This window comes from Amblyomma americanum, chromosome 11 (assembly GCF_052857255.1).
Source record: "Amblyomma americanum isolate KBUSLIRL-KWMA chromosome 11, ASM5285725v1, whole genome shotgun sequence".
Classification (NCBI taxonomy): Eukaryota; Metazoa; Arthropoda; class Arachnida; order Ixodida; family Ixodidae; genus Amblyomma; species Amblyomma americanum.
The window spans coordinates 83,514,591-83,586,679 of NC_135507.1; the positions used below are offsets into that span (position 1 = coordinate 83,514,591).

At 48.2% G+C, this 72,089-nt stretch overlaps 2 protein-coding genes across 2 annotated transcripts; both read right to left on the bottom strand.

Annotated features, from left to right (window-relative positions):
- Positions 1-18,912: 18,912 nt before the first annotated feature.
- Positions 18,913-33,073, bottom strand: LOC144111424 (uncharacterized). The gene is made up of 3 exons (XM_077644723.1): positions 32,918-33,073; positions 22,742-22,794; positions 18,913-19,486 (listed from the first exon to the last, which is right to left on the bottom strand). Exons 1-3 carry the CDS (start codon positions 32,971-32,973, stop codon positions 19,002-19,004), a joined length of 594 nt encoding a protein of 197 aa, XP_077500849.1. The 5' UTR covers positions 32,974-33,073; the 3' UTR covers positions 18,913-19,001.
- A 30,191-nt stretch (positions 33,074-63,264) lies between these two features.
- LOC144109760 (uncharacterized) lies at positions 63,265-66,594 on the bottom strand. Its single transcript, XM_077642557.1, has one exon. The coding sequence runs from the start codon at positions 66,592-66,594 to the stop codon at positions 63,265-63,267; it is 3,330 nt and encodes a 1,109-aa protein (XP_077498683.1).
- Positions 66,595-72,089: the final 5,495 nt, after the last annotated feature.

Sequence of the window (72,089 nt, forward strand, 5' to 3'; positions counted from 1 at the left end):
GATGACATCCCAGGTTTTATGTTCGGCATCGACATACATAGCGAGCATATCGGCGATGGTTTTGTTCAGGCGCTCGGTCAGTCCGTTGGTCTGCGGATGGTATGCAGTTGTCCTCCGGTGGCTGGTTTGGCTGTAGCGCAGGATGGCTTGCGTGAGTTCCGCCGTAAATGCTGTTCCTCTGTCCGTGATGAGCACATCGGGGGCACCGTGTCGAAGAAGAATGCACTCCACGAAAAATTTGGCCACTTCTGCTGCTGTTCCGTTCGGTAGGGCTTTCGCCTCGGCGTAGCGGGTCAGGTAGTCGGTCGCTATGATGATCCACTTATTTCCAGATGTTGACGTTGGAAAAGGGCCAAGCAAGTCCATGCCAATCTGCTGAAAGGGCCTTGAGGGAGGTTCAGTGGGGTTCAGAAATCCTGCTGGTCGTGTTTGAGGAGTCTTTCGTCGCTGACAATCTCGGCATGTTTTCCCATAGTGTGCGACATCGGCAGACAGTCGGGGCCAGTAATACTTGTCTTGAATGCGGCGGAGGGTGCGAGTAAACCCGAGATGTCCAGCTGTCGGCTCGTCGTGTGAAGCCTGTAGAACTTCTTCGCGGAGACAAGTAGGTACAACAAGGAGGTAGGCTGTTTTGTTCGCTGTAAAGTTCTTCTTCACTAGGACCTCATTCTGCACACAGAAAGAAGACAGTCCTCGCTTGAATGAAGCGGGGGGTGAAGAAACCTTGCCTTCCAGGTACTCGATGAGGCCTTTTAGGTTGGGGTCCGAGCGTTGCTGCTGAGCAAAAGAGCTTGCGCTGATGGGTCCCAGGAAGGCGTCCTCATCGTCGTCCAGCGGCGGTGCATCTACAGGGGCTCGTGAGAGGCAATCGGCGTCAGTGTGCTTGCGTCCGGACTTGTAAACGACGGTGACGTCAAACTACTGGAGACGCAGACTCCATCGAGCGAGTCGGCCAGAGGGATCCTTCAAATTGGCAAGCCAGCAGAGCGCGTGGTGGTCGCTGACCACCTTGAACGGCCGTCCGTAGCGGTAGGGGCGGAATTTCGACGTAGCCCAGATGATGGCAAGGCACTCCTTCTCAGTGGTCGAATAGTTAGCCTCGGCCTTGGAAAGGGAACGGCTAGCGTATGCGATGACCTTCTCCAGCCCGTCACTTTTTTGAACGAGAACGGCGCCTAGTCCCACGCTGCTTGCGTCGGTATGAACTTCAGTATCGGCGTTTTCATCAAAATGCGCAAGGATCGGTGGGGACTGTAAACGACGCTGAAGTTCCTTGAAGGCTTCTGCTTGCGGCGCTTCCCATTTAAACGGCACGTCTGCCTTCGTCAGTTGGGTCAGGGGCTCGGCGATGCGCGAAAAGTTTTTCACAAATCGTCGGTAATATGCGCATAGTCCGAGAAATCTGCGCACTGCTTTATTATCGGCCGGCGGTTGAAACTGTTCAATAGCAGCTGTTTTCTGCGGGTCTGGGCGTACTCCTTCCTTGCTAACGATGTGGCCTAGAAACAGCAGCTCTTCGTAGGCAAAGTGGCATTTCTCTGCTTTCAAGGTTAGGCCAGACGACTTGATTGCGTCTAGTACTGTTCGAAGTCTTTTGAGGTGCTCTTCAAAGTTCGTGGCGAAGACAACGACGTCATCTAAATATACCAGACAAATTTGCCACTTCAGGCCTGCCAGCACTGTATCCATTACTCGCTGAAACGTCGCTGGTGCGGAACAGAGACCAAATGGCATCACCTTGAACTCAAACAGCCCATCCGGAGTTATGAATGCTGTCTTCTCGCGATCTCTTTCGTCGACCTCAATTTGCCAGTAGCCGCTCTTGAGGTCCATCGATGAGAAATATTTGGCGTTGCAGAGGCGGTCCAGTGTGTCGTCGATGTGGGGGAGGGGGTAGACGTCCTTCTTTGTTATGTTGTTCATGCGGCGGTAATCCACGCAGAATCGAAGTGCGCCGTCTTTCTTTCTCACTAGAACAACCGGTGCCGCCCATGGGCTGTTTGAAGGCTGGATGACGTCGTCGCGAAGCATTTCTTCGACTTGGTCCCGGATGGCTTGTCGTTCTCGCGGAGACACACGGTAGGGGCTTTGACGGAGAGGTCGGACGTGTTGATCCGTTATAATGCGATGCTTGGCAATTGGCGTCTGTCGCACCTTCGGCGATGTCGAAAAGCACTCACTGTAGTTTTGAAGCAGATTGCGGATCTGGTCTTGTCTGCTCCGGTGCAGGGCTGGGTTGATGTCGAAAGAGGGCGAGTTCTCTTGGTAAGGCGGATCTTCTGCGGAGGGGTCGGAGAGGGCGAAGGAGTCTCGTACGTCAGATATTTCGTCGTAGAAAGCAATCGTCGTTCCTCTGTTAATATGCCGGTATTCTTCGCTGAACGTAGTCAGCAGAACTTCGGCCTGGCCATTGCGGAAATGTGCGATGCCTCTTGCGATGCTGATTCTTCGGTCTAGTAGCAACTGCATGTTCCCCTCGATGATGCCTTGAGTGTTTATGGCTTTCGTGGCGCCTACGGTCACGATAACGCTTGAACGGGGTGGGACGCTCACTTCTTCCTCCAGGACACTTAGGGCAACGTGATTTTCCCGAGTTTTCATCGAAGCGATGGCTTCGTCCGTCGAAAGCGTGATCAGCTTGGATCGCAGGTCGATGATCGCCTGATGCTCATTAAGGAAATCCATACCCAAGATCACTTCGCGGGAGCATTGCGGTAGCACAACAAAGGTCGCAGGATAGGTATGTCCTTTGACAGTCACTCGCGCTGTGCATCGTCCTGATGGCGTAATGAGGTGGAACCCAGCAGTGCGAATTTGTGGGCCGTCCCAAGCCGTTGTGACTTTTCTGAGCTGCGCAGCGAATGTTCCATTCATCACCGAGTAATCGGCTCCTGTGTCGACTAGAGCGGTAACTTTCCGGCCGTCGATAGTCACTTCTAGGTCGGAGGTCCTGGCTCTTGCATTGCATGTCGCTCTCGGCGTCGGGTCACGGCTTCGTCGCGTATGCGAGTCACGGGTTGGGCGTGTGGTCGAAGCTCCTCTGGGTGGCGGCGTCGATTACAAGGTAGCTTGCGTCGTGGTCGAGGTTCTCATTGTGTGCGGCGTCGGTGCAGCGAGTGTCGGTTCTTCATGCGGCGTCGCGGGTGCAGCGTCTTCATGGGGCGTGGTCGGTGGAGGATCTTCGGCGTTTAGCTCGTGAGCAACCTCACCTCCAGAGGTTGCTGCCTTTAGTTTCCCCTAAGGGGGCTGGGCGACCTTCCTCGTACCGCGGCTGCGTAGCTGCGGCGTGGCGACGCAAAGCGCTAGGTTGACGGCGATGGTGAGCGCGAAAAGCGGTTCGGCGTGTACTCTTCTCGACGCAGGTACTCGTCGATTTCGTGCGGACGTTCTCCGAAGCGTGGTCGTGGGGCGTTAACGGCAAATCCTCGAAGACCGATACGTCGGTACGGGCAGTGACGAAGAATATGGCCGGCCTCACCGCAATGGAAGCACAACGGCCGGTTGTCGGAAGTCCTCCAGGCGTCGCATTTCCTGGGGCTTGAGCGTCGGTCATAGGCTGGGCGGGCGGGGGCTGGGAGGCGGCGTTGTGGAACGATTGGCTCATCTCGGGGAGGACGTGGGGGTTGTCGCTGGGGCTGAGCAGTACTTACTGCAGCGGCGTAGGTCATGGCCTGGGGTTCTGTGGCCGTCGGGGTGCCAAGTGCCTGTTGCACTTCTTCCCGTACCACATCCATCAGAGTCGCTGCTTGTGGCTGTGGGGAAGATGGCAGTAATCGGCGTAGCTCCTCTCGGACGATTTCGCGGATAACTTCCCGCAAGCTGTCGCTGGTGGTGGCCGGCGTGTCCGAACGGATTGCACAGGCAGAGGAAGGGCGATTGTACTGCCGAGCTCGAACGTCGAGGGTATTCTCAATCGTGCAGGCTTCTTGCATAAACTCCTCGACTGTTTTGGGCGGCTGGCGGACGAGGCTTGCAAAGAGTTGTTCTTTTACGCCGCGCATTAAAACTGAACTTTCTTTTCCTCGGTCATCCCGGGATCGGCGCGGCGAAATAGGCGCTTCATCTCCTCGACGTAACTGCGGACGGGCTCATTCGGAAGCTGGATCCTGGACTCGAGGAGTCGTTCGGCTCTTTCTTTCCTCACGACACTGGTGAATACCTTCAATAGTTCTCTCTTGAATAGCTCCCATGTCGTAAGGGACGACTCGTAGTTTTCGTACCACGTGCGTGCGGAGCCATCCAATGAGAAAAAACGTGTCCAATCTTTGCCGCATCATCCCACTTGTTGAAAGACGCCACGCGCTCAAATTGATCCAACCATTCTTCAGGGTCTTCGCCTAGGGATCCATTGAAAGTTGGCGGCACCCGCGGCTGCTGCAGTATGATCGGTGTCGACATCTTCGACGAGATTGCGGTGCTCGTAGCCGCGTCTTTTCGCTGTCTTGTGCGGTCCGGCAGTTTCCCGAACTCAGGCTCCTCTCCCTGGAGACGTCGGCTGGCTCGCTGAGCTGCTGGCTCGTCCTCGGGTGCGAAGCGCTCAGGGCTGGCTTCACGACTTGAAGGGGGCGTCCGGAACATGGAAGGCTACCCAGCACCTCCACCAGATGTCACGTAGTGGTGACGGCAGTCGAAGCAGCGATGAAGACGGACGAAAGGGTCTTCTAAAATAACTGTTTATTGGGCTGACTTGCACCCAAAATGGACTGAATCACTCGGCGGCGGCGAAGCGACAAGCGTGCTCGGCGGTCGTCGAACAGAATGCCCGCCGCTGTCGACCGTGCTCAATTTAAAGCTGATAGCGAACATTCGAGATAAAGGGCGCAAAGTTACTAGAACATTCCGGAACAACGTAGAATCAGCTTTGCCTGGCTGCGATCAATCGAGATAAATCTAGTCGCGTCTTGCGTCGCAAACAAAGCGATAAGGTGGTGTCGCGGCAGATTTGAAAAACGAACAAACACTGCAAATATTGGCGGCAATATATATATATATATATATATATATATATATATATATATATATATATATATATATATATATATATATATATATATATATATATATATATAAACAGAAGGTGAAGATTGGATGGATCCGGTAGTACAACATAAACGCAATAGAGTGGGCACAGGGTGGAAAAATTAACAATCTTTATTATATGATACAGGCGAAAGACACAGCTTTGATAAGTACACGCACGTGGTGATGGAAACATTCCGGTTGGCAGATAGCAGCGGCAAACATCTCAGTGTGAGTCGGCAGTGAAAGAAAAAGTGTTAGTAAGCACAGTCAAACATGCTTAAGGAATCGTGAAGGATCATTGCAATCACATCTTTGCGAAAGAATTGGTCGTGTGCTCAAATGCACCAGAAAAGGCGAACAACAGAAAGAAAATCAGATAGATGAAAACAGAGATGAATACAATTGTTTAAACAACACCTCATGTGAATAGCTATGGGGTATGGTGCTGAGATGTGATATCATTTCAGCGATACAAGAAAAGAGCGCAAAACAGTGGGGGAAAATGATCAGCATAAATGAAACGTGGCATGATACGGTTATGAGGCAACGCAAGTCAGCTTTCCAACATTTTCATTCAGACCGCAAGAGACAGTATTGAACTTGTGCATAAAAAATGATTCGCGAACTTCGCGTTCATGGTGGGTCTTGAAGCCTGATTCCAGTAAAGTTACTTCAGTTTTTTCAAAAGGGTGCTTAGTATCGTTCACGTGTTTAGAGATAGGAAGGTTTGGCACTGTATTTAAATCAGCTTTATGATAATTGAGACGATATCGCAGCGGTGTTTCTGTTTGGCCAATATATTGAATCTTACAGATTGAACATTCAAGCATGTAGATTACGTTGCATGTGTCACATGAATAGTTACCCCAAATTTTCACAATAAAGTCTGTTGCTCTTCTGGAAGCCTGTCACGGATCTCCCCGAATAACGCTCGGACCGAAAGAATGGACTAGGCGACAGGTGTACCCACACAAACGCACATTTAATACACCCTACGTGACACAAACACTAGAACACACAACTAACCAAACTAACAAAACAAAAAGACTATAAATACACGCGACCCGGGAGCACTGCTTCCAGCGTCTACTAGCGTTCTACTGTTAGTGGTCGGCGTTCGTGCTCACGGTTGGTTCGGTGCGGCTGCGGCGTTGTATGGGTCCAGTAGCCGGCGTCGAGGCGGCGTTCGACGTGCTGGGGCTGGCGTCGCTGGCGGCGTCGCTGGCTGCGTCGTATGAGCTCCAGGTCCAAGCGCCCGTGGAGGGGATGCCGGTGTTGTTGGCGTTGGGGGCACCACCCGGATGGGTGGCAACAGCGCTGGAGACACCCCTGGCCCTAGCAGGTGGTAACGTCCTCCGTTGACTCCCCGGAACGGGCTCAGGAACGGCAGAAAGTCCGCGATGCGAAGACGTACAACGCGAGCTCACCGGAGCAGTAGCCGGCGTCGCTCTCTTCAAGCCAGAGCGTCCCTGACCCACCGGAGAGTGCGCTTCTCTATTCTTCCCCCCGGGCCTCGCTCTCACTCGCCCTTTTATAGCCTTGGCGTTAGTCCACGTGAGCCTTGTCGTCTTCTCCTTCTCTTCTCCATCAATCATCTCTATCTACATCAACGAATGCATCTCCATCAATCATCTTTCTCCACCTTCTTCTTCTTCTTCTTCTTCACCCCAGGTATATGGCACATACCCACGCGGGGGGATTGGCCAAGCTGTAGTTGAATAAACAAAGAAGTTTCCATGGAAGATGATGACAAAAATGTAGCATCAATCGTGAATTTTGAAAAATCAATGAATAAAAACAAGAGAACAATATTGACAGTTCAATAACAGACAGCATTTTGGTGAAAAAGAAGAGCTCGTAGAAATTTAAAATAATTAGCACTTCAACCTACCAGTTGCAATTATGTAATCGTGGAGAAACCCACAAATAGAACCCAATGCAAATCCCTTGGCGTTCGCACCAAACGATAATAATACTGGCAAAGATAAAGGGAGGCCTAACCTGGAGAGAGGGACCTCCAGGTAAATCTTTCTCTGAAGTGCAAACTTTGGGCAGTAGAGGAGAAAATGGTCTAAAGATTCAACTTTCCCACATGCGTCACATAGGTACGTCGGTGTCAACCCACACCTGCATAGATATAAATTCAAACTTGGAATCCTGCACCGCAACCGCGTCATTGTTACCTCAAACAGCCTGGATTTACACGAACGGACGTTCCAATTATATGCTAAGTGCTGATAGTCAGTGGTATTTAGTAAGGGATCTCGTAACCTGGCTGATATATGTAGGAACCGCTGAAACCTGGAAATCGCCAGCAGGCTGAAATTCGGGACGGGATGTGTCACTGACCCGTCAAGAGCCGACCTTGCTAAGTAATCAGCCACCTCATTTGAATGAATATCTGCATGGCCAGGGACCCAGACAAAACGGACCACCTTCAAAATGCATGGGACAAAAAATCGCAGGATACGGCTCAAAAAATCTTCTTGTGAAGTGTCAAGGGAGACTAACACTGACAAACAATCAGCGAGAATAATAACATGAGACACATGGCATGGAATTTTGTGAAGGGCCATTCCAAGAGCCAAAAATTCCGCAAAGAATATAGGAATATAATCTGGGATGCGGACAGAATAACTCCATGCCAAATCCTGCGAAAAGATGCCAACTGCAGCTTTTTGGCAGTTGACGGAGGCATCGGTAGCAAGCACCGTATGATGAGGGTATTTCTCTATATGATCCGAGAGAATACCGTTTAAAATGTTTGCTGGTATGTGTTTCGCATGAGATAGGAAGATGTGGTCGAAATGGAATTCCACTGCTGCCGGCGTGTCATCAACCCACTGCAAAAAACTGAGATCAACACCAATCGGTGTTAAAAGGTTCTGCGTTAACATAATTTGTGGCATTTGATACCGTGGCCAATGTTGAGAAAAGAATAAGGCCGGCTGAGACACAAAAATAGGAGTACTGACATCAGTCACTGGGTCCATCGACCTGAGGAAAGTGCGCACCGTGAGTATTTGAAAACGGGAAGTAGGATCAGGGATACGGGCTTCCAGATAAAGCAGGGCGTTTGAAACTGATTTTGGGAGACCAAGGCAGAGGCGGAGAGCGCGCCTTTCCAGTAAGATTAAGGGTTGAATCTTGTAGCTTGCGCTACCAGAGAACAGAATGCGACCAAATTCAAGTATAGGTCTTACGTAGGCTTTGTATAGTAACAATAAAGTGTCGCGGCGCATCCCAAACTTTTTATTGGCGATTCTTGTCAGCCGGCCTAGAGCGCGTTCTCCTTTAAACGCATTGTTCTTTATATGATGGCTCCGATCTAATCCTGGGTGATAAGTAACACCCAGATATTTTACGGATTCCACTTGTGGAATCTGGAGAGAGCGGTAGACTAATGAAATGTGCAAAGGCCTGTCTGGAGGAAATACCAAAACTCCGCATTTGTCTACATTCAGGGATAAATTAATACCTTGCAACCATACTCCAAGAGCATCCAAATATCCCTGCAGAATGTGGTAAAGGGAGTGGATATCCCTGGCCGAGGCGAAAAAAGCTATGTCATCTGCATAAACAAAATCAGGACGAAGGGGGATGCCACTGACCAAAATATTAAAAAGCAGAGGGGATAGCACCGATCCTTGCGGCACACCTCTTGATTGATAATATGTATTTGAACACAGGTTTCCCTCGGCGCAGTAAAAGAATCTGTCCTTCAGAAATTCAGATATCCACGCATAAATGTAGGTTGGAGGATGTAACTGAGCAAGTCTGTTAAGTAAAATAGTATGCTCTACGCTGTCATAGGCCTTTGCTACATCAAGAGTGACCAAAGCTGAAACTTCTCTTCGGCGTAGCGAGAGCCGGATTCTGCTCTCTAGATCCACATGCGCGGACCATATAGAGCATCCACGACGAAAGCCAATCTGGGCTGAGCTGAGACCGTTGATGTCATGGACATGTTTTGTGAGGCCACTGTGCACTATTCTTTCTATTAATTTGACTAAATTTGATGTCAGCGCAATTGGCCGAATATTATCTAAGACGTATCCTTTTCCTACATCTTTCATTAATAAAATAATTTTCGCCGTCTTCAAAATGCTTGGAATCCACGCATTTTCCAGAGAAGCATTGACCATATCTAACAGGGCGCTTCTAAACTCCTGGGCTAAAATTTTAATCATACCAACAGTGACACCATCTGGTCCAGGAGCTGCAGGATGCAACATTGCCAGGACTGAGAGGAGCTCTGATGCGTCAACCTCGGTATAATCTGAAGAGGGTGAAATTGTGCACAAAGGGACGTTGCTCTGCGTCTGGAAGCGTAACGCCAATCCCTGAGCAATACACTCCAGGCTCTCCTGAGCCTTTTGTGGTTATAACACTGTTGAACTAGCGAGAAGAGGGACGACAGAACTCTTGTTACGTTCCATGAATCTATACAGGGCTTTCTGATGACGAGGATTTGAAAGATATGTGTTTAAATTTTGGTTGTACTCCTCCTTGGCTTTTGCAAGTGTTCTTTTGAAAGATGCAGAGAATAATTTGTAATTGAACCAATTAGCCGGACTCTGGTTGCAGGACAGCCTCTTCCAGGCCGCTTTTCTGCGACGATAGGCCTTCTCACATTCTTCAGTCCACCAAGTAGACGGCTGTTTAGTAGAGGCTGCTGCGGGCACAGCGAATATTGAGTGGTCTATTGCATTTTGCAAAAATGAAACCGTCTGCTGAGCTCTGTCATCCCGGCTTGTATTAACTATAGAGGCAAGTGAGGCGGACATCAGATTTTTATAAATTTTGTGCTTGACAAATTTATGGGTTATTCAACTAGCTTTAAGAGGAGATAACCGGATAGTGAAAGTTATAGGAAAGTGATCACTAGACGTACCCGAATCCTCTGTCGACCAATCAGTCACATCTAGCCTACCTGCTGATAATGCTAAGTCAATGATTGAGCGAGCAACCTCTCGCATAAAGGTTATTTCTCTAGAATTGCAGCAGCGTACAGCATTTGCAGACAGCCACGACCAGAGAAGCTGGCCGCAGGAATCAGTTCGACTTCCCCAGTCACTATGGTGATAATTAAAATCTCCTGCGATGACTGCACTGTTTGTGCCAGTCACCAAGCTGTTTAAACAGTCTGTCCTGTGTACACCTAAAGGAAAATAGACATTAGCAATTGTAATATCAGCACAATGCGGAAATGAAATTTTGATCGCTAAAGCTCACAGTCACGGAGAACAATTTTCTTAGAGATAGATGCCTGATGACATAAATTTTTAGATAGCATGGTTACCAAGCCACCTCCCCTGCCAACAGTTTGATCTGACCGGAAAACTCGAAAGTTTCTCATTGAAAATGATTTATACGGTGATAACCACGTTTATTGTAAAAGTACAATATCAGGCTTATGCTCGTGAATAAGTATGTCTAGATCTGGAAGAGAAGACAAGACGGAACGGCAATTCCATTGTAATACTTTGATACCTGCCATGATACCTGCCAATTGAAGAGGCCGAAACCGCCTCTTTAAGGATATCAACATGGGGTTGAAGTTTGCGTGGTCCCTTTTTAGCTTTCATCTGTGGAGAACTAGAATTAGATGGTGATGAGGAAGCACGGCGCTTCTGCGTAGGGCACGACATTTCGACATCTGTTGTGCAGATGTCACTGCGACATTCACTGCTAGGAACAGAGATGTTAGGTGGGACCTGGGAAGCATCAGAAGGCGATGTAGAGCGGCTAGCACTAGCTGCAGAAGCTGAAACAGATGCAGACGTTGCTGCCAAAACGGGTGTTGATGGTGACGCAGACTGAACTGCAACAATCTGAGTCAACGCCTCAGAGAAAGTGTTTAGCATTCGCTCAACCACATTATTAAGAGCTTTTTCGACTGTGGTCACAATTGAGGCATCCAAGCTGGACTCAATGTCCCCAACAGAAGCGCGCACACGACTAGCATATGAATCTTTTTTCCTGTTAAGAACAGCGTAAGCATCGGCTCTTGAGCACCGCTTCTCTTTGATAATGTCCAACAAGCTACGCTCTTCACTACGTTTTGCGCAGTTGGCATCATCAGCTGAGTGACTGTTGATGCAGAAGCAACAATGAGGCTGCTCTGAGGTGCAGTGATCAGCAGAATGACCTTTTCCACATAAACGGCAGCGGGTCTCCGACTTGCATGCTTTGCCACTATGCCCGAACCGCCAACAGTTGGTGCATTGAAAAGGGCGGGGTTCTAGAAGGTCCACACGGTTGACAATCGGCCAGATTTTTAGTTCAGCAGGGCAGGAAGAGCCAGCAAAAGCTGTTATTACAGACTCAGTAGCGACACGCGAGCCGTTTACCTCTCTACTGCAGCGGTAGACTGAAAGGACCCCAACGCCTGCATCCTGAAATTCCTGCAGAATTTCTTGCGGCGATGATGCTGGGTCGACACCTCTTACGATACCCTTGACACATGCAAGCTGTTCGGGAATGAATGCTTTCACCGGCAGCGAGCTGAAATTTCTGCATTAAAGCAAGTCTGCAACACAAGCGATGTCCGAGGACTTGCACACAATTCCTGGACGGCCAAATGGACGCACCTCAGAGATCTGCAGGTATTGGGCAGTCAATGATCTTAGCTCCTGTTGAATTAGCTTGGGGGTTTTCATTTTGATCACACCCTCACCGATTGGGACGATAGCCACGGGAACCGCATCAATGCCATTTTTGTGAAAGGACTCAAGTGGCAGGCTTTGGGCTGGCAAGCTGGCAAATCAAGATGCCGACCCTCCACCTGGGGAGGTGAACGACATCTCTCAGCAAAACGCACTCTCAGGTTCACATGAATTGCATCTTAAACTACGCCTTGGCCAAAACCCCCCAACGTAGAACGGCTCACCAAGGATGAACAAGCCGGAACCACCAGAAGATGCAGAAAACAGCAGCGGCCAGCAAGAACACGTCAGCACGTCCGTCTTCTTCTTCGTGGTGTCTTCTGCACTCAGTACGGCGGGTTCTTCCTATATATATATATATATATATATATATATATATATATATATATATATATATATATATATATATATATATATATATATATATATATATATATATTTATATATATATATATATATATATATATATATATATATATATATATATATATATATATATATATATATATATATATATATATATATATACCACTAGGGCTAGCGCTCTTAAAAAAAACTTTTTTTTTCTCTCTCTTGAGACGCATACCAGGGTTGCGCCCCGAAAAGGCGCTCTCTGCCAAGGAACAGAGTGCAGATGACGGTTTTATTTCATTTGGCAATATAGCAGCTGGGGTTCCAGCTAAGCGGGTCTCTGACTGAACTTTGTGTTTGCATGGGGTACGAGATACACGATAAGCGAAATTCATCTGGAGGGGTCAAGTAACGCCACTGTTATGCATTATATATTGAATTCCACGCGCATTCTTTTGGGTTTCTTAAAGAAAGCTACTTCACTGTGCTTTGTTAAAAACACTTTAGCCGGCCGTTTTTCAAGGTCACCTACAACATTTGAAATGAACTCTTTTCCGAAGCCAATATTTAAATAGCTTGCTAGTTACTTTAAACTAATTAACAAACTATGGATTAAGATAAAAATACTGCTGAGTGTGCCACACGACTCTCAACAGCACTCGGTTTGTTTTGCGCGCCTATGACACTCCATCTTTTTTAAACACGTGGTTACATTTTACTGAGCACATGGTATATATAGGCATATATATATATATATGGGGAGCGAGGTGCAAGGGAGGAAATAGCCAAAAAAGCATCACATTTCGCCGCTCCCTGCGATGAAAGCTGCTATGAAACAGCGTTCAGCCGTTGCTAGCTTTTGAGGCTGCATTGTTTCCACTAGCCGATACTAGAGAAATATTCTTTAAATTGTTTTGCTAGCCTAATTTTTGAATCGTTGCGTGAAGACCACACTAGCACTGATTGGCCGGAGTAATGAGATTGCAGTGCGGATTACTGTAGCGCTTTAATACTAGCCTGCTGTATTAGAATCCATAGTTTTGGCGCTGTACACGTGGTGCAGGCATACGGTGGGCGCAGCTGGCAAATGACAGGGTTAATTGGAGAGACATGGCAGAGGCCTTCGCGCTACGGTGGGTGCAGCCATGCTGACGATGATGATGATGATGACGCGGTGTTTTGCAGTAAAGTGCGGAGTTGCGCTTAGTTATTGAAATAACTCCAAGCTTCTTCCAGAGCTCGCGAGTTCGCGTTGTTTTGTCTACGATAAGAGGTAAACAATACAACGCGTCAAGTAGACGGCACACGGCTTGCACCACTTATTCGGCATATGTTCCTTAGAACCCACCACCGTCCTCTTCCCCGCGCTTTTTTTTATGCGGGAGAAAAAAAATCGATGACGTAGAGTCACGTGGGAGCAGAGAGAGAGAGAGGCCGGAACAACTTTATTGCCAAGGCTTTGTAGATCGTGGGCGGCTGTACCTCAGTGTGGCCCCCGTACAGGGGTGACCTCCAAGGCCCCGTTAGCAATTGCAATAGGGAATCTCCTGGCAATAGGGACGTAATAAATGGCAGAAAGAAGTGTGGGGCTGTAACCCGAGTCAGAGCTTGTTATTCTTGCGACTGAAGGAGAGACGGAAAGGGAAGTGCACGGGCCTGCCCACTGGCTCGAACTGAGCCACAATCAATTCCGTGTACAGAGAAGAGTGGAAGATTTTCCAGGGAATCTATTACAGGCATAAACAGCTGAAAATCATAGCAATCCGTCACGTCAAAGGACTTAGTGCAAGGATGAATTTGACGGCTCCATCTCGATTTCTCGTGCTGGGACACAAACCAGAACTGTAAAAATCGTGGGACCGTGAACGATTTGTATTCCGTTGGTTCTATGTCCGCGCGCACTACGAATCTTAAACTCGTTGTATATATATGATGAGCCTAACATATTAGTAACTCCAGACGTCTAAGCCATGGGTACCAGTATCGTCTCTGCAAAAGCTTTCTATTCGGCTTAGATCAGATGAAGACCATGCGTACATCCGATGATTCCTAATGTTATTTGGCAAATACGTACTAAAACGTAATACACAAGAAAGAAAATTGTAGAGCATTGCGGCCTGCTGCGCAGGAGAAATGCGAGAGCTTTTGCGTTTGAAAGTCGGCAACTTTTTTTGCAAGTCATTGCTGTCACATGACATGTATCGCGTAACCCTTGGATTACGTCGGCAACTTTTTGTGAATCACTGTTGTCACGTGACACTCATCACGTGGCCCTTGGATGACGTCAGCAACTTTTTTGCAAGTCATCATTATACACACCCCCAACACACTTTACCCTCGTACACATCATAACGCGTTTACTTCGTGCCCTTCTAACACGCTTGAACCAATGACGTTACGCGGCGCATCAAGGTAGATGTACACTGGTAGCGAAGGCTCCATAGACGCCCATTGGTCCAAAAAATGGCGGCTCGTGGGCACTCCAGCGCCCCCTGGATTTTGGGGGGCAAATTTCGCAAACTTGACGTAGAATGACGTCACGCATACGTATGCTTTGGCGCGAATTATAAAGCGGTCTTTCTGTAGAATCCGCGTTTTCGAGCCCGTACCTCTCGAAGGTTGCTGACTTTCAGCGCGCCCCAACCTCGCCTTGTGTGCTCGAGTTCCTGCTAGTTATGGCCTTGTTAATGTGCATTTGGGAAAGCAATGAAAGTGACTGGTAAAGGAGGGGCAGCATAGAAAGGCAGCAACACTTCCAGACACTGGCGTGGCCAGGTTAGCCGGGTATCGAAACAAGGCCTGCAAAGACGCGCTGTAATGCACCGCACACTCATGAATAGGGGGCAGGTCAAGAGTATTGCAAAAATACAAAATTTGCCAGGTTTTAATAAAATGACTTGCCTCTTTCATAAAACAAGGTGCTAATATATTTTTTCTTTTCTATTGGCAGATTACATTCCAATTTTGTAGCTTTATCATTTCTTTATATGAGTGTTTTGCTCCCCATCCTCTGGTTGTGCTGCAGTCGCGCTAAACCACTTTTCGGCCCAGCCTTCGCCACCACTTTAAATCCGCCTTGGGCGCATCTTCATCGCAGTGTCGTACAGCCATCCTGCTTCGCCAAATGCTGTGCAGGCCAAGAAGGAAACACACAGCGTATTTATAAAGATCCGCCTCAACGTCCAGGAATCGTATACCATATGGCGTCAAGGGTAAGTGTTTCTTTATTGTCTGCTTGAGCACGTCCCAAAAGAGCAGCGCAACGCAGTCAATAAAGAAGTGTTCGATTGACTCTGGTTTGTGACACAACAATCCGTTCTCCTCCGTCCATGTTTTAACCGGCAACGTACCAGTGTGCAACTTGAAGAAAAATTCCCTCACATTACCATTATGAAACGTATTTAAGCTGCATGAAGTTTACAAGAAGCTATCTTTACAAGGAGTAATCTTTACGAAATTATATCAGTTTGATTGGACGGTTGTGTCCCTTGAAGAGGTTCTGATTTTCTCACCTGAGCGAAACGCATGTCCGCTCCTGATATTTCAGAGTGCAGTGCAGCACATATTCTATTTGTGACCTATTGTAAACTGTCGAAACAGGCAATAAAGAAAACGAAAGACCCTACATGGCGTATTCATTGCGTGCCCTCTTGGCACGCAGGGGTCCTGCGTTCGAACCGCAATGCTGGCGAATTTGTTTTTTCGAATGAGGTCACGTGAGCGGACACACTCTGATGACAGGTTCTGTGCACGGCCCTCTTGGGACAAGAAATGCTTTCGCATTAAAAGCTGAATCGAAATGCCACCACTGAACACAATAAAGGCAGGGGTTTATCCCAGTGGGGCATTCGTGGTTTATCTGTGGGCGAAGCAAGTGTCGTTAACGCTACATACAGTAATCTTTCATTCGTACTCGGCCTGGCTTTATGTTAGTTTAATACGTTGTTTGCCAGATTTTTTACCTGCTCTCAGTGGCGTTTTCTGTTCCGTTGTTGCGTTTATGTACGCCCGCAAGAGTCGCGCCCTTTCCCGCGCCCTTTCCTGACCAGTCGCGCGCACTTGTGCTCCGGCGCCAAACGTGCGTTGCGTTGCCGGTTTTGAAAACGAAAGCTGGCTCTCACCTTTTCACCTCTCAGTAATGTTGCAGCTCTACTGCCGCCGAGAACACGAATAAGCAGGATAGTTGCACGGAAAGGAAGGGCAACAAATCACGATGATAATGATTTAAGTCCTTTCCCTTGTTTACTGCATGAGTAACCAACCACATTTTCACGTGGGCCCCATACCACCGTCATAACAGAAACACTGAGCACAAAACTGAAGTAGGGCTCAGTCGATGACTGCGGCATTCCAACGAGAAGGAACCACTCTCACCGAAGTCGTACTTTCTAAAGGTAGGTCCCTCGGCTACTGGGCCGGAGTTCCTGGGTAACCCAGCCGCTGCGGCCACGTTTCAGTGGAGGCGAAACGCAAAGGCGTCCGTGCACTGTGCGATCTCAGTGCACGTTAAAGATCCCCAGGTGGTCGAAATTATTCCGGAGCCCTCCACTACGGCACCTCTTTCTCTCTTTCTTCTTTCATACCCTCCTTTATCCCTTCCCTTACTGCGATGTTCGGGTGTCGACCGAAATGTGAGTCAAATACTGCGCCATTTCATTTCCTGAAAAAAAAAACAGTTTTCATAAAACCGAGAAACGCAAGTAGAGGTGTCGCCGTCATAGGCCGATTTCGAAAGTAAATTTCGCGCGTCTACAAGAAATTTTAGTCGGGAACTCAGTGGCCGTGCTGCAGTACTAGTCACTTCAAAACGGCGGCAACCACTTCTACTCGCAGTGAATGTAAAGAATATGACCGAGGGCTGGGGAAATTTTTAAGTTTGATTTTCTTAACCACAGATGGGTTCCTTTGCTGTCGGACAAATGCCAGCATACCTAGAAAGAGGCGGTGAATCAATTTTTGCTCACAACATTAACTGGATGTAGTTGTCCTTAGTGGCCCTTTGAAGCGCAGCCACATGCTCTCACTGAGATTTTGTACCCTTTTTTGAGCGACTTCTTGTGTGTACGACTTTTAAAATGCCTCTTAATCTCTTAAGAGCAGATAATGTGCGCTAATGACTTTTAGTGAAATTACTTCGCCCTAGCAGCCATGGCCGTTTGGTTTATGATGCTAGTCCAGCAAGCTAATGCGCTCAGGCCGTTGTTAGTTCGGCTGCATCTCCCCAAGTAGCGCAGGTAATTGGCTGAACGATAATTTCACTCCGGTCTTTTGTAGGGCCATGCTTAATTTCGCAATATATTGCCAATATTAAGCCGATTACGTGTGCTGCTTAGGTCGTGGCTACGTTGATATTTATTGTGTATATGACTGCGAGGACAAGTCCTCTTGTCGAAATGTTGTCTAGCCGATTGAGGCTCTTCTTCGATCCCTGATTTGAGTTACTTTTTGCGCAATCATGTAGGCGCCAGTTTCGGCACGCACTTCACCAAGATTTCGGGACTTTGTTCAAGTCAGTTGACAAAAACGCTGGCGAAAATTACTTCATGCTTGTTGGGTAATCAAGCAACCTTCAGCGAGTTGCGCTGATCGGCGGAATTCTTTAGTTTAGATAAAGTTATTGGACGGAAGTGCTATGCGAGAAAGAGCGTCTGCGTTATAGCCTATCTTAACTGGAGTCCCCTTTGTTAGCACCTACTACATCTCAAGCAGAATTGGTAAGCTTGGATTTCCAGTATGAGGACTATGATGTTGCACAATAAGATGAAATAAAAATTGAGCCATTTAAGTATGTGACAGGCATATATGCGCATGTTCTCATAATTGTGACATGCCGAACGCGAGTCTGTTATTATGTGTTTGGATTTTGAATCAGAAGCAGCTAGGGCGGTGGCAACCTCTTCAGCTTGTGTTGTGCCTGGGGCTCGAAAGGAAAGCCCATCCACCTGTATTGATGTATGACCGCGGCCGTGGACCACCCCCCGTGGGTAGGCCCAGCTACATCTACGTAAAAGACACCATGTTTGTGATCTCCAGCGCGGAGTATCTCCAGCGCGGAGTTTCTCCAAGACGGAGTTTCTCCAACACGGAGTTTCTCCAGCGCGGAGTTTCTTGGTGAAGTGCGTGCCGAAACTGGCGCCTACATGATTGCGCAAAAAGTCACTCAAATCTGGGATCGAAGAAGAGCCTCAATCGGCTAGACAACATTTCGACAAGAGGACTTGTCCTCGCAGTCATATACACAATAAATTTCAACATAGACACGACCTAAGCAGCACACGTAATCGGCTTAATATTGGCAATATATTGCGAAATTAAGCATGGGTTTCCAGTTTCCACGGTGGAGCTACCGTGGCTTGTTTTAGGTTAGCTTTCGCCCATCTATGCTTGCATCCCCAAAAATAAAAACTGAAGGACAGTACCGAAGAATGTGTACCACCCACTATGAATTGCTTTACGAAGCAAGAGAAGAGTGACGCACAACGATGAGCGGACACATATGGCCGCGTATTTCAGTGCCGGCGACCTATCGCGGAAGTCAGGCAGATTGACATAAAAAAAGAATAACCCGCTGTAAAAGATTGCTAGAAAGAGCGTCTGCGTTATAGCCTATCTTAACTGGAGTCCCCTTTGTTAGCACCTAGCCGCTGGGAATTAAATTGGTGCAGGCTTCCCCCTTGAGCGTCGATGAGGAGGAAATCTGCAGAACGTTCTTAGCGTAGTAATGTCGTACAGGTGGATAATAACCCCTCCTTTAGGCTTAACGTGCAGCTGCAGATTGCTGGAGCACTACTGCGCTTCTACTGACATATTCTTAAGGTGCGTTGGTATAATAACGTGGAATGTACCGGGAATAAATACACCCAGAAACAGCTTTCCGACGCTCTCAGGTGCTTTTATTAGAATGTGAAAGCAACCATAAAGTGTCAAGATTTCGGGTGGAAATGGCAGTGCGAGACGATCTCATCTCAGTGGTCTGTACTGATATGGGGGATTAACCTGGCTCGGCGGGATACTTGGCTGGCCGGGACGACGCGGGGGCGATCCAGGCCGCGATGGGGACCCAGGCCGCGATGGGGACCCAGGCCGGGAGGGAGATCCAGGCCGGGAGGGAGATCCAGGATGCGGTCGAGATCCAGGTGGCACATTTGCATAGCCTGGGCTTCCGGAGCTCCCACTTGAAGGAGGCCTTGGTGGCTGCGGTCGAGGAGGCGGCCTCGCTGGACGTGGCGGTGGCTTGGGAGGCCTCTGTGGAAGCGGGCCTGGTAGAGGCGCAGTTGGCGAACCTGGAGGCGAGAACACCTCAGGGTACTTCTCGTCCCGCGGCGGTGGTGGAGGCGGGGGACCACTAGGTGGGACTGGGGGAAATTGCGATGGGGACGGTGGCGGTGAACCACCTGGTGAAGCAGGAGGCGTGAGTCCTCGAGCGGAGACAACGAGCAGTGAACCTGCAGAGAGCGAAGAAGTTGAAATGATTAAATCAAGCGTTTACATCAGCCAGTCCCAGTTGAAAATCTGGCAGACGCAGACAGGCTGTGAAGCATGAACAAGTATACTGCACGCTTGCTGCGGGATGTTAGTGAAATACAATAAAGTGCTCCAATTTCAAATGCTATGTTCATTTGGAAGCTCATTATGCATGTAAATGCGTGGGCCAAAGTTTGTACAATGCGATTCGCTGAAAAATTATTTTTCAAGATTCCGGAAGATGGAATCTGCATGTGCCCTCATGCTTCATTGCTTTTCATTGTCTTTCTTTGCCTGACTGCACTGAAATAATTTTTTTCCCAATTTCCCATCTAGCAATATTTTCTCATGACTGTACATTATTAGGCAATATGAACATTATACGCACCTTCCTTACAGTCGACGACAGCGCATTCCTGGTGCAAGCACATCAATGCATCTCAATGTATCATTGTATATTAATGTGTAGTTGCGCAATGATGCATGATATATTTGTTGAATGACAGCATGCTTAATGATTAATGATTTGTCATAGACCATGCTTAATGACATCATATCTCAACGGTGTATGACAGATTAACAATGTATGACATCATAGATTAATGATGTATGATATCGTAGTGTAATAACGTATGATTAGTCATAGCTTAATGATGCAATAACCTCGTACAAGAAAAGTCATAGAATGTCATAACATTTTTCAGCAGGGCTTGCTTTCTTGTTTTCTAACCTGTGTAATTTGTATATTCTATAGCCATTAATTTCAGAATGCTGAAACCTTTTTTGAGGCTTTATGTTTGAAGTATCAGCAATAAAAACAGGACTTATGAGACAAGGCTTATATGTACCGTCACCTTTCTTTCTCCGGCTGCCGTGGTGGCTCAGGGGTGATGGCGCTCGGCTGCTCACCCGAAAAACGCGGGTTCGATCCCGGTCGCGGCGCATGCATTTGGAGGGATGCGAACTGACAGCCTAGGCCTGTGTGTTCTGCGATGTCAGTGCACGTTAAGGTCCAAAGCGACTCAGGCTATGAGGGATGCCGCAGTCTAGTGCTCCGGAAATTTAGACAACCTGGTGTTCTTTAACGTCCGCGGACATCGCACAGTACACGGGCCTCTAGAATTTCTCCTCCATCGAAATAATGCGACCGCCGCAGCCGGGGTCAAACCGACGTCCTTTGGGTCAGCAGCCGAGAGCCATAATCACTGAGCCACCGCAGTGGCTTCTTCCGTTTATTCTGTTGACCTTTGCCCGTCCTGTCCCTCCCCAACCCCTTCCTCCAAACGGCGAAAGGTGCTCACACTACAACCCGCTGTGAGGAACCCCTCGCTGATATGTGAAGCTCCCCCCCCCCCCCCCCCACCTCAACTTTTCGAGGCGCCGCTCCCCGGAACAAGGAAGGAGGCTCTGACTCTACTACTCTGCACGTTGATGTCATGCAGAAATGCTCCCCCGTCTTTCCCGCGTTGCTTTGGCACAGGTCTTACTTTCCGGCGGTTGGGTTGAGTGTGAGGCGACTATAAGGGAGCCTCGAAAACGCGTGCTCTCGTTGTCACTCGTGCTCGTTGTCGTCCTCGTCGAGAACAGGCACGTTTCGTTCGATAGCGTTGAGGGGCAGTTATGCCACCTCTCCCGTCGTCTCTCCATTTCTGCTCACATCTGTGCGTTGCAGCCCAAGTCTCGTTCAGAACACTTCGAGAGACTAGCTCTGCCAAAAGGAGCACGTTATCTATCAGTGGCGACATACTGAATATTTGAGCAAAGTAAAACATCAAGAACTGTCTATTTGCGGTTTGAATGAAAGCAATATTTTCTTCTCTAATAGCCACTTTGATTGAGGCCTTCCTGTGTATGTAATAGCAGCCCATTTTGCGAAGAAGCGTTTGCGGGCAGGGTGCTTTTAATTCTCTTTCTATTTACAGCCCCCGTAACATGTATATATGCAATAGTGAGGACAAAGCTTCAGTGTTCTGATTTCTTTTTCAGAGCTGAAATAACTAACGGACACCTAACAGAGGGGGTCAACAGAACTTTCTTTTACTACTCTAATTTTCTATGCCTACACTAATGAACGCATATCTCATATATAATTGGTAGCAAACAGCTTTTATTAGTGCGGTGATAGTTCAAGTAACTTTTAATACGCTTCCTTCGAATCTATACTGACGATCACGTTCCCTTGGTAAGGAAAAAACATTCTAGGTTCTCTTTCTCTAAATCCCTACACTCTAAGTACTGACCGATTCCAGAAAATTAATTAGAATGGGCTATTTTGTAAAGCCAGAAGAAATCACAATTTAGTACTGCCGTCATGCACACAGAGTTCTGTGGCCTTAAACTGGATGAAAATACGCTTTTGTTTTCCCCTTTCCAGCATACAGTGCCATAAATTATCGTATATGCCATAAAATGTTTGCGAGCAACATTTCGTGCAGCAAGCAGCTAGTGCATAGCTTCCAAACGTTGTCGCCTTCTTGGATTTTGTTGAAAAAAACAATTTTTATCCTTAGACATCGTATGGAGCTCTATCACTAGCTTATCTAGCATTTCATTTGCTTTCAAATTTTCTCTGAAATTTTCTATTTCCGCCTGAATGTTTCTGTGCAATTTGATGCCTCTATGCACAGCGCCGGGAAACCTGATGACATTACATTTGTCACGAAGCACCTGTCGAGGTGAAGAGCTATAACGGTGGCTCGTTTCGCTGGACACCTGACCAAACAGCAAAACTGCATTTACTGATTCTTCACAGACCTCAAGAGCCGTACGTTTCAGTACATCGTTCCAAAGAGAAACTTAAGCGATGCGCCACTGCAATGGCAGGTGGATGTTTCTATCACAGCCACAGGTAAGAGTTGTGCGACCAATGTTGCTCTTCCCGAGCAATCTCTTGCGACCTGTGCAAGCCACACAAGACAAGACAACACAAGACAGGATTCTTGCTTATGGTCGCTACTCCTGGAGTTGTACTTTCGTACTAAAAGACAAACGGAATAAGGACAATGGTATTGTTTAGCACATATTCTCGTGGAATTTTAAGAGTTCTTTCTGAAGGAAAATGAAGAAACTATTCTCTTTCCACTGAAAAAGTACTTGTTGTGTTTACTCTCGAAAATAGAAACCAATCGCTTCGTTTGCAGATAAGCATGCCATATGCGAATAATGAGACTAGGAAATGACACGTTTTGGTGATCTGCAAACAAGTGTAGTGAACAGACGTTACCATGCGCACTTACCTTCGTTTGGAGAGATTCCCATAGAAGCATGAGCAAGGTATCTTGAGGTTGCCCTGCAAAGTGAAAGACATAAAAGGTTACATTGACTAACCCCGGCCGTTTATGATTATGGAGGGAAGAATATTTAATCGCCCTGATGGATAGCCCAGAACTGGTGTTTGAGGGGGCTGCGTAAGGATCTTACTGCTGTTTCTAAATATGCTATTTTCAAGGCGCGGCGCATTTGAGGAAATCGAGGACACCTATAATGTACCCCCTATAGCTGAGATTGATGAGTCATGCATGGCATATGCCCGCGATTATTTTTGGCTTCTGACGAGTCCAGGGTCTGTATTCCGAGTTTTTATCATAATAAAAAGCGTCATAATCTGCCACAGCGGCCACACCTGATTGGCCGAAACGCCAGAAGTGGATGCGGTAGTTAGGATGCAGCGACAAGAGTCGAGGGAACCGGACCGGTGACGTCAAACACATAGCTTGGTGGCTTGGTTGGTTGGATGGTTGGGGTTAGAGGTGCGGTATTTGGCTGCCCTCTAGGGGAACACTGCACAGCACCTGGGAGGAGGGATTGGGAATAAGGGTGGGAATCGGGGGTTGGGAGTTGGCTAGAAGCACTCGGGGCAAGAGTGAAGGCCTGATACAGTCTAAAGCACCGTGGGCAGGCCCGTGGTATGAAGGAAATTTACAAGGCTTTGCAGGGCCTGAAGTCGCTGTTAGCCAGGATACAGCATTTGGGTTTCTGTGTCGGCAAAGAGGCCCGGCTCGCGGTCTGTATCAAAGAGCGCGATTCTCTCTGTGTCATAAGTGGGGCAGGCCATAAGGAGGTGACCAATCGTTTCTATGTTACCACAGGATGAGCAGTTGGGAGATGGGATGAGGCCTCTGGAGTATCTTCTGGAAGCCGTCCAGCAGCAGCCGATCCTTAATCTCAAAACAAGTTAACGTTCACGCCTGGTGAGACCATGTTTCGGGAGGGGCAACATGGCGGACCATGCTCTGAGTCAACCGCAACGGAGTTACATCCTCCCGCCGCTCACAGTCGCAACCGAATCCACATTCGCTTCCGGCGTTTCGACCAATCAGGTGCGGCCGCTAAGGTAGATTATGGCGCTTATTATAATGACACAAACAAAGAATACAGACCCAGGTCATCATGTGTTTCCTGGCATTCTATCAGGTTCACCGTGGTTTGGTTTAAGGCGAGAAGGACTCGTCCAGCGCTGTTTTCTTGGTTTTGCTTGCGGATGGCGCCATGGGCACTTAAAGGCGGATGTTTTTAGAGGGAAAGCACTACTCCAGACGCACCAACCCTGAGCAAGAGTCTTGTCATCTTGTCTCGTACCTTGTCCGAACTAACCCGAACTTACCAGAGTTAGCCCGGGTAAGCTCGGAGGAGCGTTGCGCCAGCTGTAGCCAATGGGAGGCAAGTGGCTATTGTTTTTTATAGCGTTGTTTATTGCCTCGGGGCATAAGGGCAGTTAGGAAGAAAAGAGAAAAGAAAGAAAAGAAAAGAGTGGGTGGGTGTTAAATAAAGCAGGAAGGATGTGCCGATCTAATGAAGGCGAGGAGGGAGCGGTGATGTGGCCCCTGCGTCCAATCAATATATGAGGACGGGTTGTCTGGGTGGAGACCCGCTACTGCCAGGTAGCGAATTCTAGTTGCCTTCAGTGCCAGGCAATCCCACAAGTGGTGAATGTCAGCCTCAGTGTCTTGTGAGTTACAGACTGGACATCCTAGGCGGGGATATAAGTGGCGAAATTGAGGCCACGTCCGAGTTACGGCAGGACTAAGGGGAACTACGAACCGGATCCTCCGGAGCACAACCTCCTCTGCACGGGTAAGACCGCGGGGGAGGGTTATCGCACACGGAGGGACGAGAGCACGTGTGCGGCGCCGGAGGTGTTCCTTTCTTGTGAGAAGGAGGGTAGCATCATACATACAGAGTGGCTATTAAATTAATGATTATTCACGAGAGGTTTCTCAACATGGATCACACCATCCCGACTGGTTCGTGCGATATAAACAGCCACCTGCCAGTGCAGTGGCGCATCGCTTAACCGTTGCGCTACTGCGCTGCAGGTAGTGGTACGAGGACTCGCCGCCATCTGTTAGTGTTAAGTAAAGAATGACCTATTCCGCATATATGGGCATTAACCCACTAAAGATAGCGCGTCATACCCTTAAGATGTCCCGTCCAATTGAAGAATCAACACCTGTTTTCGCACGTCTACTGGGTTTAACTGAGTTAGACCCCCATCACTTTTTTTTTTCCGTGAATTTCAAAACTTTTCACTGCGCTTAAGAAAATCGCCGAACACTGCAGTGCTGACGTCACGGATTGCGGTGACAGCGATGAAGAATATTGTCGATAACTCTTGTTCTTTCAGTGAATAGTACGAAGACAGTGATGACCTTCAAGAGAGTGCATTAGATGCTGTCTGCAGAGGGGCCGTAATGGGAAGTATGTCCGGAAAAGAACGCACACCTGTTGTAGGTGGCGTCAGAAAACCTTTGTGCAGTTTCCTGCTTTCAACGATGGTACACTTGTGACAAACAAGAGAAGCATAATTTGAACTTTCGGTGTCATAGAGCACACAAAAAGGAGTCCCTCCTCCCTTTTTTGTTCTTTACTTTGAATGTGTGCGTTCCTGGGAGACAAATTTACCAACTAATATTGCACATTGACAAAAAGATATACGTTTTTTTTTTTACTTTCGAAAAAAGCAGTTTGTCATTCGAAGAAATAAAAAGATCATTTTGGTAAGCCTTTGGGGAAAAAGATGGTCCGTTAGGAGGTTAAGTAGACTGCTAAATAATACGCTACCTTTAGGTATCTACCAGTCACTGCTATGCGCCTTATTGTACTGTAAATTTCTAGCGGGCCATTAATAAAAGCTAATAGAATTTTAAAAACGTGTCTGTGATCACAGTTGCGGCCGCAGGAGCTTTACACGGAAAATAAACATAAGTACGAACACACTTGAGTGTTGCTTGAGGTTGCTTTTTATTAGCGACTGTTCCGCCCACACAATTCAGTATGTTTGCTTTTGTTGCCTTATTTCTCACGCCTTCTTTTGATATTCTTCTGGAGAACTATCTTGCCTATTTCTGGTTTCTAGAAACAGCTGAGCAACTTCAGCAAAGGTTTCTTTCTGCTGTTGAGGTAAAAGTGGCGGGAACAGTGTTCTCAAGAACTGCTGTGCTAATTGGATCCGCACTATTTACGTAAGTAAATGCCCTACTGAAAATTACAGCTGTAAATAAGTGAAAGAAGTTCATACAGACTTTGTCATTCAGATATACAATTTGTATGATATTGTTCGACAAATTTACGAATTTGTAAGAATGTATGGCGTTTGTATGACATTGGAGTGATACCTGTAAGACATTTGTACGCCAAGCCTGTATCAGGTTATTTATTTATTTATTTTTATTTATTCACGTTACACCTAAAGGCCCTCCAAGAGAGGGTATTGCATCATACAGCTTTTTTTACTACCACGTCAAACTCAAAACAAAGACACATCCACACTTCATAATGAGTAGGCAGACTGTATCGACATTTGAAATAGTAGCCCCCAAACAGCCGTTACTTCGTCACAATAACAAAGAAACAGGGCTCTTTATTGCTTAAGAAAACAGATTGCGTGCTCAGGCATTCCTCTTGAAGACTTGCAAATTCACCAGCTTCAACTTTTTTCCACGTGGTCTTTTCAGCATATCTGCCCAACATTGTGGTTTGCTCAAAGAAGGGCTCTTGCTCCTTACACTGCTCGCACCTGGGACAAAGCACTTCTAGTTGTCCACCGACAAACCCACTTACTGTACTGTGTTCTCTGAGCCTCTAATTTAAACATGTTTCAGTTTTCTAATTTTATGGTCGGTTGCAGGCGAAAGAAATAGAATAAAACACCTTCGCTGCACACGCTACAAATCGCTGCTGTTTCCCAGCGAAACTCACTCCGTTTGCAGTTGGATGAGAATTTGCCGTTTTGCGTAGTTCAGATAAGTTTTCCTGTACCCTAAAGAGTGGTCTTGTCGAAGTGGTGTTTTCAGCGCCCGAAGAGGTATCTAAACTGGACAACAATGTCAGTTCACCACCATTGCGAATAGAAACCGTTCCACTGGGCACCAATGATGGTTTACAGCAGATAAGGTTGTCTATTGAGTTGTACTGGTGCCGACACTGTATCGGCCAACCTGGCACAGGTTTAAATGAGATGCTCAGGGAACAGAACAGTAACGTCACGTCTCGACACCTAGGTGTGTATTGCAGAGACTGTAAGCAGTGTAAGGGTTATGATCATTTCTTTGAGCAAACCACAATTAATCTCAGGTGTGCTGAGAAGTCCACGAGGAATATAGTCGAAGCTGGCGAATTGCAACGCTTCTCGAGAAGTGCGTGAACATGGCATCCGTTTTGTTCAGCGATAAAAAGCAACATTTCTCAGGTATTGTGACGTAGTAACGGCTGCTTCGGGGCTGCCGCTTCCCGTATTCATAGTCTGCGGAGTTCTTTTGATGTGCTGATGTGCTGTTTTGATTTTTACGTGAGTTTGTTACATGCGAGGTCCGTCTCCGCCATCATGGAATGACAGCATATCACTCCAATCACGCGTGTTAATGACATCCAAGTTGAAATCAAGAGGAAGAGATAGGCGTGCATCACAGCGGTTCGCAGTTGGTAGCGAGGTACAGGAAGGGGTAAGAGAATAAATTTCCTTAGGGCAGATAGTGGCTGCTGATCCGGATCGTGAGAGGGAAATAACTAAAAGAATAAAAATGGGGTGGAGCACATATGGCAGGTTCTCTCAGATCATGAATAGCAGTTTACCCGTATCCCTCAAGAGGAAAATATACAACAGCTGTTTCTTACCGGTACTGACCTACGGGGCAGAAACGTGGAGGCTAACGAAAAAGGTTCAGCTTAAGTTAAGGACAACACAGCGAGCCATAGAAAGAAAAACGATAGGTGTAACGTGAAGTGACTGGAAGCGGGCAGAGTAGGCGAGGGAACAAACGCAGGCTAATGACATCCTAGTCAAAATCAAGAGGAAGAAATGGGCTTGGGCAGGGAATGTAGTGCGAAGGCAAGCTAGCCGCTGGTCTTTAAGGGTAACGGAGTGCGTTCCAAGAGAAAGTAAGCGTAGCAGAGGGCGGCAAAAAGTTAGGTGGGTGAATGAGGTTAAGACGTTTTCGGGGATACGGTGTCCGCAGTTGGCAAAAGACAGGGCTAATTGGAGAGACATAGGACAGGCTTTTGCTGTGGAGTTGGCGTAGTCAGGCTGATGATCATGATTATCACTTCTATTTTTGCGTTTTTTTCCCTGCGTCAATTTTTACGCTGATTTTTGCATGCGTAGGCGCTGCGCACAATAAAAAAACGGGAATCGCGACTTTGTGGTGGCTTTGTCAGTCCGTATTCGTTTTTTGTGCACTGTGGTGCAGTGAAACAGCTCAGCTGCGAAGAAATTTCTACTTACATCATGATTAAAAAGGTTTCGAGCCGCCATGCGATAGGAACGGTGGAATTATCTGGTGATAATGTAGTGTTTCATTTCCCTTGCTCTCAAGACCAGTCTTTGGAAGCCTGCCAGAGCGATTATATATAGCCTGCCAGAGCGCTACATAACTCATATGCATGCCTAATTTCGCAAGCACTGTGGAATAAACTCCCAAAGCGGAACCAAAGGCTGATGCAAGTTTGATAATCAGTGTTCTATACCGTCACGAAGGCGACTGGTCCTCTGCATTCCGCCTGATGTATAGACTAGGGCCGACGGAGCTGGGGCTAAGAGTGGCGGCTCATTCAGTTGTAGAGTCGTCCTCTCTAGCAGTTTCCAAAGCTACCGGTAACATTTCATTTGAGTCAGTTTTCTGTGTATCTCCTCCCAGAGAACGCCGCATATTTATAAGATATTTTATATTGTCACGAATCTTAAACGAGTATGCTCAGGCAAATTGAAAGGACATCACAAGTGCCGTAGCTACACAAACACACATTTATTACAAGCTACAAAACAACAGACTACGACAAAACCCAACGGGCAGAACAAACACACTCTATTAATCTAATATTCCATGAAATACCAACATACGCACAACAAGCTCCTATTCAAACAAAACCGCAAAAATCAATAAGTGCGAAGAGCGGTCTGGGTTCTTCCTCATGTCGTTCCGTGACTTGTGGGTTTGTGTTGGAGAGCCCGCAGCGCTGATCGATGTAAGCGTTGCCTGATACCCTGTGCATCGAAAGGGTTGAAGGCGCGTCGGTGTCAGTGGTACCACTGGGCGTCGCAAAGCACTGGCGTCGCCGTCGAGGGAACCTCTGGCCGCAACGGGTAAAGTCTGGAGTCAGCGTCGTAGGAATCTGTAGGCGTTGCAGGTGGTCGTGGAAGCCACTGGAACCCAAGGACAGGCACAGCTGGGGCCTACGGATCGCCGGTGTAGAACAAACGGGACCGCGAAACAGAAGCAGCAGCCGCCCATGCGCCCTCCCAACCGAGGCTTTCCTGACGAGCTGGACCACCCGATGTCCAGAACACTGGATGAAAAACGGAGGCTTCACCTTTGATGCTTTCACGTTATCTGCTCCTCTGTCCTCCTCTACCATATCATGCCAGGCGCTTTTATATCCTGCTTCCTCCTTTTACTCTTGTACCTTCTGCCATTTTATTCTTGCACGTCATCCTCCTCGTCATCTTCTTTCAGTTCTGCAACTTTGACATGACATTCTTCCACGTCATCTTTCTCGTCTTTGACTCCCTGTCTTTTTGTATGGGACGACCTCTTTCTCAAAAGTTTTCTTTTAAAGAAAGCTGTTCGTTTTTTTTCGATGTCTTCAGACCAGCAATATACTGAATGGATTATGTGGTCAGCCTGTATCCCGCTAGCAAGGCAGCAATGTGAGCTAGTTGGTGGTACATTTGATGGGAATAACGCGCTACACAAGGAAAAACGACAGCTGAAACGACGGACACATGACAAATTCCAGCGTCCGTCGTTTCAGCTGTCGTTTTTCCTTGTTATTCCCATCAAACTCTACCCTGCGCTCACAACTCATAGCACCAAAACTGTCTTCAATGCTAACAGGGCGCACCACTGTCACAAAACGCAGCCGTATTCCTCAAAGCACACAAGTGATTGCCACACTGCTGTTCTCCTCACTGAGTCCTTAAGAACGTAACACATCTCATTGCATAAATATAGCAATGCAAAACATAAAACGCACCCAACTTTTCCGTCAACTCCTTCTTTGACCTCCGAATTCATCCTCAGACTCTCGCGGAGCCTGTCGTAACTTTGAGTTTGGTTGGATCACTCCACTTGCTCACCAAATTCTTTATCACAGTACTCGCGACTGCGATCCAACTCACCGCCCAATCATATGGGTCCCCGGCCACCAAGGCATGCCAGATAACGAAGCCGCCCATGAGGCAGCCCGCGCACTCACTCACCGGGCACCAGGCGTTCTTTGGGAGGACCTTAACCCGGATCAAATCCCTCTTCTTTCTTTTAAAGATATCACAGAGCACTATCGTGCCGAACACCGGCGCTACCCGGTTCCTATGAAGGGACTGGGTAAGCTGGCGAACGAACTTTCCTTAGGCTCTTTACAAACACCCTGCTGTGCCCGGCGGTTCTCAAGCACTTTGACTCTTCTTTCGACGGCCGCTGCTCATTCTGTGGGGAGGTGGCAGACACCTTTCACATGGTTTGGGCATGCAGGCAAAATCCTTCTCTGCCCCCCATCACCCCATCCCCTACCCGAGAGGACTGGGAGGCGGCTCTGCTCGGCTGCAAGGAACTATCGGCCCAGCAGGCCCTGGTTGGGCGGACCTGCGCAGCGGTCAGGACCAACGGGGTCCCGGAATGAGGGACTCCGCCTTCTATTGTAAGGGGCGATGCCCACTAGGGGCCTCTCCCCGAGCAACTCTCTGTACATATAGCCTAATAAATGCTTTTCACCACCACCATCTGGAACTCGTGCCGCGTCATTATGCCTCGTCATCTTTCTCGTCATTGGTCTTTCTTGTATGTAATCTACCGTCGGTTAGAAAACATGGAACGCAGTGAGGCTGCTTCCTAGGCTTCCTAGGCGAGCGATAACTGCGCTTGGCGTGGCTGAACCGTCATTACGAGTTTTTTTTTTAAATAACGCCGTCCTAGGCACCGCGAAAACAAGAAGCAAACACCACAGCTCAAAACGAACTAAAGTCTAAGCGAACCATAAGTGAACTCCGCCACAAGCACGACTACCATCCCAGCAGTTTTTACAGCGATAGTTATTCATTTGGCCTCCGCCGGAAACAGTGTCGCGGTCCGCGTGTTTACAACAGTTGTCTGCAGGCCGCAAACCTGCTCCGTGTGCATCGCGCGCAAGGCGAAGCACAGCGATTGTTAACAGGAGAGAGGCTGGTACTAAGGATAATAAGCATCTCGAAGACTATTCATCATCATCAGCCTGACTACGCCCACTGCAGGACAAATGTCTCTCCCATGGATCTCCAATTAACCCTGTCCTTTGCCAGCTGCGGCCACCATATGCCCGCAAACTTCTTAATCTCATCCGCCCGCCTAACCTTCTGCCACCCCCTGCTACGCTTGCCTTCTCTTGGAATCCACTCCGTCACCCTTAAGGACCAGCGGTTACCTTGCCTTCGCATTACATGCCCTGCCCAAGTCCATTTCTTCCTCTTCATTTCGACTAGGATGTCATTAACACGCGTTTGTTCCCTCACCCACTCTTCCCGCTTCCAGTCTCTTAAAGTTACACCTTTCATTTTTCCTCTCCAATATTCCATTTCCATTTCAAGATACTCTTAGGGGAGGGCATGTGGCCCACTCCCGCTTTGCACGTGTTGCATTTTAGAAGCCAATGGGGAGGGGGAGTGGAGGAATGTTCATCGCTGCTGCACGGGCTTAACGGCGCGGAGCGGTACAACCACCCAATTCGTGAACATGACGGCTGACACCGAGTTTAGCGCACTTTACAGCATGGCGTAAAAGCTGTGACGGTTTCACGACCGGGTGCTCGGAAACATTCCCGCGTTGCTTGCCCTTACTTCAGCACCACAGCCTGGCTTTAAGTGCGGAACATTGCTTTCAGTTGAAGGCATTTGTGTTTTTGACTGTTACTTTCGCCACATACTGGCAGATGGGGAGAGCCTGCATTTGATGTTGAGGAAATCACAAAGCTACTGCTTCACTTCGGGAGCGCTAGCAAGCGGATACAGACGTCATCCTCCGACTGCAAGCATTGAGAACGCTGGGAAGAAGACCGACTTCGTAGCCAGGTGCCAGCTTGGCTGAAGAGAGCGATGATCCTTTGATGACCCAAGCTGCTTAGGTTTTTAGGCTTAAAAATGCCGCCTTTTCACCTTTCGTCTCTTTCACTAGAAAATGAGAGCATTTGACACGTTTTTCTAGCGGTCACTCAGGAATCCCGGACGTATGTACAAGCATTGTGCTTACGGCACTTGATGTGTTATGTATCTTTTGAGGATATTTATTTTTTTATTTATTTATTTATTTATTTATTTATTTATTTATTTATTTATTTATTTATTTATACATACTGCTATTCCCATTTGGGATAGTTGCTGGAGGGCAAAATAGGGTTAGTAATAACAACCCAAAAAATACATCATTTTGGTGAAGATCGTAAAATAGACAACTAATAGTAAGGGTAAAGCAAATGCACTGGAATTAACTATGGAAATACAACCAAAAATACAACAACGCAGAATAACAACACAACGAACTGTATCATAACCATATCGAAACAAGGCAAATTAATCTCACAATAGGCGTCATGACAGAAGTTACATCGCAATATTTCCGAACACAATACTTGTAGTCTGTGTATACCTGAACACAGTTAACATTAAAAAGGCACGCAGAATAGGAAGCAATATTAGCAACACAGAAAACACACACACACAAAAATATTTGCTAATTAAGTACCGAGCTCCGATAGCAGCGATATGAGAGGACATTCGTATACTCTGCCTTTTTATACACTATATTTCCAATTCCAAGAATCGTAGGCTTTGTTTTGAATCAAACGACCTCCTTGAGCGGCTCTCTGCTGCAAAGTTACACTGGGAACAATACTTAGCTAAATTGCCTTAAGAAAATTGAGATATGATGTCCGTCTCGGTGGAGCATACTTACAGAAATACGAAGACACAGAGTGCCATTTCAAAAAAGTAGAAGCTAGGAGTTTTCATGGCGTCCGACGAACAGATATCTGTTGTAGCTGGCGAACCCCGAAGACTCTGGTGAGGCCGTCCAAATGTGATATTTTATATGATTCTGGATCTTTTATTAGCAAATGACTCGCCACGAAATAAGGAAACCAAGACATGAATATTTAGCATGCCCTTAAAACTGCGATTGGGTCCACGCGCAAACGCTTTTTTATTCACTTGCTTCATGTGTCATACGAAACTAATTATTGCCGTTTCGTCCCGTTATTTAGGTCATACATATGGTAATATTTAAATTTATACTTCAGGAACACCATTGCAGCGCCTTACACTTCCTCATTATACATACTCAATAAGTTTTGATCGGCGATCGCTTGCAGCAAGATACTAAATAAGCAATCTGAGAAGCCATTAAGCTGCAATGGGAATGCACTCTTACTTTCATTATTATGCCTCTTCAGAAGAAGATAACAAGGAAGAAAAAAAGAACACTTCTAACGGAGTCAGCTCATGAGGAACAGACAGCACATGCGAGGAGTGTTTTTTTTTTTCAGAATCAACAAGATACCATAACCAAAATTATACCGGACTTTACAGCTCAAAGACGTGCGTCGAGTAGCGACGTGGCAAACAGCACCATCAAACCGAAATGAGGGAATTCAAGCACAACAAGCTGTTAGAGTGCGTTTTGAATGACAGATCAACGAAGTATGAGGCCAGCTACAATAAATACGAGCCAAGCCCAGCGAAGCGACGGAAGGCTTTAAACTATGACGTCACATGCGTGAAAATGTCGCGCACAGCGATGGCAGTTTCTCGTGCAAATAATGTGTTCTTAGTTCACTTATACGGCTCCTTCTATGCACATTTCCGATGGAAGAAAATGGGTACAAAGAAATAAGCTACCCGAGACATCCAAAGAACATCGATCGAGCTACAAGCTTGTCACATCATGCGTATGACGGGGTGGAAGCCTTTCAGTTTCTATTCTCTTCAAAATTGGTAGACTTTTCTCGGTGTTTATTTGAGAAATCATTATGTGTTCTTTTTTTTTTCGACGAATCGTATTTGCCCTTTAAATCATGGCCTTTTTTTCGATGGAATATGTCGCACCCCTGTGCGCTCAAAACTCACGCATGGCTAAAATGCATCGCGGCTTGTTGGTTACCAAGAACGGTTTATGTAGAGATAAATAACGGAAATATTGCTGTGCTCAGTGTGATGGTTGATTACGTTATGAAAAAGTATTACCATAAAAACCAGCAGCGTGGAAGCTAATCGGGCCGTAAGACAAGAGGGTAAAACTAGAACGCTATTTCTATGAACTGCTGGGTTGTGTAAAAAAGCATTAAAAAGGAGAAAACAATGCAGGTGAAAGCAACAAGGGAGAGAAGCCCACATTTGCCGTTTGGTTTTATGCGATTTGGTTTTATGTTATTTTTATGCCATTATGTTCGTTCCAGTCGCCTTAATACCTGAAAAGCTTTGCTGGTGTATTTGTTCCTCACAACACACTGCGACTCCTTCAGTCCAAGAACGAAATGTGAAAGCATCAAACGCTTCCCAAGAACAAAATTTCTGTTTGTAAAGAAAGTAACAGTGACCGGAGCCGAAATCCAGTAGGAGCCAGAAAGCTGCCTATGACGTAGTTTTCATGATGACGCCAGCGATGGAAGTGCCGCTGAACCGCCACGGAAGCCAGAGCATGACAGCTGTTCGTGACGCATAGGACGCAGTTTAGAGTAGACGGTGGCTTGTTAAGGGTGCAAGCGTTCTAAGTGTCCTTAAAAGCCCGCCCGTCGTACCAACAGCCGGTGCTGGCAGTGCACGTTTGCCTTTGTTTCCTCCGCCCTCTCTAACATACGAGGCATGTGAGGAAAGTAAAGGTACAAAGACCAGCACAAGTGTGGAAAATGTTTGCCTAAAAATTTTAACTCAGCTGTAACGAGCTAACATTTCTTCTTTTTTCTGGTATTTAATGCCATTACCAAAAGAACTGTTTATTTAATAAAAATAATTGGTTTTGGGGGAAAGTAAAGGGCGCAGTATCTGTCTCATATTTAGTTGGACACCTGAACCGCGCCGTAAGGGAAGGGATAAAGAAGGGACTAAGAGAAGAAAGAGGGGGCCGTAGTGGAGGGCTCCGGAATAATTTCCACCACCTGGGGATCTTTAACGTGCACTGACATCGCACAGCACACTGGCGCCTTAGCGTTTCGCCTCTATAAAAACGCAGCCGCCGCGGTCGGGTTCGAACCAGGGAACTTTGGATCAATAGCGCCCTAACCACTGAGCCACCGCGGCGGGTAACGGTCTAGTTGCGAATCAGATTTTGGATGCCGTGGTCATTAAATTCTTCCGCCTACTGTGTAAACTACGTCATGACTGTTGTCAACTCGTTATCGGTGAAGGGTTTTGCAAAGAGATCATCTTCACATGAACAAATATGTTAAAAGAACTGAGCGCCGGTTCCAGACTATATTGGGCATGCGCTAGAATATTCCACTCGAACCTTGCCAGAAGCGAGACGGTGGCGCGATATGTATACGGACCCCGGCGCTGTCTTGAAGCAGGCATACGCCACTTCCCAGCAGTCCCTTTCGTTTTCTTTAAGGGAACTTCCGTGACTGTTACAAGATTTCTAAATATTCATCGGAGTTAATTATTGTGCCTTGAATCATGAAGTTCGAGTTCATGAAATATGTCTCATCGTCACCCGCCTATTCTAATTCATTTTACCGTTTTGCAAAGGAGGTCCTCAGGGACAGTGGATGGTCTTACGCTCATTTTCCGCCATGAACATTGTCTCTGCCTTCTGCCTTCCGAAATGTTACGGAACCACTTCACCACATCCGGCCGATCAGAAACAGCACAGTCATCAGAAACAGCACAGGTGATACTGTGAATATCCGCCGAGTGTCCCCCTGTTGCGTGAATCTAGAAAGTTCAGCACGGATTGCACCGCGCATTTGGCGGGAGTCTGCATCAGCGCAGCTATTTGTAAAATGTTCGGTTTGGTTTGGTTTATGGGGGTTTAACGTCCCAAAGCGACTCAGGCAATGTGGGATGCTGTAGTGGAGGGCTCCGGATACGACCACCTGGGGTCAACGTGCACTGACGTCGCACAGTGCACGGGCCTCTATCATTTTGTCTCCATTGAAATGCGACCGCCGCTGTAGGGATCGAACCCGCGTCTTCCGGGTCAGCAGTCGAGTGAGGAATGCCGAGTTATATGCGATCTTTTGGTTCCTTTGTGTGCTATCTAGAACCCTCGAGCACAGAAATCTGCGGTTGCTTCAATCCCCGCATTACTTTGCCCTCTATATTTCCCCACAAATCAGGATGTATTCCAGCAGGCCATTTTTATTATAGAGCTAGACATTATTTATTGAAGTGGAATATTTTCAGGATGGCTGTTTGCATGCACGCTTTTTTTCATGCATTGGACTAAAAGATAGGTGGCGCAGCCCAAATGCTCGAATGACAAGGTTGTTATTGTTAAGGAAAAAAAATGACCTGCAGGCATGCCAGAAACATGTAATAATTAAGCAAATAAAAGAAATTCATTGAAGCTGCACGATCGAGATACGTATTCCAGAGGTTTTCAGGTAGCATAAAAACGGAATGATTCTCGGCATTATTTTTCCACACGACTGACACAGAACCGGACAAGACTGGCGTGCTGAGTGCATGCTGCCGCGAGGATGAGATGCCTACTGTCCAAAATTAATTAACGTTGCGTCAAGAGGGTAATGCGCCCTAGAAGCAATGGAAGTTAAACGTGCCATCGACCTGGCTTGTTGGGTATGCTGCATAAATTATCAGGTAAAAGCATTCGTTATAATAAGAATAACTGGTTTTTAGAGAAAAGAAATGGCGCAGTATCTGTCTCATATATCGTTGGACACCTGAACCGCACCGTACGGGAAGGGATGAAGGAGGGAGTGAAAGAGGAAAGGAAGAAAGAAGTGCCGTAGTGGAGGGCGCCGGAATAATTTCGACCACCTGGGGATCTTTAACGTGGACTGACATCGCACAGCACACGGGCGCCTTAGCGTTTCGCCTCCGTCGAAACGCAGCCGCCGCGGTCGGGTTCGAACCCGGGAACTCCGGATCAGTAGTCGAGCGCCCTAACCACTGAGCCACAGCGGCGGGTAAAAAGCATTCGTTCACATTTTGTTTTTGCGTATACCATAAGGCGATTGCCTAAATTAAATTTGTGCCGCAAAATTTTCTAACTATGCTGTCTGATAGCCGCAGCCCGTTCGATTCTGCGATATCTAGGTATATCACGTTATGCAGCATGTAGCACGAGGTCATTTATAATGTGTATAAGACCGTGGTCCGAGGTGTTGGGGTCTTTTGAGGCTGCGCAAGTGCAAGCAATGTCTCTAAGTGCGTCGTTCTTGCGTTCCGCTCGCCGCATGCCACCTCCCAGCAACGTGGAGCTTCCGAGACACACTTCGAGGCGTTTGGAGGCGTCTTGCTGCTGCCCGTCATACGCAGTGGCTGGGAAAGTTGCCCGAAGCTCGGGATACGTGTAGCGCGTGGCGACGGGACCACGACTGAGAAAACGCCGAAGGTAGCGTGAATCGCTCGCATGAGGTGGTCATGTCATCGCAGAACCCAGTTGCGTGTTTTCTGTGAGGTTACGGGTCGTTAGTAGTGGATGTGGTCCTATATATCGCTCTCGATGTAAAACAAGGTGTAAGATGACCGCAGCTATAGAATAGCAAATATAAACCATAGTGACTAAAATGTGCAGCATTAAAAAAACTGAAAGCATCCGAGAGGATGGATCAAGAAAAAATGACACGCTTCATCTTGGTTAGGCCAAATATTAAGTGCGCTAGCGCTTCGGCTTCAGTTTCGGTTCGAGTCTCGGTTTTCGAGGTTCTCTGCTCTCCGTTCATAGATGGCTTGGAGTCCTCACAACCTTTCTGGCGCAGTGGTGCAACGTTTGAACAATGCGCCACTGGCCAGCGATTGCAAGTGCTGCCACCGGCTTCTGACACTTGAGGTTGTTCTTCCCGAGCTCCCTCTCGTGGCCAATCCTTAATTGAACTGCCCCCTGCCATGGTGGGCAGTTTGCTAGCATCCGGCGGGAAGGTTGTGATGACGTCACAAGGTCACGAGCCATAGGTGGTGCGCATAAGTGGCTTCATGGTCAAGCATGCTTCAGAGAAAAATCGTCTAAATCTCTCATGTGGGCTTAAGTTCTAATGCACATTTTGCATAGTTGATCATAAAGCCGGCCGGCAGGTTTCCCACAACTCGATGGTCAGGTTGCCATCTTCCCACTGTGGCTGGTGGGCCACCTGCCAGAACTTGAGACAGACAACGTCGAAATTGATGGGTGTGGGCTTATGTGCTTACGCACGAAAAATTCCAACAGACCATGAATAAGCCATGTAGAATTATGCATGGAAACAGAAAATGGGAGCAGATACGTTATAAAATGAAGCCTAATTGCCCAGAATGAAGCAACTGCAAAAACAAGACTAAAAGGTGCATTGCACCCACTTATGAAGTGCTAGTATTTGAAGAGTGTTATGGATTAGTTCAGCAAACTTTGCAGATTGATGAAGGCAGGAAGGCTGCCGTCATAGAAGACATGTTAAATGCTTACATTGTGCGTAATTAAGCCAGAAATGCGAGGCACGCTATTTAATAAAAAATAGGTGATATTCTGGTATGTTAAAGAGGCATAGGGCCTGTAATAAGGCATAGGGCGTGAGTTTAAAATTTCTGTAGAGGTGCGATATGGAATGTTACATAGGCCCCATGCTAAATTACTTCGCTTAAAATGCCTGTTATAAAAATGCTATTACGGTTCATTAAAATTAAAATATTGTTAGAGTTTTGAGGCTACAGGATGGTAAGGTCTCGATTTATTTTAGACTTGTAGAAGGAACAGAAGAAAGTAGTGAGGTGGAAGCCAATTAACGAGCTAGCTATATGAGGAAAAGTAGAGGAATGCAGGGTCTCGCTGCAGAACAGATATTCGGCTTCTGAGAACGGCGACCCTAATGTTCAAGCAATAACGATAACCTCATAGCCATCATTACGGAGTGCGCTGTAGAAGTAGGCAGTAGGATTGTTCGACAAGATACCGGCAAGCTTTCTTAGGAGACGAAATATCTGATTAAGAAGCGCCAAGGAATGGCACTATAGGAGTTCAACGTCCCAAAGCGACCCAGGCTATGAGGGACGCCGTAGTGAAGGGCTCCGGGAATTTCGACCACCTGGGGTTCTTTAACGTGCGCTGACATCGCACAGTACACGGACCTCTAGAAATGAAATGAAAATCGAAATTGGTTTTGGGGGAAAGGAAATGGCGCAGTAGCTATCTCACATAACGGCGGACACCTGAACCGCGCCGTAGGGGAAGGAATAAGGGAGGGAGTGAAAGAAAAAAGGGAGAAAGAGGTGCCGTAGCGAAGCGTTCCGGAATAATTTCGACAGCCTGAGGATCTTTAACGTGCACTGATATCGAACAGCACACGGGTGCCTTTTGTGCTTCGCCTCCATCGAAACGCTGCCGCCGCTTTTGGATTCGAACCAGGGTACTCCTGTCTAAAGCCTTTATTATAGGGGGTTGCAAGACACGCTGATGAGAAGTGTCTCTATACCAGGAATCTTCTCAACATCTCGTCATCTTGGAGTCAAAAGTTTTGGACGTCAAGATTTTCTTTCGCTCTTCATTCCCAGAATGCTGTGTCAATCTCAGCTGGAAAGGCATTAATGCTCAGCTTGTTCATTATTTTTCGTTTCCTCGGCGTTAAAGCTGTGCGGATTGTTTGGATTTTTAAATTTAAGTAATGCTCTGAATTGGTAATAAGTGAAACTGCCTGAGCACCAGAAAATGCGATCAAATTCAGACATTGTTTAAAAACTTATGTCGCTGTGTAACACGGCTCCAACACGATTAATTGGCATGATTTGCTTTTCAGAAGGAAGCGTGAGCGTCCTAAGTAACAGGGAATACCAAGATCTCGATTGAAAAGCAAGGCTTTTATTTGCACAATAATTGATTACTACATGACCACTTGACTTTTCCAGTCAAGTAGCACACATTCTCGGAACCTATCTCGTGTTGCAGTTGCTACTCCAGTGTCTTTAATTCAGTCAAGTAAAGAAAAACGAAGCTGTTAGCTGCCTTACACGCATAAATTTTGTACCGCTCACCGACCGCCTGTGTTTCTGTCCTTCCACGTCCTAGTTTTTTGTATTCAATGTTCTGCACGCATGTATTGTGCTGTCTTATCACGGACAATGTTTCACTCTAACTGCACTGCAACAACATGGTACTCGATTAATTCCGAAGTGGGCAATTTACTTGCTCATAATTGCTCATGTACGCCTCAGTACAGACCTCGGAGATACGTTTCTAAGAAACCCGTGCATTCTCTATATATGCGCCTTTTTTCATGTACAAATGTCGAGCTCTCGTGGCTGAGTGGAAGCGTCCCCGTCGTAATTGAGGGTCTTGAGTGCACTCGGCTAGGTGGAAAAGTTGTTACTTTTCAGCGCAGGGTTTTCTTCACCGGCCCCGCAGGATGCGGAAAGGCTTTCGTTTTAAGCATGGCAATAAAGCTAACGCTCGTTACTTCAACGTCTTCCATATGGTGGCGGCCGTTTTTTTTATACTGCGTACTTTTGTTCTTGTGTTCTAAGATGCATCGCCTTCTTTTTATCTTCGCTGGACTGCAAAGAAATTTTCGGTAGTTTCAAAATAGGGTTATTCATGCAATTCAGTGCATTTTTGTCTCATTTGTTTTGCTCTTGTCTCTAGAATTCCTGCTTCAAATAATTAACGTTTCACATATATATTTGATTTTTTGGTGCATGCATATCGGAGGTTCTAGCCGATTAGTACACAAGGGCGGCAAAATACCGTTCAGAGCAGACGGTGCGGTGTCAGCTCAGGTCCCCGACAACAAGCTGCAACCAAGGCCTGGTTATTCAGTCGAAAAGAAATAGGCAAGGTATGTTATGTGAAGGCTAGATAACCGATGGTCCGTAAGGGTAACGTACTGGATGCCAAGCGAAAGCGAGCGTACCAGTGGAGGCAGAAAATCACGCGGGTGGGTGAGGTTATAAAGTTGGCGACGGTAACGTGGCCATAGTTGGCACGGGACAGGGTTAGTTGGCGAGGCATGGAAGAAGCCTTTCTCTTTGCAATTAATGTAGATCAGCTGATGATAACGATGATAATTAATATTTTATTGCAGCGTCCCTTCGTGCATCTCTGATTTTATCAGTTATGTCTATGTGTCTGTCCCTTAGCCTCAGACTTGATGGTACTGTTTAAACCTGCCTCCACACTCATGCAAGAACAAAATGGCTGTCCTGTATTAACTATAAAATGTCGTTTAATTGCGCTCTTGTAGATACTCGTGACTATGTACAAAGATCCTTCGGCTCAATCGGCTTTTGTACAGAGCTTCGCAAAAGCGACACTTGTGACAGCTGCTCCCCAAACATGACAAAGGCTCGCGTGGGCAAAAAAAACTGCTTAAATGTCAGAACGTTGCGGCCGCGTCTTCAGAGTCTCGAGTTCATTTGGTGGCTCTTCACCATAATGCAGGGCTGGAACTTTGTTCCCGAAGAAATTACACTGCAGTCCCCTTATTTAATGCTACCGTGTTCCTAAACTATGCAAAGTCGGACAAGAGCCTTTTAATTTCATTTGTGGACGTGGCAATGTCATGCGTGGCATGTAAAAACAGTCTAAAAGATAATATACATCTGCTGAATAATGTACGTCGCATCCCAAGTTTAAGACGCAACCGGCTCTTTGCAGCTAGCAACCATGAGGAAATTATCTTAATGAAATACGTGTCATGTCAGCACATCTATAAGGCAGGCCTCTTGGCCTCCTTGGTTGCAGTCTCTTGAAGCGAGAGGAAACAAAAAGAGTGAATAATGAAATAGAAACTTGCTCTCCACATTTGTGTAGCTCAAAGTAACCAGCTGTTGATCCATGAACAAAAAGTCACAGCCATGTCATTCAGAAGGGAAAAATTTCGGACGAGGTGGTGATCAGAAATAAAAGTGAATAAAACGCTCAAGATGAAGTAAGGCCGGTAAACAATAAGTGGACACAGGACCATGCAATGCGCTCTTCAAATCTGCTCCTCTGTTTCAAGATAAGTTCGCATATATATATATATATATATATATATATATATATATATATATATATATATATATATATATATATATATATATATATATATATATATATTAGCCGACAAGGTAAAGGAGATGAGGGACTCGTTTTTGACAAACTTATGAAGGGAGCCAACAGTCACCGAAACAAAGGTGCATAGGGGAATATTAAATTTTTTTAATGTGTGGTGCTGATCACTGGGTTAATAATACTTAGATTAATCTATCGCTTAAAGAAAATTACCTATAAAGCAGCAGAAAAAACAACCATGCCGCCGGTGGGATCCGAACCCACGACCTCCGAATATCGCGTCCGGTGCTCTTACCAACTGAGCTACGGCGACGGCTGTCCAATCTGCTGCTCTCGTGGGTATTTATACCCACGAGAGCTGAGTGCTGGTCTTGCGAGAAACAAAAAATATAAGAAATTATGATCATCATCACGGCCTATGTTCACTGCGTGACTGGGAACTTCCCAAATACCTACAATTAACCCTGTCCTGTGCCTGTTCCGGCCATATTATTCCCAGAAATCTTATCGCAGCCACGAAAGCGATGTCCTGCCGCCCTTCTGTTGAAAGGAAGGCGCTTGGAAGAACTCTATAAGAACAAGAGAACAAGGAAATAAACACTACTAAAGCACATGCCATCTGCCTGCATTACCTGAGCAGTTATGTAGGACCAGAAAACGGTGGACTGATATGCGCCCGCCGGGAAACCTATGAAGAATTAGTGAGGGTTTATGAATGTAAGAAATGAAAGCAATGTTTTCCTTCTTTTTTTTTCCACTTTGGCATTAATGCCTCGCTCAAGTTGAATGCGGTTTGTATTTGCGAAGCAGACATGTAACGCCACCGCTGCTGCCCCTCTCCTCGGGCTGTGTGTTTAGCAGCGCCCGCAGGAGATGCACCATGCTATATTCCTCAACTCTCACTATACTATCTCTCATCTTTGCAAGAAAACCACTCTTCTGATTATTCCTGTGCAAGCAATCCTCTGGTTGTTTCACTCCTCCTCGAACCCGCCAAACACCCCTCATTCTACGGGAACTCCCCTCGTCTTGATTCTAGGGTAACAGCCCTGAAATATACGAGTACACACATCTCTTGTGTGCGTCCGTATATATTGGTCGTTTTGTTCTACTTAGTTCGTGTGCAACATCATTTACCTAACCTGTGTAATTCAACCTTGTTCGCTTCGTTATTTTGCCCCTCCAGTGTTGTGCATTTCCGACCGTCGCACCGCTGTCCGAAGCGTTGTGTGCAATACAGGTTCCGAGGCCTCGTCAGGCGTTTGAATACGCCCTTCGCCTATCCAGGCGGGATGGCAAAATTTAATGTATATATACATGTACACCTTCCCTGATTCTGTCGAAAACAAAATGAATGAATGAATGAATGAATGAGCCTTCAGGCGGTTCCCGAGGCAACGCCTCTATGCTTACGCATGCTTAAGCTGTACGTCGCCAGGCTTTCCTCCGTCCACGGTAACCACACTTTGCTTGAAGATTCTTCCGCTGTCGTCATACCATCCCCTTCCACGTGAACCACTCTCTGAGTGGTTCTGATAGCAATCACCCTTCTGCTACCCCAACTACAACCACTACTATACTGCTCCTTTGACGAGAAACGCAGCCACGAGTGAATAACAGCTCTCGCTGTAATGCCATACATTTCTCGACAAGCTTCGGGCTAACGGCAGTGTACGGCAAAGAATACGAAGTTGTTTTTTGCGGTCTTATGCACCGTACATACACCAGCGTTTACTGCAACGCTGGAGAAAATCTAAACTAGTAATTCTTTCATTTCCGTGCTGCTAAAAATTAAAATTTAGCTGCTTTAAATAGCTGCGAAAACAGCAGTGTGCTCATTATAATAGGATCTGGAAATAATCGAAAATGTCTACCATTTCCGACAGTAGGGCCAACAGTAGGGTACTGTGAAATAAAAAGGAAAAATTAAGGGCGCTGGAGCGCATAACGCGTTTGCAATCCGTTAGCATAGATTCCTTCGTACACTATGTAGCGATTTTGGAGAGGCTAAGTTTCTGGCCGCACCCTGCCTGTTATTCGCAATGCTACCGTAACCTCGAGTAGAGCACCCGCTTTGGCTTCGGGAGGTAGCGGGTTCGACTCCCACGGTCTCTGGTCGCCCAGCGACCTCTTAAACCGGTACGAGCTACCGCTGCGCTTTGGATTCACGTTTACCGTGGTGCTTCTTCCCGTGCCGGCCACCTTCCGGCCTCCCTGGCTACTCTTCCCTGCAAGTGGGGAGGGGGATTAGAATACCTCCACTTTACCACCTGCCAGCAGTGGCAGGTGGCTCTACCTTAATATAACCTTACATTAGCTGGCAGTGGCGGGTGCTCACAATGGGGCTTCCAAATAATACGCATTAAACGAAAACCTCGAAGTTAAGTCTTTCACGCGCTCGCTCCCTCCTTTAGTGCCACACCTATTCCCTGTTCCGGAACTCTTTTTCTCCTCCTCGGAAGGCGCAGCAGTCCAAACCAAGGCAACCCGACTCTCCGGGTCCTTCGCGTTTACACATAGCGAAGTAAATAACGTATTTCGGAAGCAGCGTCGGGTACATAAGCGATGTCTCGGTTAGAAATACCGGCATGCGAAGAATCACGTCGAACACTTCAGCTTCGATCATTTGGCTCTCGTGTGCAATCACCTCGCTTACACTACCACAGGCATGCTGTCAAGTTCTGAGCAACCGTTCAGTCGGTGATCGTGAATCGCAATAGAAAGAGCCAGTGGGAATGCATCCATGTTTCCGTTATACCCAGTGTTTGACGGGTTTATTCCAAATTCCCATCCTTCAAGTGCTCGTTATTCCCATTCTTTGTAAATTCAGGTGAGCATCGGCTGAGAATCACACCGAACTCCCACTAAAAGTGAGTTGCCCAGTGCCAAATATATCATGGCTAAAGAGAATTACACGCGAGGCACTAAATCTGAAGAATAACGAAGATTGCGCGGTTGAATCTGTTAAAAGTTGGGTGATGGCGGAGGCTGTTCAATTCTCGAAAGCAACTGGAGAAGCAATGAGCGTTGGCCACGTTGCAGAATACAAACTATCATCCAGCGACCAGGCCGTTGGTCAAGGCCACGGTGCTGCTAACAATATCTTTCAGGCGTAATTGAGAAACGCTTCTGCTCCAAAGTATTTTTTTATTACACTAAATGTCGCTGAATACATTAAATACAGCTTGATTATCTATGAGAAGTGTCTCAGTTCCAGGAATCTTCTCGGCATCTCGTTATCTTGGAGTCAAATGTTTTGGACGTCAAGATTTTCTTTCGCTCTTCATTGCCGCAATGCTGTGTCAATCTCAGCTGGAAATGCATTAATGCAGAGCTTGCTCATTATGTTTCTTTCTTTCGGCGTTGAAGCTGTGCGGATTGTTTGGAATATTAAATTTAACTAATGCTCTGAATTTTTAATAAGTGAAATTGCCTCAGCGCCAGAAAATGCTGTCAGACTCAGATATTGTTTAAAAACTTATGTGGCTCTGGAACAAGGCTCCAGCACGACTGATGGGCAAGATCTGCTTTTAAGAAGGAAGCGTGAGCGCACTGAGTAACAGGGAATACCAAGGTCTTGAAAGAAAAGCAAGACTCCATTTGCACAATAATTGATTACTACATGGCCACTGGACTTTTTCGGTCATGTAGCACTCATGCTCAGAAGCTATCTTATGCTGCAGTTGCTACTCCAGTGTATTTCATTCTGTCAAGTGAAGCAAAACGGAGCTGTTAGCTGCGTTACACACATAAATTTCCTAGCGCTCACTGACCACCTGCCTTTGTGTCCATCCATGTCCTAGTTTTCTATACTTGATGTTCTGCACGCATGTATTGTGCTGTCTTATCACGGGCAATGTTTCCCAGTTAAATTTTGTTTTGGCCAAAGTACTGCCCGGCGATATAACTGAAAAGGTAGATAGTCTTAAAGGGGCAAACAAAGAATTACAGCAAAGAGGAAATTTTGGCCATTTGGTACATAGCGACTAAGTTAGAACAAAACAGCACAACGATGGAGCAGAGGGAGCAGAGACAAACAAAGGAATTAAATAATTAGCAAAAATTACATGCATACTATAAGAGACAAGGAGGGCACTGTCATTACGAATATAGACAAGATAGTTAAAGAAGCTGAAGCATTGAGCACAGATGTCTCCAGCAGCGGAAAATAGCAGCATGCACAGCTGTCCCCATTTGTCAAGCAAATGGTTTGGAGGAATTGGGCATCCAGCTGCAAAGGAAAGTGGTAGATAGCTTTAAGAGTAATCCAAAGGGGGAAAAAAGTGTCAGCTTAAGGGCAGGTAACTGCAGATTTGTTGAAGGAAAGTGCGGAGATTGTTCTAGAAAGAATTTACACCTTTTATGCGTAGCACCTCAGGGCCATGAGCGTACCGGAATCTTAGCAGTGGGCTAACATCATCTAAAGCCTTAGGAAACAGTGCGTCAAAAGGCCATGAAAAATTACAGACCGATCAGCTTACTCTGTGCTTCAAGCTAATGCTAATGCGTTAATAGCGAACAAGCAATTTGCGAAGGTATACCTACTGATGATATTAGATCAACATAAAACTTCAGTCAACCAAAGAACTAGAGTGACCTTAGAGCACGCTACTATTCAAATTGACCATATTCACACCATCACTGAGGTAATAAAGAAATGAGCAGGTTTCCTGTTCACAGAGTACAAAAACAAAAAAAAAAACATTTGACTCAGTCGAAACCGCAGCAGCAACGCAGGAGTTTTGGATTTAGGGCACAGATTAGGCATGTATAAAGGTACTGAAAAGTATGTGCAATGTCATAGCGACCATGATGTAATTAACGACCGCCCTCCGTACACGTCTCCTCGTTACATAACGGTAGTTAAGGTAAAAAAGAGCCAAGGATAGCGTCCACTTCGGCGCTGCAAAGGAAATTCTCGTAGAGACGCGGACACCAGTAAAAGGAGCGCGCTGTGCTGTTCTGCATATCTCGATGCAGCGAGAATGCGCAGTCGCGGATATGGATGCACGGCAGCGCAGCCGACACAACTGCACCTGCGTGTCATAGTATTCAGCCGTGACTTATTTGGCACTGGGAAACTCACTTTTAGTGTGCGTTCGGTGTGATTCTCAGCCGATGCTCGCCCGAATTTGCAAAGAATGGAAACTAAGAGTATTTGGAGCTTAGAAATTGAGAATAAACCTGTCAAACACTGGGTATAAATAACGTAAGCATAGAGGCATTCCCGCTGGTTCTTTCTATTGCGATTCACGATCACCGACTGAACGGTTGCTCAGAACTTTCTAGCATGCCTCTGATAGTGTAAGCGAGGTGATTGCACACGAGAGCCAAATGATCGAAGCTGAAGTGTTCGACGTGATTCTTCGCATGCCAGTATTTCTAACCGAGACATCGCTTATGTACCCGACGCTGCTTCCGAAATACGTTATTTACTTCGCTATGTGTAAACGCGAAGGACCCGGAGAGTCGGGATGCCTTGTTTTGGACTGCTGCGCCTTCCGAGGAGGAGAAAAAGAGTTCCGGAACAGGGAATAGGTGTGGCACTAAAGGAGGGAGCGAGCGCGTGAAAGACTTAACTTCGAGGTTTTCGTTTAATGCGTATTATTTGGAAGCCCCATTGTGAGCACCCGCCACTGCCAGCAAATGTAAGGTTATATTAAGGTAGAGCCACCTGCCACTGCTGGCAGGTGGTAAAGTGGAGGTATTCTAATCCCCCTCCCCACTTGCAGGGAAGGGTAGCCAGAGAGGCCGGAAGGTGGCTGGCACGGGAATAAGCACCACGGTAAACGCGAATCCAAAGCACAGTGGTAGCACGTACCTGTTTAAGAGGACGTTGGCCGACCAGAGACCGTGGGAGTCGAACCCGCTACCTCCCGAAGCCAAACCGGGTGCTCTGCTACGACGTTATGGGAGCACTGCGAATAACACGCAGGGAGCGGCGGCCAGAGACTTAGCCTCTCCAAAATCGCTACATAGTGTACGAAGGAATCTATGCTAACGGATTGTAAACGCGTTATGCAATCAAGCGCCCTTAATTTTTTCTTTTTTATTATTATTATTATTTATTAGTACCTCACAGGCCCCGAAGAGCATTGGGTGAGGGGGGCAAATACAGATGTACATACAGATGGAAAAAAAAACCATAATATCGGTGCAAGAACGCGGTACAAGTCAAAGACAAGAAAGGAACACGAAATTTATACAAAACCGAGTTAAAATAACATCAGACACGAAACAACGTTAAGAACAAATGAAACTGTTGTACATTTCGAACATCACTATGGCAATAAATGTATACATAGATGTTTTTTAAACTCACCAGTATCAATGAAAGAGATTATGTTGTCAGGAAGATCATTCCAGAGTTTTATTGCTCTAGGGAATGCAGAGGAATTAAACGACAGGGTCTTCCCATATATCCGGTTGAAGCTGAGTTGATTGTGTAAGCGTTGTGAAGAGCGGAAAGGTGATGCCAGAGGTAACAACGAAGGACGGGTGTGAACATATTTATTGAATAAACACAGAAGTGAAATGGAGCGACGAATTTCAAGTATCTGTATGTCATTAAGGTATTTAAGCTGGGATACACTTGCGAGGGGACTATAATTGCTAAAAATGTACCGGGCAGCTCTGCTTTGAATGGACTCGAGCATATCTATGAGATATTTTTGATGGGGAGACCATATAGGTGAGATAAATTCCAGCTGTGGGCGAACAAATGTAAAATATGCAAGTTTTCGAACGGAGCTAGGTGAGTTTCGAAGGTTCCGGCGTATGAAACCTAATGTCCTCGACGCTTTGTTGCAGACTGCAGAAATATTAGAAGACCATGAAAGATTTGGTGTGAACTGAATTCCAAGGTATTTGTACGACGTAACCCTTGATAGAGAGGTATTATTTATAGAGTATGTGACATTCCTTGTGTGTGCTACGAGGTTCCACGTTCGACGGCGCGGCGTAGACGGAGACCCAGATGACAGGCATCATCAATTACCCAGCCATGCTCGTTGAGAGTGACAACCAGAACGAAGGGGTTTAAGCCCAACCGGACCCAACCGGACCCTCCGCCGCCGCCGCGGGGAAACAGGCTTTATCCTCCCCAATTGGCGTGGCGGTTCCAGGGGCGGCCCTCCCGAGCACATTCCAGGACAAGGGAACTGTCAGCGATCCAGAGCGCGCCTTACCTTGAGGAGCGAGTGTCAGTTGATGGATGAAGAATGGAGGCCGGTGACCCGCGGGAACTGTCAGCGGGCCAGAGCGCGCCGTACCACAGCCGACGCTATGCGCTACCGCGAAGACAACCTTCTTTCCCTCGGACTCAACACGTGAGGGGAGCGAGACGATAAGTGCGGTGGTATGTTTGTGCGCCCAAGTGAAAGCCCTAGCCCCCCGTCCTTCCCCTCCGGCGTGGGCGTCCTCACCCTAGGGAGTGTGGAGAAGAGGATATAAAAATCGACCAGCAGTACGGAAGAGGGACGCTCAGGACGACATCGTTCGCCAAGAGGGCCTTCAGCGCCGAAGCCCGACAGCGTGCAGCTTCTCCAGCAACCGCTCGAGCCCAACTCCGGAGCCACTCCATCGCCCCCATGAAGTCGTCGGCACGTAAGCTCGGACGCCCCAGCCTCTGATGTATAATCTTAATCATGTGTAATTATTGAATATATCTGTTTGTTTAAACTGAGCCATACGGTGTCTCTTTGCCTCTCCGTCCCGTGTGGACCTGCGCATTATGGGGGTCATCACACTGCTGTCAGAAGTGGGGTCTCAAAGCAAATGTCCTCTGAATGCTACGACATTCATGACTTCAAAATTGTAATCAAAAGGGAATCACGGGACTGATTGTGGGACTCTTACCCCCATTTGAGAGGCTTGAGGCACCGGAGGGCTTGAGAAAAAAAAATGTCTGTATCTGAGGGAGCTCCCACTCCACAGCCGTCGCTCGGAGCAAGCATGCTGGCATTAGGAAGCGTCATTCCGACGTTTACGGGAGATAAGACAGGGGTTCCAATCTGCGATTTCTTTTCCACGCTAGAAGAGATTGGGAAAATGGGGGGATGGTCTGATGCTCAAATGCTGGGAATGGCGAGGTGTAAGATGGCAGGAGCTGCTCATGATTTTGCATGGCGAGACGAAAAAGTAAAATCCACAAAATCATTTGCGGAATTTAAGAAGCTCGCGTTTGAGCATTTCGACACTGAACCACGTCACGTGCGGGTACAGAGGTTCCGTGACGCCGGACAGATGGTAGGGGAGGACGTGCGAACGTTTGCGTCGCGGCTTCAGCGCTTAGCGCGCGATACGTTAAGCAGGGAGGAGGAAGGAGACCAGCTAAAGAAGAAATACGCGGAGGATATACTTAAAGAGGAAATGACCGCTTTGTTCGTGGCTGGTCTGCAAGACTCCGTGCGCCGGTTCGTGCTCTCGCGCAAGCCGAGCAATTTCGACCAAGCCGTGGAGGCCGCATTGGATGAGGAACGAAATGAGGCGTTAACGACAGCCGCAGCGAGAGTACGCGTCATAGAGAGAGCGGTGCTCAACCCTGAGGTTGCTCTCTTGACAGAGCGGTTAGATCGCTTAGAACAGCTGCTATCTCAGCAGGTAGAATGCCAGGTTGAAGCGCGCGCTCAACAGCGCCCATTCGCTGGAAACCGGAGACCGCCACAAAGCTACAGGCGCGGTATGCGAGATTTTGAAGAAATCGTATGCTTCGCTTGCCAGGGTCGCGGACACATCGCCAGGTTCTGCCAAAACGTGCGCCGTGGGGAGCCACAAAGAGAAGCAGGCGAGACACGCCCTAAGCAAGCCTACAGCGGGGCTCCAGATACCGAGACAAAAAACTAGATAGTCCTCCCCAGCCTGAGGAGCGTGGGGAGGGAGCAGTGGATGATGAGGTGGTGGTAGTTTGTGTGGCCGACGAGGCATGCCCTGTTGTGCGTTGCAAGTTAAATGGTTGTTGCATGGAATTGTTGATAGATACGGGGTCAAAGGTGACATTGCTTAAGGAGAGCAGTTTTAACACGCTTCGAAGGAAGGGGGACCGCGAGGTGTTGGAAGCGTCTGGTGGTATGGCAACCAAATTTGTAGGCATAACGGGGGATCCTCTTGGCATAAGTGGACTCTACCGGTTACACTTCTCTCTCGGCGGAATTGCATTGCAGCACCCCTGCTACGTATGCCCGGACACGGTGTCTCTGCCAAACGGAGTGTCAGGTATACTAGGGCAGGATTTTTTGAGAAAAGGGAAGGTAGTAGTCTCATTCTCTGAGGAAGAGGTTAATGCGGGCGGCTCAAAAGTTCCGTTTTTGAACAGGAGAGGGGCTGAGATTCGCATTACTGATATTGACACCCGTCAAACAGTGGGATCATTGGAGAAGGTATATTCGCGGGTTGCCGTCAGGCTGGTCGAGGAGGCGGTCGTCCTTCCTTGGTCGGAGCACATTTTGTACGCGTTTGTGCCTTCAGATGTAGAGAGCGGCGCCGTGGGAGTGCTTGAGCCGGTCGACTCTCTCAGCAATGGCCTGAAGGCAGCCGCGTGCCTCGTGACAGTTAATGACGCCCACAGAGTGCCCCTACGGGTGGTTAACTGTAGCCAGCAGCCACTGAGCCTTCCCAAGAACAAAACATTGGCTTTCTTCACCTCTGCGATAGAGAAACGTGAGCCCACCGATACGGTACTCGCAACTGTAGAGCATGCTAGTCCTTCGGCTGCTCCAAAGGTGTCGTTCGATCTTTCTCACGTAAAATCCAGGGAGAGGGAGGCTCTGGCTGGTTTGCTGAACGACTACTCGGAGGTATTCGCCGCGTTCAACCTGGATTTGGGCTGCTGTGGCGTTATAAAGCACAGGATAGAAACCGGCACTTCATCGCCCGTTTACCAGCGTGCGTACAGGATTCCTTACTCCCAACGTGAGGAGATGGAGCGGCAGGTGCAGGACCTGATTGATCGCGGCATTGTCGAACACTCAAAGTCACCCTGGGGAGCACCAGCACTATTGGTGGAAAAGCCAGATGGCTCGTATCGATTGGTAGTGGACTACCGCAAACTAAATGCCGTAACTCGCATCGATCCATACCCCATCCCCAATATACAGGAGACGTTTTCTCAGCTGGGCTCTGCCAGGTACTTCACGGTAGTGGACATGGCGGCGGGATTCTGGCAGATAGCAATGGATCCGGCAGATGCCGAGAAAACGGCATTCAACACGCCCTCAGGGCACTATGAATGGAAAAGAATGCCGATGGGTCTGGCCAACAGCCCTGCTGTCTGGCAGAGAACCGCTGATGTTATCCTGGCAGTTCTTCTGGGGAGGCTGTGCTTCGTGTATATGGATGACATTATCATATACAGTGACAGTTTTGAGAACCATTTGCGCGATATTGAGCAGGTTTTGGTGCGACTAAGAGGAGCGGGTCTCAAGCTGAAGCCCTCTAAGTGCCAATTCCTCAAAAACGAGGTGAAATACCTCGGGCACGTTGTTTCAGCTGACGGCGTGCGACCGGACCCTGAGAAACTAAGGTGTGTCTCAGATTTTCCATCCCCGACTAGCGTCCGCCAGGTCCGGCAGTTTCTCGGCCCGATCGGTTACTACCGAAGGCACATAGAGGAGTTCGCCAAGCTCGCTAAGCCGCTCACCGCCTTAACAGCCAAAAATGTCGCCTTTCGCTGGGACGAAAACGCGGAGAATGCTTTTGGGGCCCTGAAAAGGAAGCTAATGAGTGCACCGCTGTTGCGCCACCCGGATTTTAATTTGCCCTTCGTTATGGCCACAGATGCGTCAAAGTTCGCAGTTGGTGCCGTGCTATCTCAGGTTATCGAGGGCAAAGAACATCCCGTTGCTTTTGCTAGCCGACAGCTGAGCCCCACAGAGCAAAAGTACGGAGCTACGGAAAGGGAGTGCCTCGCCGTTGTCTGGGCAGTAAAGCACTTCAGATGCTACCTTTACGGCCGCAAATTCAAGCTAGTCACAGACTGCCATCCTCTGAAATGGGTGATGAGTGTCAGGGACCCTAGCTCGCGACTCGCTAGATGGAATCTACACCTGCAGGAATACTGCTTTGAAGTTGAGCACAAGTCAGGAAAGACACATCTGAATGCTGATGCACTCAGCCGCACAGCTGCCGTGGCAGCTATAGAAGAGTTTGTCCCCGTAGTCGACCCCGCCGAATTACGCACAGAGCAGTGCAAAGATCCTGACCTGAAGCGAATAATCGAAAGCTTAGAGGGCGCACCGTCTCACCCCGAACAGCTAGGCTATTTCATTGACAAAGACGGCACCCTGTGTCGGCGCACGAGGCCAACCAGGAAAGGGAGACCAGAGAAAACCGCTTGGGAGAGAATCGTCATACCTCGGTCGTGGACAGAAAGGGTTCTTCGCGCGTTTCACGATGCGCCATGCGCAGGTCATTTTGGCGTAGCGAAGACACGCAGGCGTGTGGAGCGTTTGTACTTTTGGAGTGGCATGCGACAGGATGTTAGAGACTACTGTGCGAAGTGTCATTCCTGTCTCGAAAGAAAAACACCCAAGGGACGAAGACCAGCTCCAATTCAGCCGTTCTCTGAGGTTTCGGCTTCCTTCGAGCGGACAGGTATGGACATAATGGGCCCATTGCCCACGACCACTTCCGGAAACAAGTACATTTTAGTATTTGTCGATCACCTTTCAAAATACGCGGAAGCGGTAGCACTCCCAGATCAGAAGGCAGACACGGTTGCAAGAGCATTTGTCGAACAGATCGTGCTCCGACATGGACCCCCGAGGCAACTCTTGACAGATCGGGGAACGAACTTCGTGTCGCAGCTAATGAGGAGAGTTTGCGAGCTGCTTAAGATCGCTAAGAAGCAGACAACACCGTACCATCCGGCTTGCAACGGCGCGGTGGAGCGACTGAACCAAACCGTGGCCGGGTTCCTGTCGCATTTTGTTTCGCGCGACCAGCGGGACTGGGACTTGTGGCTCCCGTATGCAATGTTTGCCTACAATTCCGCAGCACACGAGAGCACGGGCGAATCGCCATTCTTTCTTCTCTACGGCCGAGACCCGGACCAGCCTAGTGAAGTGCCAGAGGGCCCCCGTCGTGTCCCATACGCTTCACTGGACGACTATAAGGTTGAGCTAGAATCGCGCTTGCAAGTGGCGAGGGACATCGCAAAGGAGGCCTTAAAGAAAGCGGCGAAGCGCAGGAAGGACGTGCACGATCGCAGTGCTAGAGACGCGCCGTTTGATGTGGGGGACAGCGTGTACATTGAAAACTGCCAAAGGCAGATTGGGCTAGCTCGTAAGTTCCAGACGAAGTGGAGAGGACCGTGCGAGGTTGTCGAGAAGCTTTCTCCGGTAAACTTCAGAGTCCGAGACGTGAACCGGCGCTTGATAAGGATACACGCAAATCGCCTCAAGTCGGCACCGGTTCAGTATTCACGAAATGAGGAAAGGGAAAGCGCGGATTTTGATGGGGACAGAAGTGAAGCGAAGCGCGCAGATAGTTCGCAAGAAACGCCCTCTCCTGCATTTGTTCGGCAGGCGCCCGAGGTGACGGCCGGAATGCCACCGGATTTACTTCATGCATTGCTAGAAGAAGAAGCGCGCGAGGTTGCCGCGCAGATAACGCCAGGAGAGGCTCCTGCCACGAGCCCTCGCGAGTCCCAAAGCAGACAAAGGGGCACGGACTTACTTAGTATGACTCATGAAGGCCGATATCCGCTGCGAAATCGGAAAGCTAAGTCGGACTAATGGCGTAAACAGAGCGGAGTTGTGAACTGGTTAGAATTGTGTAATGCCGCAGCTCATAACATTGCTATGTGCTTATGTGTTAAGTTATCGGAGTTGGTAGTTAAACCTTTCTGTCATTAAGTAACACCTTCACAGGAGAGCATGCGGAGCGCATGCAGAACCTGCCCTACTTCCTTTCGTTATCTATATTTTTGTCTGTGCCGTGATCGTGCTAGAAGTGGGAGCTCCTTTGTAACTGTGGTAAATTTATTTCGTCCAGTTTGGACTAGAAAGGAGAGGCTTGGGTGCTGAGTTTCATGTTTATCTGTAAAAGAAGATCCGTGCTGCCCCTGGAGACGCCAGTTATGACAGCGGAGGCATATGGTGTTGTGCAGTGCAGTGGTGTTGAGTGCAGCGAAAAGTGTTTTGTCGGACGCACTGTGCGAGGCGATTCAGAAAGACAAGGGGAGCTGCGTGGACTCAAATGTTCGGAGAACATTCTTCTGGAGGGTGAGCGAGTGTGACATTCCTTGTGTGTGCTACGAGGTTCCACGTTCGACGGCGCGGCGTAGACGGAGACCCAGATGACAGGCATCATCAATTACCCAGCCATGCTCGTTGAGAGTGACAACCAGAACGAAGGGGTTTAAGCCCAACCGGACCCAACCGGACCCTCCGCCGCCGCCGCGGGGAAACAGGCTTTATCCTCCCCAATTGGCGTGGCGGTTCCAGGGGCGGCCCTCCCGAGCACATTCCAGGACAAGGGAACTGTCAGCGATCCAGAGCGCGCCTTACCTTGAGGAGCGAGTGTCAGTTGATGGATGAAGAATGGAGGCCGGTGACCCGCGGGAACTGTCAGCGGGCCAGAGCGCGCCGTACCACAGCCGACGCTATGCGCTACCGCGAAGACAACCTTCTTTCCCTCGGACTCAACACGTGAGGGGAGCGAGACGATAAGTGCGGTGGTATGTTTGTGCGCCCAAGTGAAAGCCCTAGCCCCCCGTCCTTCCCCTCCGGCGTGGGCGTCCTCACCATAGGGAGTGTGGAGAAGAGGATATAAAAATCGACAAGCAGTACGGAAGAGGGACGCTCAGGACGACATCGTTCGCCAAGAGGGCCTTCAGCGCCGAAGCCCGACAGCGTGCAGCTTCTCCAGCAACCGCTCGAGCCCAACTCCGGAGCCACTCCATCGCCCCCATGAAGTCGTCGGCACGTAAGCTCGGACGCCCCAGCCTCTGATGTATAATCTTAATCATGTGTAATTATTGAATATATCTGTTTGTTTAAACTGAGCCATACGGTGTCTCTTTGCCTCTCCGTCCCGTGTGGACCTGCGCATTATGGGGGTCATCGCAAGTATATGAAGTTAGAAACAACATGCTTGCGGCTAAAAGTCATTGATTTACATTTATTAGGGTTAAGAATCATTTGCCAGTTTTGACACCAATCAACAATAGTGTCAAGGTCATTTTGAAGGGTCAGGTGGTCAGTCTCAGAAGCGATCTTACGGTAAACAACACAGTCGTCTGCGAAAAGGCGTAAACGGGATGAAATGTTAGTGGGAAGGTCGTTAATGTATATTAGAAAAAGTAAGGGTCCAAGTACGCTTCCTTGTGGTACGCCTGAGGTTACGTCACATAGGGATGAGGAAGAGCCGTTGACAACTGTGAATTGCTGACGTAATGAGAGAAAGTTTCGAAGCCAAGATAATGTGAGGGAATCAAGGGAAAGGGTAGATAATTTTGTAAAAAGCCGGCCATGTGCAACTCTGTCAAATGCTTTTGAGAAATCTAAAAAAATGCAATCTGTTTGCTGGTTATCATCCATGTTGAAATGCAGGTCAGTAGTAAATTCAAATATCTGGGTATCACATGAGTAGCCTTTCCTAAAACCATGCTGATTTGAAAAGAAGAAGTCATTTCGTTCCAGATGGTTGTAAATGTGAGAAGCGATAATATGCTCAAGTAATTTACAGCATATGCATGTTAACGAAATAGGCCGATAGTTATCAGGAGAGTTTTTGTTACCCGTTTTGAAGACAGGGATGACTTTGGCTTTTTTGCAGTCAGTGGGCAGTTCTCCGGAGGATAATGATTGCTGAAATATATGACACAAAATCTGGCTGGAAATTGAAATGGTGTTTTTAAGTATCTTCGAGTTAATGTTGTCCACTCCGGCAGATGATGATAACTTTAGATTTTTAATTAGTGATGCGATACCCTCAGCACTAATGGTGATGGGCTCCATGAATGGGTAGTCAGACTCGAGAACAACTGGCATACTGGAATAATCTTCCTTAGTAAACACTGATGCAAAAAATCTGTTGAACGCGGTTGGACATTCAGTGTCAGCTAGCGGCAAGTCATCAGTATTGTGTAGTTGTAGGAGGTCATGTTTACTTTCGGGAGATATAGTCTGCCAAAACTTCTTAGGATTAGTCTGCAAAAGTGACGGCAGATCATGAGTGAAGTATTTGTTTTTGGCAGCGGTAACAGCAGAACAGTACGCTTTCAAACACAGTTTATATCTTTCCAACGAGGTTGAAGAAGGAGAAGATCTAGCTTTTCTGTATAGGCGCTTCTTTTTATTCCGTAATCGACGGAGGGTCTTGTTGAACCATGGATTTTTTATGTCATTAGCTATTGTAATCAGAGGAACATGTTTCTCTATCAGTGCAGATAGTTTGTGTTTGAAGAGCAACCATTTTACATTATACCTACGGTGGACCATAATGTAGGAAAAGATACACATTATTGATGATTTACAGAACCTATTTTAATGATCACACTGCTGTTTTCGGAACTATTTAAACAAGCTAAATTTTAATTTTCAGCAGCCCCGAAGCGAAAGAAAACTACTTTATACTTTCTCCAACGTTGCAGTAAACGCTGGTCTATGTATGGTGCATAAGCCAGCAAAAAACAACTAGTCTTTGCCGTACACTGCCGTTAGCCCAAAGCTTGTCGAGAAAAGTACGGCTTTACAGCGAGAGCTCTTATTCACTCGTCGCAGCGTTTCTCGTCAAAGGAGCAGTATAGTAGTGGTTGTAGTCGGCGTAGCAGAAGGGTAATTGCTATGGGAACCACTCGCACAGAGGTTAACGCATTATGTCGAAGGTATTACGACAGTGGAGGAGGAGGAGGAACAACGTTATTTACGTCATGGCCTAATGGCATCATGACCTAATGGCGCCGTGACGGGGGCCCAGGCGGTGTTGCAAATGGGTTGCAAGCCCCAAGGGTAGCGTTGGCCTGGCGGCCTGGGGCACAGCTGGAAACATCCGAAGGTCCCGGCAATGGATGAGTCGACTGTCAACAGAACAACTTGTTTATTCTGGCATCGCAAAAGAGCAGCCGGTCAGGGCGACCACGTTACTCGAAGGAAGAAATCGAAGCCTCTCTGGCGTCCGGCGCAGCTGCCTTTTTATACCCTCGGAGTCGAGGGCAAGAAGGAACGGCTGGGGATGAGTCGCACGAGACGGCGACGCACGGACATGTACAGACGTGACGGGCGCGTCCGCCGGGCCGGCGCCGGTCAGACCTCCCCGCCTCCCAGTTGGGGAGCTCCTCTCCCCGGCTGCCGCGCTTTGACAAGCGTGGGCACCAACATGCACACACACACACACACACACACACACACACACACACGACGACACGTGGCATTGAAACCTGCCTTGACGCGCTTGGCGGGAGGCGTTACGGCAGCACTGAACGGGCCCAAAATGACCGCCACTTTGAACGAAGCCCCGGCGTCCGTTGCATCCGCGCCGGCTATACCGCGCGTCGTAGGCGAAACGTAACAGACCGCCCCGCCTGGAGAAGGAGATCCCGATGGTCAGGGGACTGCATCCGCTGTCCGGAGGGATGTCGCTCGATGACGCTCGTAATCGAAACCGGTCGTCCCTCGACGTTGCTTGAGCGCAGCGCACAGAGAAGGCCTCGTTCTCAGGTTCAGGATCACACAGGACACTGCAAAGTGACTTCGGGAGAGTTGCCATTTTTGTGCTCGTTCCCAGCAAGCGTTAGAACTACGCCGAAACGCAACCGCTCAGTTAGCAAGTACGAGACAACCCTCACTAAGCTCTGCCAGGCTCTTTCCCCTTTTATACTACTGCCTAGTTCCTTAAAGTAGTCAAGCAGCACTCAGAACGCGTCCACAAATTGGAAAATTGCACTAGAAAGCACATAATCACTTTGAAACACTAAACAAAAGCAATATGTTAAAAATCCTGCCTCAGGAAGAAAACATCAGTAACAAACAACTTTGAGGCGGATTCCCACGTTAGGGGCCTCGACTTAAGCCATCGGCGTTACCGTTGAGACTCCCCTTTTTGTAACGCACCTCAAAGGAATATTGTTGCAAAGCGAGGCTCCAGCACAGGAGGCGGCCATTTTTGGGAGAGATGGTCTGCAGTCATTGGAGAGGGCAGTGATCCGTCTCAATGATAAACCTCGAGCCGGCTAGGTAGCATGACAATTTCTGAACGGCCCGCACGAGACACGCACACTCTTTCTCGGTGGCGCTGTACGCCTGCTCACGACAGGTCAGCTTACGACTAGCATACAGGACGGGGTGTTCCACTTCTCCATTGTCCCTTTGGCACAGTACAACGCCCATGCCTCGCTCACTAGCATCGCACTGAACAACGAACCCATTTGTGTAGTCTGGCGATCGTAGCACAGGCTGGCTTGTTAGGGCGCTCTTTAGGGCGCTAAAAGCTCTTTCCTTTGTCTCGCTCCAGACGACTGTTTGGGGCTCTGTTTTTCTTAGAGCATCCGTCAGGGGAGCCGCGATATCGGAGTACCTGGGGATGTACCTCTGATAGTAGCCGGCGACACCTAAGAACGACCGAATATCGGTCTTCGTGCGCGGTTGCGGGAAGTCTCGCACAGCGGCCACCTTTATTTCAGAGGGGCGGCGACGACCCTGTCCAATCACGTGACCGAGGTAGACAACCTCGGCCTGTGCTAATTGGCACTTGGGAGCCTTGACTGTCAAGCCCGCTTCGCGCAGGCGGGTTAGCACTGCCCGCAAGTGTGCCATATGCTCAGACCAGGATGCGGAGAATATCGCTACGTCGTCTAAATACGGTAAAGCGAATTCTTCCTGTCCCCGCAACACTTTGCCCATGAGGCTTGAAAAGCAGTATGGCGCGTTCTTCAAACCAAAACTCAAAACTTTAGAACGGAATGTTCCCATTGGTGAAATGAACGCCGCATACCTACTAGCCTCTTCTGTAAGTGGAACCTGCCAATAACCCCTGACAAGATCTAGGGTGGAAATAAACTGAGCGCTACTAACTTTCTCAAGGCGCTCCTCGATGTTAGGGATCGGATAAATTTGATCCTTAGTGATGGAATTAAGCCTGCGGTAGTCGACGCAAGGACGAGGTTCCTTGCCCGGTACCTCAACTAAAATCAAAGGGGAGGTATAATCACTCTCACCCGCCTCAATAACACCGAGCTGTAGCATTTTCTTTACCTCAGCCTCCATAATATCGCGCTGGCGGGGTGACACCCGGTACGCCTTGGATCGTACTGGCTCTGGGGAGGTAAGTTCTATATCATGAGTAAGGACAGAAGTCCTACCAGGCCTCTCAGAGAACTGACCTTGAAATTCTTGTAAGAGTTGGTGTAGTTCGGTTTTCTGCTCAGCCGACAGCGGTCCTTTAATGATTAAGTCACTAATGACCTGATCAGTGTCTTCCCTGTTCGTCACTGAGCCTAGTCCCGGAAGCTCGACCGGAAGCTCTTCTAACTTTCCCGTGTCGGGCATTTCCTCTCCAGTACCTGGTGCCTTCAACGCTACAGGCTCAATTTTATTCAGTTCGGACGTGCTCTGAATACCAGCTTGCTGCGCATCCGACCCTTTCTCATTGTTCGACAACGTCTGCCCCGCAACTACCGCCTTTGCAGCGAGCTCTCGAACTCTCGATCTGGTTAAGGCCTGAACGCTAGCCTCACCAAACAAAAGCCCCTTCTCGCGCAAGAGGTGATCGGACCTGTTCGAAAATAGGTACGGGTACTGGGGGGGCAGCATAGATGACACTACGGCCTCCGTCTCAAGTGCTCCGAAAGGTCCTTCAATAAGCACTTTTGCTACGGGCAGACACACGCTGTGAGCTTCCACGGCTTGCTTGATCCATGCGCACTCGCCCGTGAACATATCGGGTTCTACGTAAGAGGGGTGAACTACATCCATTGTAGCTGCGGAATCACGAAGCACTCGGCACTCTTTCCCGTTCACGAGGAAGTCTCGCATGTAAGGCTCGAGAAGCTTCATGTTCTCGTCAGTGCTACATAATGACAAACACAGGACTTTTGTTTTTGTTTCTGGACACTGCGCCGAAAGGTGACCCGGCTTCTGGCACGTATAACACACGCGCGCTTGCCTCGTCTCGAACCGCTTTCTGCGTTCGGCTTCGGCTGCCGCCGTCTCCTTACGTTCGGTTGGACTGCTTTCACTCGCATCCGCACTACGTGTGTCCCCCCTTGCTCTCGTGGGTGTGAACTTCGGCCTCTCAGACATGGAGCCCAATTCACCCTTTTGACCGTCCTTAGCTCCGCGAGCCCGACGCGTCACAAACTCCTCGGCTAGCTCGGCGGCTTTAGCCACTGTACTAACGTCTGGCCTATCCAAGACCCAGTACCGCACGTTCTCAGGTAACCGACTATAAAACTGTTCTAGCCCGAAACACTGCAGAATTTTCTCGTGGTCACCAAACGCTTTCTCTTCTTTGAGCCACTCCTGCATGTTTGACATAAGACTGTAGGCAAACTCTGTATATGACTCGCTTCTGCCTTTTTCATTTTCCCGAAACTTCGGGCGGAACGCCTCCGCTGACAGCCTGTACTTTTTTAGCAGACTCGATTTCACTTGGTCGAAATCCTCTGCCTCCTCTCTCTTCAAGCGAGCGACTACGTCGGCCGCCTCGCCGGGTAACAAAGTGAGCAAGCGCTGTGGCCACGTTTCCCGAGAGAACCCCTGCTTCTCGCACGTTCGCTCAAAGTTAACCAGGAACAAACCAATGTCCTCTCCAAGCTTAAACGGCCGCATCAGGTCAGTCATTTTGAACGATACCCGTTCTCCTGCACCGTGTGCCTGACTTCCATTACGAGCGCGTTCCATCTCTACCTCGAGACGCTTCATTTCCAAAGCGTGTTGACGGTCGCGCTCTTCTTTCTCTTTTTGCTCTTTACGTTCGCGCTCGTCTTTCTCTTTTTCTTTTTGTTCTTTACGTTCGCGCTCGTCTTTCTCTTTTTGTTCTTTACGTTCGCGCTCGTCTTTCTCTTTTTGTTCTTTACGTTCGCGCTCGTCTTTCTCTTTTTGCTCCCTCTCCTCAATGGTCTCAAGGCATTCCGACAGCTCGTCATCCTCAGCGTCCAACTCAAGAATAGCCCTTAGCAGTTCTGGTTTTCTGAGTTTGTCTGAGACATCCAGACCCAACTCTCTTGCAAGCTCCAGCAATTTCGGTTTGCGCAACGACTTCAAATCCATGGCTGCTCCGAATGCTGCTTTCTCTACTGCCTACTATTGTCTTGCCGCAAACTAACCCGGCAGCAACGACAACCACAATTACCAGCTCAGTTTCTGACACTAACAAAAGCCTGGCAAAACTCAGAAGAAGAAATTCCCGCACTCACCAAACCTCGCAGCCAAGAATTCAGCGCAGTCGTTCCGCTGCAGGCAACCAGTCATCACACAGGGCTCGTTGCACTGCTCCCGGATGGTCGTTGTGCTGCTCAGCATACAGTTGACCGCATATCTTCGCTGCTGGCCTCCGTTGTCGGGATCTCACCGCTGGCAACCAGTTGTTGCAAATGGGTTGCAAGCCCCAAGGGTAGCGTTGGCCTGGCGGCCTGGGGCACAGCTGGAAACATCCGAAGGTCCCGGCAAAGGATCAGTCGACTGTCAACAGAACAACTTGTTTATTCTGGCATCGCAAAAGAGCAGCCGGTCAGGGCGACCACGTTACTCGAAGGAAGAAATCGAAGTCTCTCTTTGGCGTCCGGCGCAGCTGCCTTTTTATACCCTCGGAGTCGAGGGCAAGAAGGAACGGCTGGGGATGAGTCGCACGAGACGGCGACGCACGGACATGTACAGACGTGACGGGCGCGTCCGCCGGGCCGGCGCCGGTCAGACCTCCTCGCCTCCCAGTTGGGGAGCTCCTCTCCCCGGCTGCCGCGCTTTGACAAGCGTGGGCACCAACATGCACACACACACACACGCACACACGACGACACGTGGCATTGAAACCTGCCTTGACGCGCTTGGCGGGAGGCGTTACGGCAGCACTGAACGGGCCCAAAATGACCGCCACTTTGAACGAAGCCCCGGCGACCGTTGCATCCGCGCCGGCTATACCGCGCGTCGTAGGTGAAACGTAACAGCGGCAACTCAGCGGAGGATCTGAGGCCTTTGTCGCTCAAGAGCCGCCGAGACCTGCTGGACGGCCCAGCTTTGCATGTCATGGTCAGAGCATTCCGCCGCAGCCGCGAGTCGAGGCGGAATCGTTATGCTTTTAGAAGCCTCGTCGGGGAATTTTGTGCAGTCCCATAGGATGTGCGTCAGAGGTGCCCTCTCCCGCTGGCACACGCGACACACATAACTTTCATATAAGTTTGGGTATAGATGAGTCATTAACACCGGGGTTGGTAAAGAACCAGTTTGTAGTTGTCTAAACAGCACCGCCTCCGCTCGGCTCAGTCCCGGGTGTGGGGGTGGGAAAGTCCTTCGAGCGAGGCGGTAAAACTGCGTAAGTTCATTGAATGTTGTCATGTGGTCTTTGGCACTACACCACGTTGGACGGTCGGTTGCAGCGGCGCGGTGGCTTAGCGCTCGCGCCACTGCATGTGCCGCCTCGTTGTGGTTAGCGTGCTTCTCCGACGCATCGTTGCCCGCATGCGCCGGGAACCACCTGAGTCTGACATACCTTTCTTCCCGTTGTAGGTCAGTCGAGCACAGAACGCACACAGCCTCACCGCATACTTTGCCCTTGGCATAATTCCGCACTGCACTTCGGGAATCACACAGCACCGTTTGGCATCCGGGGTCGGCAATGGCCAAGGCAATGGCTACCTCCTCCGCCTGACATGCCTCCGGGACCCGTAAGCTTGCCGCTGCCCTCGTGGCGCCTGATGACGCATCGATGACAGTAGCTACGAACGCCGTGTGGTCTCCCTGGTATTCAGCCGCATCCACGAACCTGGCGTGCGCATCCTTGGCATGAAAGTCGATGAGGAATTTGGCCCTCGCCGCTCTTCGCTCCTTATTAAACTCAGGGTTCATGTTTCTCGGGATGAGGTCTACCCGAATCCGGCATCGGGTCCCGTCAGGAACAGGAACGTCACTAGTGGCCTTTTTCAACCTGGGTGTGAAGCCCAAGTAATGAAGTATACGCCTACCGGCATCGGTCATAGAGAGCCGCTCCAGCTGGGCAGTCTGTTGCGCTTCCGCAAGTTCCTCAAGGGTATTGTGGACCCCGAGTTTCAGGAGCTTGTTGGTGTCCGTACACTCGAAAAGGCCGAGTGCCGCCTTGTAAGCTCGGCGTATGAGGCCGTTGGTCTTATTCTTTTCACACTGCATCCAGTTGTGAAAGGCTGCAACGTAGGTGACGTGGCTAACTACGAAGGAGTGCACAAGCCGAATCAAACTTTCTTCTTTCATACCGGCCTTGCGGTTGGCGACTCGTCGGATGAGGCGTATTGCGTTGGTAATCTTGGCTGTAAGACGGGAAATGGTCTCGCCGTTGCACCGTCGCTTGTCTATAATCACGCCAAGCACCCGGATTTTGTCGACCTCAGGGATCACTTGACCGTTCCTCGTGAAGATCTTGATGGCCTCGTAATCCCTCGGTTCACTTTTGTTACGTCTGACGTACTTTGGTGGTAACACCAGGAGTTCTGACTTGGCCGGTGAGCAGATCAATCCGGATCCGTTTAGCTGGTATTCGATCGCGTCGACGGCTTCATGCAGGGTGGTCTCAATGTGACCATCGCTGCCTCCCGGAACCCACAGCGTGATGTCATCGGCATAGATAGTGTGCCGGACCCCCTCAACTCGAGAGAGTCGCTTGGCCACCCCGATCATAACGAGGTTGAATAACAACGGCGAGATGACCGAGCCCTGGGGGGTCCCGACACTGCCGAGCTTTTTCGGTTGGAGCCGTAGATCTCCGGTGTAGAGCTCGGTAGTCCGCCCCGTCAGAAAGTTCCTGATGTAATTGTACGTTCTTGTGCCCATGTTGAGTGTGGACACCTGGGCTAGGATCGCAGAGTGTTTCACTTTGTCGAAGGCGCTCTGCAGGTCCAGCCCTATGATAGCCTTGTTATCTTTCGTTCGGGTATCAGCGTCAATGATATCGTTTTTCAAGAGAATCATCGCATCTTGGGTGCTGAGAGAACGGCGAAACCCGATGATCGTGGTGGGATAAAGTTCCGACTCCTCCAGGTAATCCCACCTACACATTAGGACGTGCTCCAACACCTTGCCCACGCAGGACGTGAGCGAGATGGGCCGGAGGTTGTCCGTGTTCGGTGGCCTGCCTGGTTTGGGAATAAGGATTGTTTTGGCAGTCTTCCACTGCTGGGGCAGTGATCCCGCCCTCCAGCACTTATTGTAATAACCGGTGAGGTTCTCGATCGCCACATCGCTGAGGTTCTTGAGTGCTCTGTTCGAGATGTTATCTGGGCCGACCGCTGACCTGCTGTTTAGTTGGTGCAGGGCCGCTCGAACCTCCTCTACGCTGATGTCGCGGTCCAGCTTCTCGTTAGCTTGACCGCTGTACTCGGGATGGCTATCCGTGGGTGTAATTCGGAGGTACTTTCTGTCTATACGTCTGATTACTTCGGGTTCCCCGTATTCTTTGACTGATCTGTAAATGATCTTTGCGAGGCGGTCGCGTTGGTGGGATTTTGTTTTAGTCTCGTCGAGCAGATGCCGCAACAAGTTCCAGTTCCTACCGCAATGCATTTGGCCGTCTGCGGCGCTACAGATTTCGTTCCACTGTTGCGTGCAGAGCACCCGACAATGGGCTTCGATGGCGCGATTCAGCTCCGCCACCTTCTTCCTGAGGCGCCGGTGGAGTCGTTGCTTCTTCCATCTATTTAGGATAGAGTGCTTTGCCGCGATTAAATGCGCCAGGCGGCTGTCAACCTTGTCAACCTTTTCATCCGTTTCTCTGACCGTGGTCGCCTCCTTGATCTTCCCCGCGATATGGGCTGACCATTCTGCTATGTTCTCGATTTCCTCCACCTCCGTTGGTAATAGGCTACGGAAGGCATCCCAATCCGTAAAATTATGTTTTCCGGTGTCCTGCGAGGCCTTGATCTCCTCTGGTATGATGACCTCTACGATGTAGTGGTCGCTACCGAGCTCACACCCCGCGTCGTGCCAGGAGATACTGCCCTTCTCGTCGTTCTTCACAAACGTGAGGTCCGGCGTCGTGTCTCTGGACACAGAGTTCCCAATCCTCGTAGGATCAGTCGGGTCTGTGATGAGGGTGAAGCCCAGGTCTATTGTATCTTGGAACAGGTCGCGCCCCTTGGCCAATTGCTTGTTATATCCCCATGCCGGGTGCGCCGCGTTGAAGTCCCCGCAGGCGACGAGCCTGTGATTCCCCGCCACTGTGCTTGCTATGTGAAGGAGCGTATTGAATTTCTGTTTCTTGTGTAAAGGGCTGCTGTAGACGTTGAGCAGAAAAGTGCTGTTCTTTTGTTTCTTGCCCATAACGACCTCGATGAGAGTGTATTCAATTTTACTGTTTTGCAACTCATGCTCAATGAAGGTGAGTCCCTTGCGAACCAATGTGCATATCCCTCTACCACCGGTGACCTTCGGAGCCTTGGCGTATACCCGATAACCAGGTAGCGATACCGCATCAGTGCGAGTCTCTTGTATCAGGATGATATCGGGCTTGCGTGCTACTTGTGTTATGTGTTGCTGCAAGACTGCCTTCTTACTAGCGAAACCGTTACAGTTCCAGTGCCAGGTCACGAGACCCTTCACTGTTGTTGTAGTTGGTGCTGCTGCTGAAGCGGCCATGATTGTTGCGGATTGTACTGCTGCGTTATTTGCTGTATTGCGTTCGTTAACTGCTGACACGTCAGCTCAGCGGCGGCGAACTTGTCGTTAATCATCTTGGTGAAGGTTGTTTTAATATAATCGTCGAGCCCATCGAGATGTTCCTCGATGTGGTCAACCTTATCTTTCAGGTTGTCCACCCGGTCATTAAGCTTCCGCTCCTTCGGGTTCTCGATTGCCCGTCTCTTGGGTGCCGGTTCCTTCTCGGCGGATGTTGGTGGTACAGCACTGTGATTACCCGGTGTGATGTCACATAATACTGACGGGGGTGTTTCGTTGCTGGTGAAATGAGTAGTCAGAAGGCTCTTGATTGTCGCGATCTCGTTTGCCATCTTGCTAATAGTGGCCTCGTGCCTACTCACTTTCATCATGAGCTCGTTGTGAGACGATAGCCTTCCCACGCCAAGGTTAGGCTTCGCTATGGGCAGTTCCAAGCTCTTCGTTTAGGCTTAGAGGAACGGCGCCGACCTCCACAGCATATTCCGGAAAATTGGCGAAACTTCGTACCTTGTGGTAGCCGCCGGTACTGGTTGATAACCCGCACCTTCACGGATACAATGGTAATAGTTATACCGCAGTAACAAATAATTAACACTGCAAAATTGATCATAAAAGCCGGAGCCAATGTCTCCGTTTCGCTGGCATGTCTTCTTCATCTTCAGTGGAGTAATCTCCGACCAGAGGGTGGTTACCGCGTGGAAAGGGGAAATCATGGAGAGAGCGTAGAAGTGCGTAACCGAAGGGGGTTGCCTAGGCTTCCACCCGAAGGCTTGTTCCGGAGGTCACCCGTCATCGCAGGCCTGTTATCCTCGAATCAGGACGAGGAGAGTTCCCGTGGAATTAGGGGTACACGGTGAGGGCGAGGAGTGAAACAACCAGAGGGTTGATGACGCAGGAATAATCAGAAAAGTGGCTTTCGTACAAAGAGGAATGTGGCGAGAGTTGAGGATTCTAGCAAGTTCCGTCTCCTGCGGTTGCTGCTAAACGGGCAGCCAGAAAATGAGTGCAGCAGCGGTGGCGTCACGCGCCTAGAGCGGCGGACTGGCGCGGAGCTCTACTCGAAGAACGAGTATATGTGAAGAACTTAAAAAAGGAGGTTAATATCTAAGACTATACAGATACAGATACCGATAAGTTTATTTCCAGTTTCAACTGGGGGGTTTCCTGGCTAAAAGCTGCTTGGGCAGCTTGACTGGGTCCAGGAAACCCCTACAAGCAGTAGCACACGAACGGTACAAGAAATTTTCAAAACTCGTCACACATACAGTAGTATAATATTTCAAGAAAAACACTCGACACATATATACACTGACTCGAATAATGTTAAAAAAGTTAGAACACTAATATGGCCATACATATGTTGAAAAAAAAACATTGAAAACGTTAACACTCAAGCAAGACTTTCAACAATCAACAAGTGGAGGCATAGATTGGTATTTGAACAAAATATTTCCGCAGCTCAGCTTTTGTATATCCCATTGTATGTTGATAAGTGTTTAAAACATGTGGCAGATTATAAGACATTTGTAATTTATAGTCGGTGCGAAAGCGGGGTATGTTCCATGAGCTCGTACTTCTTATATGTATGTTAGCATCACGCGTGTCTAAATATGCTAAGGTGGAATAAAAACTGACGATAGATGCCGTGGAAAAATACATTTTTTGCAATAACAAAATTATACAAAAGATCAAAGCGGACAATGTTATGAGCTTGGAAGGCGTATTTCGTAGCGGTCATGATATCTATATCGGCGATTATTCGAACAATTTTCTTTTGCAATACCAGAAGCTTATTTAAGTTATTTTAGTCATTGTGGCCCATACTAAGCTACAGTAGTTAAGGTGAGAGAAAAATAATGCGTAAGAAATTTTTAGATCACATTTTAAAAGTAAAGTTTCACGGCATCGCGAAAGGGCTCCGCAGACTGACGAGAGTTTTTTGCAGAGGTGTTCGACGTGGGCATCCCAGTTTAAATGACATGAAAAACAGACTCCAAGGTTTTTGTGCTCTTCAACAATTTCTATTTGTTGATTTTCAAAGTATAGCATGCAATTCGGTGTTGTCGGTTTGTTTCTTGCGCGAAATATTATAGCCTTGGACTTGTTAGGGTTTATCTTTAATTTATTCATCATTGACCACCTAGATAATGTATTGAGTATATCATTACATTTTACAACTAAATCGTTAAGTTTAGGGCCTGAAATAAGTATTGTACTATCATCTGCGTATATTACAAAATCAATGGAAGGATCTATGCCAACAATATCATTTATGTATGCATTAAACAAAATCTTCTCATGTGCACCTCAATATATTGCTACGTACGTTTGGAGAGCGACGAAGTGTTTTGAGAACGACGACGACGCTTCTGTGGTGGGCTCTTGTGAGTGGTTCGGCTGTCTCGGGTCTTCAGCCCTTGGCTTCGCTGAATACCTTTTCCGGCACGTAACGTTCGCTGGACGTTGCTAAATTCGATCCCAGGCCCCAAGCTGGATCTCCGCAGTGGCCGACACCTCTCCAACATTACCAAGTCTACTGAATCCGCCCCATCGTCGTCAGCAACGCAAGCCGTTCTCTTGGCCCGCCCCCGCGGGCCAGGCACATTCTGCGGGACCGACGACGTGTATGTGGACGACTGGCTCGCCTTTTATAAAGGCGTCAGCACCCATAACAGTCGGGATGCTGCGCTGATGCTCTCAAACGTGATATTTTATCTGACCAGCACCGCGGGAGTGTCATCCAGATTTCTGAGGATTTTGTTAGTTACTGCATCTGGCCCCGCGACCGAGGACGTCCGAAGTCTCCCCATCGCAGCCATCACTTCCGTGTGGGTGATGTCCGCGTCTAGCGCCCCATTCTCCGTCCCAGTATACACTAGAACTCCCCAACAATATCCAGTGCTCTAAAATCTCAACTATTGCACCTATAGGGGACATCCCAGTCTCCGTGACTCCCCACCGATCTCTTAACACAGTCTCGAGGCATAATCTCTGAAATTGACTTTATCCATCCAACGGGAACCGAAATGCTTAAAAGGCTCACAGAACAAAATGTAATTGACGTTTACAGGATCAAAATGCGCAAGGATAACAAAGAAATAGATACTAAACACATGGCCCTTACATTTAACATCAGCACCTTGCCTGAAACCATCGAAGTCGGATACCTTAAAGTAAATATCAGGCACTACGTCCCGAACCTCCGAAGATGCTTCAATCGGCAAAGGTTCGGCCACGGCTCACAGAGTTTCTGCGGTCGCAAAACTTCAGTGAAATGCGCTTCGAAGGACAACCATTCTGAGGAATGTGACGCAGCCCTACGCTGCGCTAACTGCGAAGGAGACCACGCTGCATACTCCAGGGCGTGTCCGTCCTGGAAGAAGGGAAAAGAAATAATCACCATAAAGACCAAGGAAAATATTTCATTTAAAGAAGCCAGGAGGCAATTTGCGCTTACAAACACATTCAGCTTCAAAGCAAAATCCAACTTCGCTGATGTGGTGCGCAGGGCCGGCGCACCACACAGCACTCCAGCACCTGCCGGGGCCACTTTCACCGAGCCTATGCCAGGGCCATCCACACCCCAGGCCGGACAGGCGAAGGCTGTCGTGCCATCACCAAAGCAACGAGCGCCAGTCCGTGGGTCGCCATCCCGCAGGACTACCCCCCTCGTGGAAGGCCTGAAACACACACACACACACACCCGCGGCTTCTCCGCTGTTCTCCAGCACCTCTGGCGGGATAATGGAGTAATTCCCAGTCCTCCCGCTTTGCAGCTCCGGAGCAGCTCTCTTGAGCGAAAAAGAGACAGAACCCTGATAATGGGCCCAGAACACGAGTAAACCCCCTTTTCATTACCACCCCCAAACATAAGCATCGCTTTTGTTTAGTTTCAATGGAACTGTTGGAGAAGTTTGAGAAATTAGTGACATATTACTCATATTTTAGGGTCAATGTTACCGGCAGCTTTATGTCTTCTAGAAACCAATCTTGGTCCACAACTTGTGCACATCCTGAAGCATTAACTTTTAGACGCGATCGCGAGCAGCCAAATCGACTCTCAGGAGGCGTCGCGATCGCCGTTCAAAGCGGCGTCCCTGCTCAAGAACTCAAACTCAAAACAAAACTTGAGGCGGTTACAGTCAGCATCATCAGTTACAAAATACTAACACTCTGTTTTGTATGCACTCCTTCACATTCATCATCAACAGTCCATAATCGACAAGAATTGATCAGTGCACTTCCCAAGCCATATCTGGTAGTTGGGTATTTTAACGCTCAATCCCTTTTCTGGGGAACCGAACGCTGTGACGGCAGGGTACAAATAATCGAAGACTTTATCATCACAAAAAATTTGTCTTTTATATACGAAAAATCCTACATACTGTTCCCCAACCTCTCATAAAATTAGCTGTTTAGACCTGTCCTTTTGTTCACCGTCTGTTTTTAAAGATTTTAATTGGGATGTTTTAGATAACCCGTATAGGAGTGATAACCTCCCTGTTTTTGTCAGCCTATCATCCTCGCCCGCAGTCATCCCAACTAAACCACGACGATGGAAGTTCCATTTGGCTGACTGGGTGTTGTTTGGAGAAAAGCCAGTTTAGAAAGCATTTTCTAAGAAACTCTTAGCATACAGGACTCAATGATTTTCTCACGAAGTGGATCATCGATGCTGCACGCCTAGCTATTCCCCAGACCACAAGAGTGGTGCGCCAGAACCACAAGGTATGGTGGACACGAGAATGCAGAAAAGCCAGAAAACAACAGAACAAAGCCTGGGTTGTATTTTGTAGGTATCCTACTCACGAGAATCTCATAATTTTCAAAAACGCAAAAGCTAAAGCCCGATATCTACGCCGAAGTCTCCAAAAAAACTTCACAATGTGTCTTCCAGAAACAGCCCAGTAACGTAAACAAATCTGGGAGTGGGTTTGAAAACTAAATGGCAGCCACTCCCCATTCACACTTCCTCTGCAGAGAGACTTTTGGTATACAGACAAGTATTAATAACAAGGAGACCTTTTGGGGCCGCGGTTTCCTAAAGTGTCTAGTTCCGCATACTACACACACAGTTGTTCTTAAAATACAAAAACACAACCGAATAACAAAGGCTCCCTACGGCAGGAAGCAAAAACGAG

Bases quoted from the DNA above. Each gene is read 5' to 3' on its own strand.
- LOC144111424 (XM_077644723.1), bottom strand. From the start codon at position 32,973: ATGAAAACTCCTAGCTTCTACTTTTTTGAAATGGCACTCTGTGTCTTC. The intron at 22,795-32,917 runs GTAAGTATGCTC...TTCACTTTGCAG, and splicing joins CTCTGTGTCTTCGTATTTCT to GGCAACCTCAAGATACCTTG. The intron at 19,487-22,741 runs GTAAGTGCGCAT...CGCTCTCTGCAG, and splicing joins GGGAATCTCTCCAAACGAAG to GTTCACTGCTCGTTGTCTCC.
- LOC144109760 (XM_077642557.1), bottom strand. From the start codon at position 66,594: ATGGGCAAGAAACAAAAGAACAGCACTTTTCTGCTCAACGTCTACAGC.